The 72,089-nt window shown below is 34.4% G+C and overlaps 2 protein-coding genes across 4 annotated transcripts; one reads left to right on the forward strand and one right to left on the reverse strand.

The window, feature by feature from the left end:
• Positions 1-16,326: 16,326 nt before the first annotated feature.
• Positions 16,327-33,561, forward strand: LOC109793973 (uncharacterized). 3 transcript variants are annotated; one of them, XM_083060760.1, is made up of 6 exons: positions 16,327-16,689; positions 17,057-18,067; positions 18,383-18,430; positions 19,370-19,423; positions 31,182-31,273; positions 31,894-33,561. In XM_083060760.1, the coding sequence occupies exons 2-6, from the start codon at positions 18,037-18,039 to the stop codon at positions 32,344-32,346; spliced, it is 678 nt and encodes a 225-aa protein (XP_082916886.1). In that variant the 5' UTR covers positions 16,327-16,689; positions 17,057-18,036; the 3' UTR covers positions 32,347-33,561. The 3 variants fall into 3 exon arrangements, with proteins under 3 accessions (XP_082916886.1, XP_082916879.1, XP_082916889.1); XM_083060753.1 differs by lacking the exon at positions 16,327-16,689 and having other exon boundaries at positions 16,760-18,067; XM_083060763.1 differs by lacking the exons at positions 16,327-16,689; positions 17,057-18,067; positions 18,383-18,430; positions 19,370-19,423 and adding an exon at positions 21,856-24,342.
• A 1,440-nt stretch (positions 33,562-35,001) lies between these two features.
• LOC145954573 (putative F-box/FBD/LRR-repeat protein At1g78760) lies at positions 35,002-36,056 on the reverse strand. Its single transcript, XM_083069124.1, has 3 exons — positions 35,660-36,056; positions 35,204-35,517; positions 35,002-35,073 (listed from the first exon to the last, which is right to left on the reverse strand). Exons 1-3 carry the CDS (start codon positions 36,054-36,056, stop codon positions 35,002-35,004), a joined length of 783 nt encoding a protein of 260 aa, XP_082925250.1.
• Between the last annotated feature and the right edge of the window lie 36,033 nt (positions 36,057-72,089).

A 72,089-nucleotide genomic window follows, 5' to 3' on the forward strand; every position in this document is an offset into this window, starting at 1 on the left:
GAGTCATCTACCAAAGGAGACATTTTGGAAACTTTTTTCATCTTACAATTAATGTTTAATTCAAACTTTCACTATTTAATTAATATTATTCATACATGTTAGTAATGAGGGGTAAAGGGTGTCACAAGTAAAACATAAGAAACATGTCAAGGATGTTTCTCTATTTCTCATTTAATCTACATATGTATGTTTGATCTACATAATTTTCTATCTTTTTGCAATTCACCATCTTTTACTTTTTTCTCTAAATTAAATTTCAATAATTTATTAAGAAAGCTCATAATTGTTAAAAATAATTATACATTGCTATTAAATTCATTATAATTTAAAAATATAGTTTATATATTTAAAATTATTTACTAATTGTTAAATTTGGACTTTAAAAGAAACATTTACTTTGTATAATATGTAGGTCAAAATATTAATTATATTTTATTAACAAGACAGCTATTGTCTTTAGTACTCTAAAATTTTTGAAAAATTAGTTTCAAGACTTCCAAATGAGGATAACCCTTAATCTAATCCTAGATAAACAAAAAATAAAGTTTAATTTATCTTCCTCTATTTTCCTTTTTTAGATGCCTAGGCAGAAGAAAATAACCTTACTCTTAAAACTCTCTCCAACATGGTTTTTTCTTTTCTATTTATCTAAATTAGTGCTTCTTTTATAGTTTCTCCCATTATCACTTGTGTGAGGAATTTCAAGTTTGACCATTTCTCAAATAATTTAGAGTTTTGGTTTCATCTCTCATTTATGTATTTCCTAATCGATGGTAATGATCACTATTTTATTTCCCATGCCAATATACATCAAGCACACTTCGAATTTGTTAAACATGCTGAACAAACTAGTACTAGTGCAAAAATTGGATTTAAAATTGGAGTTTTAAGATCGGTTACAAGGTAACTGATCTTAAAAGTGACGCGGCGACAATTTTGTAAATAATATGAACACTTTTAAGATTGGTTAAAATTTAACTGATCTTAAAAGTACTTTTAAGATCGGTTATTTTATGACCGATTTTAAAAATGCTACTTTTAAAATCGATTATTTCAGAACCGATTTCGTATGTAGTATACAAAATCGATTCTTAAATAACCGATTTTAAAAGTATCATCATAAACCTTTTATATTTTCCTCCATTCTCATTCTCTTTAATCTTTCCTTCCATTCCTTTTTTTACTCTCTCACGCTCTCATTTTCTAAAGTCTCCAATAAGGTAAATTTCGTTTTCGTTTTCGTCTTCTCATGCTCTTCTTGCATCTCTTTTAGTTTTCTCATGCTCTTCTCTTGTCTCTATTTTTGTTGTAGGTTCATTTTGGGCAAATTTTGAATCTGGAACGGCCCGTTCTGCAAGGAGAACGGCCCGTTCTGCAAGGAGAACGACCCGTTCTGCAAGGAGAACGACCCGTTCTACAAGGAGAATGACCCGTTCTCCTTTCAGAGCGGCTCATTCTTCATGGAGAACGACCCATTCTTCAGGGAGAACGACCCGTACTAAAAGGAGAACGGTCCGTTCTTCAAGTAGTCTTTAACAACCTGGAACGGCCTGTTCCAGTTTAATTTTTTTTTCAAGACCAGGATTTTTAAGATCGGTTATAAAATAACCAATCTTAAAAGTCCACTTTTAAAATCAATTATTTAACCGATTTTAAAAGTATAACTTTTAAAATTGGCTCTTTTAAAATCGGTTACGGAACCGATTTTAAAAGTTGAAAATAACCAATTTTAAAAGAATTTTTTCCACTAGTGTAGAAGACATATACATGTTCAACTTCATTATTATAAGGAATTAATATGTCTGCACAACAAGTTTCTTTACCATTGTAACTTCTTCATTGACCCCTTATGTTGACTTAGGGCACCTTTGGTACCATTATCAAACAAATATATTAAAGGAAATCAAACTATTATTCTTTGAACAATATTAGACCAACTAAAAATCAATTATTACTCTTATTATCAATTTATGAGTTCATTGATGAATACAAACAAAAATACATACTTGTCACTATATATCTATATAGTTGATCAATTACAAACCATAATTCCAAATCAAATCATTTGCTATATTCATTACAAAAATTTCATAAAGCAAATACATTAATAATAGGGTACAATTATATAATCATAACAAAGTACAATGTCTAACCTTGAATAAAATTGGATGTATATAAAGATTTCTCAATTAGTGAATTAATCTCATTATTTAAGATCATATTTGAAATCACTAGCTTAATGGTTCATTCCATAATTGTAGAAAATAACAACTAATAGCACTTCCCAAAGATTTATAACCTTTTTTAATAACAAAAGAACATTTAATAAAACTGATATTATAAACATTAGGATTGAAAAAGGAAAAGATCAAATTTCTAAAGATCATAATATAAAAAAAGGACATTATATTTCATTTTTTTTATATCGATTATTAAATCAATGAAGGATCCAAGAACAAAAAATTATAATCATATATAGATGTAGAAGGATAGATTTGACACAACCAAACATTAATTTGCTTCTTCTTTATGTATAAAATCACTTTTTTTTTTCTCTCAAAATCCATTTATAAATTAAATATTGTTTTCCACAAAATCATCGACATAATATAATGCTTTTTCATATATAGAAGAGCAATATCAAACACAAGTTTTCTAATATTTGCTAGCACAAATCAAGATAAAATATATATATATATATATATATATATATATATATATATATATATATATATATATATATATATATATTGACAACTATATATATGTTATACCTGAGAAGAAATGTGTATTTATTATGATTATTTAGCTAGTGTAATAGTGAATTAAAGAAATAATCAATGTATGATAAGAAAAACCAATTAACCAAAAATAAATCAAGTTTTGATACACTAAGGTTATATATTAATCCGACTCAAACTTATAGTTAATGGGAGAGGTTAGATTGTCTAATTAAACATTTTTAGACCAAGGATGCTCAAACTTTTGCAACACTTCTACAACATTATAATTAAGTCTTTAACATCGATACACTCTTATTCTTAAATAATTTTTTCTTAAGATATAACAATGTTGATAATATTTACTAAATATTTCTCACTACATAAGCAAAAAAAAGGCATTGATCTTAATAACCTAAACCTTGTTCTCCTAAAGTGCTTATTTGTGATATTCTTCTCAAATCATCCCCGAATCACTAACAACAGGATTGGAACAGTTAAGAACACGTTCTCATTCCTTGATCTACATAGGCAGTGAGCTAGACCAAACTAAAATAATGTCCATAATTACACTAACATGTCAAACAAATGCATTATTCAATGAAAAAAGATTTTAACAATATTATAGAAGTATCCATTTCGGTGTTGCATATGTTAAAGCTTCCTAGACTTATTAAGGTATTATCGAATGACTTGAACACTAAAATACTTATACTGTACATGGAAGTTTAAGCTCAATGATGTGTCATTATTTTTCCTTATTTATTTATTTTTTTGTACTTATTTTAATTATTGATTTGGGCTTAATCGCTTATTATTGACAGTTTTACTGTTTGGGCTTCAACGGACCAGTAATTCAAATTTTAATTAATTCTAATTTACTTGGTCTAATTTTTGTTTATTAATTATTTTTAGCTTAATTATGGAGCATTTTTAGGCTTGGATATTATTTTTTGGACTTCAAGAGATAAAGTGTCACGTTAGAGCCATGTCAACACCAAGCCGTCACATCAGCTCCACATTATAATTAGCAACATGTTTACATTTTTGTTAACCTTATTTTGGTCATTTTCAGGCCAGAGACAAGGGAAGGAGACCCATTTACATTTTAGGGTTTCTTAGGGGTGCTAGGGCTGACCATGTAGCCACCCACTTTTCAGACTTGATGTGACTACGTTTATATTGAGAGTCTTCTTCTTCCCTTAGGTTTTTCACATTTTTTTGCTTCTTCTTCTTTACGTTTTTCTGTTTTTGCTTCTTCTTCCTTTTCACGTTTTCTTTTCTGCTTGTAATGGAGACTACATTTTCGTTTGAATGAATACATATTGGTAGTTTCTTTTCCTTCTCCTTCTTCTTTGCATTTTCGTTTTCATTTATGTTTTAATGGAAGGCTAAAACCCTTGGGGTTGCCTCCTTGTTGCAGATTGTAATCTCTGTTTGAGGTTGGGTTTGTATTGTGTATCTCTGTTTTGCTTGGTTCTTCTTCACTTAATCTCTGTATTAATGCCTTCATGCTTAATGGGTTGTCTTTAATGCCACATTTTGCTTAATCCTGTGGAGAGGTTCAATGTTGTATACGTTTTCTTAATTCATGTAGGCAAGTCTTGACTTAATTTTTGCTTAGTTGGTTAACTCGGATGGAACAAGGGTTATGTTGTTGACAGAGAAATCTCTTGTGAACCAAGGATAAGAGAGTTATAATCTGAACAAGGAGCCAATCTGCTTTACTTGCTGTGTTACTTTGCATTTTACTATGTGTTAAACTGCTAAATCTGAACCAACCCCCTTGTGACACCCTCTACCCCGCATACCATAACACATAAATAATAAAATTTGAATAACATAATTTTTCATTATTAAAGTACCAAATATGTTCAGATAGAAAACACCACATCCATAACTTAAACAAATAACATAATCAGCAGAAATTACAATGAAATAAGGCTAAAGTTTTCAAAATAATTTAATAGAAATAACATCCTAATCTAATCCTATCTATGCCTCGATGTCACATGTCCTATCAGAGCAAAACCCAACATAAAAGCCTAAGCTTCATCACCAACATCCTCAGCCTCATGCTGATAATCACCTGTATAACGGTTAAAGAAAAACAACAAAAAAGAAAAGAGAGTGAGAAACATCTCATTCTGGCTCACAGTGTAGGAATACACACCGGATAGCCAAACACAAACAAGACATGTATATGTACATAGAATAGATGGATTAACAACAATATCACATTCCACCCATCAAAGACATAAAAATATCAAGTTAACATATAACATTAAAATGCACATGTAATGGAAACGGACTACATATTATCATGCATGTGGTGCTAGTAACACATATCACATAGCGTATTGCCGCTAGCAATACACGAGAGTAGTCTAGGAGTACATGCCGGGTCACACACTCTACGCACTCTCACTAGAAGGACATACTACCAGGGTCGACTCATCGGTATAACTAAGTCGCGCAAGATACATCCCATGCACACAATGGGCAAGATTGAGACTTACAAACCGAGCTATCCCCAACGAATAATCCCCAAGCTTTTACACAAGGGGGCCTTCCCTGGCGATGTATTCCATATCGTACCCTTAAAAATATTTATGCAAATGATGAATGTCAATCACGACTCTATGCATTCTCATATCATATTATCATGTCTCATTTTCATATCACATCGTCATGTCTCATTGTCATATCACATCATCATGTCTCATCATCATATCACATCATCATGTAACATTATCACATATCCTCATATCTCATGTCCTATATTCACATTTCACATTATATCATATTCACATAGTCTCCACAAAGCATTTTAATTCATATCAAAACTTGTCTATTTGTGAAAGCAAACACATATTTATACATCTCATTCAACAAGGAATACACTACTAGAAAAATTAATATTTGTGACGAATTTTGTGATAGAAAAAATAGCATCGCTAATAGTGACGCATTTTGTGAGGGAATTTTAAGTTTTGTGACGGACTAGCATTTATTGAATTTTGTGACGGAATATATTTCGTCTCTAAAAATTCGTCACAAATTTCATCACTAAATAAAAAAAAATTTGTGACGGATTTTGTGACGGAAAAATTGTCGTCCGTCACAAATTTCATCACTAAATAAAAAAAAATGTTTGTGACGGAATGAACTTCGTCTCTAAAAAATCCGTCACAAATTTTGTCACTAAATAAAAAAAAATTTAGTGATGGATTGTTCCCTCTCAAAATTCCGTCACAAATAGCTTAAAATATTTTGTGAAAAAATTTGTGACGAATTGTTCCCTCTCAAAATATTAAATTTTATTTATGAAACTTTTATATTTAAGAATTATGCACAATTAAAGAAAATATGTTAAATTTGTTTTTAGTCCTTTAATTTTTAATTGAACAATTTTAGTCCCTCAAATATCATAATTGTGCAATTTGAATCTCCCCATTAAAAATTTAATAATTTTAAAATTTTAATATATATATATATATATATAATAATTTAAAATTATACAATTATTTGCTTATTTAAGTTAACTTATACTATAATTTTTATTAATGTAACAAATGATATATATTTATTATTACTAAATAATAAAATTTTTATATTATTAATAATTTAATATTGCTAATAAATTAATATCAATAATATTTTTAGTATATTTATAGATAAATTGATAATTTGATAAATATAACTTAGTATATATTAATATACTTTTACAAAAATATAAATATAGTAGATAAGATATGTATATTTATAATTAATATATTTATATTTTTGTAAAAGTATATTAATATATAATAAGTTATATTTATCAAATTATTAGTTTATCTATAAATATACTAATAATATTATTGATATTAATTTATCAATAATATTATAATAATAATAATATATATATTTTATTTATTTATTAATAATAACTATATATCATTTGTGTGACACCTACCCCACATACCGTAACACAAATAACAAAAATTGAATAACATAATTTTTTTCATAATTGAAATACCAAACATGTTTAATTCAAATCAAAACTCATCTATTTGTGGAATTAAATAGATATTCATACATCTCATGCAACAAGGAATACAACAGAACAATCAAAAAGCAAAATATAAACTTGCATAGTTTGTTTGTTTCTTTCATGGTTCTCTTAAGAACACACAGAGCATTCTAATCCATACAATAAACATCTTACTCATATAATTGTCTCTTACAATTACAAATTCATTCCCTTAGGTTTCTCATAGGAACCATAGAGATATTAAAATTATACATTTATATTTAAATATAAGAAAAATAACAAAAGAAGCATGTATATCCAGAATGGCCCGTTCTGGAATCACATTTTAAGGTACAACAGCCATGTCTGGAACGGCCCGTTCCCAAAGTGGAACAGACCGTTCTGTATTGGCGTAGTGATCATAAATTCATGTGTTAGAACGGCCCGTTCCGCTTTTGTTTTAATAGGCTATTTTAGTAGTTTAGAACGGCCCGTTCCACTATGGGAACGGGCCGTTCTATATTTGCGTATTGATCATAAATTTATGTGCTAGAACGGCCTGTTCCGCTTTAGTTTTAATAGGCCATTTTAGTAGTCTAGAACGACCCGTTCCAGTTTGAGAACGGCCCGTTCTGGGCTACTTAAAAATCAAAATATTACAAAAATTAATTTTCATAAATATTCATTATTAAAATACTAATAATTATTAAAAACCTTTAAAACATTCTATAAAACTCATTAAAATAACTATAAGAAGATAATGTCCACAAATATAAAATAAATAATAATTAACTAATTTAGTTGTTTATTGAAAAATGTCTTTCTAATTTCATAATTTTAAATTTTAAAATTTAAATTTTTAGTTAAAAATTAAAATTTTCTTATTTTTCATTAATAAAATAATATCCTTTAATTTCTTAATTTTTATGCTTAAAAGCAAACTTATAAATTAATCTAATTTAGATTTATGAAAGAAATAAGTGTAACACCCCAATTTTCAAAAAGGTTATTATTATTATTATTATTATTATTAGATGGTATTTGGTCATAATTATTTTAATAATTATAGAGAAATATTATTTTGTACGTTTTAAATAATTATTATTTTGGACAATTATTTTGTACGTATTAAATAAGTATTTTTATTAGCATTTTTAAATAAATATTTATATGTTTTAAGAGAAGGTTGATTTTATATGATATTTTGTTATTGAAATTATATTATTATATTTAGGGTCAGAAATATATTATTATTATAGAGAAAAAAATATTTTATAATATACATGTATTTATTTTATTTAATTATTTTGAGGAAAATTAGAAGTGGGTTAGAAGAGAAGAAAAATGGGTTGGGTTGACCCAGTCCAATGGATTAATTTTAAGAAAGGAGTCAGGTGGTGTTAACCCTATCTGCCTCATTTGCGTTCTGAAGGGTTAGGAAAAAAAAAAGAAACAAAGAGCTCTAAGGAAGAGTACTCAGGAACGATCTTAGATCACACCAAGACCATTCATCTTCTGCTCATCCAGGTACGGGGGAGATGGGTTTCTTCATATGTGAATATAGGGGTGTTCGGGTAGTGAGGGCAATCCCTAAGTCCCTCTAGGAACTCTATTTAAAATTCTGAACGATTATCTGTGCAATCGATGTTCTAAATTCTTAATTCATTTGGAAGAACTTATTTCTTGAATTGTCTTTGAATTCCATTGGGGCTTTCTTGTTAATTCTTTATCCTTAAATTTGATGACTTGAATTTTATGTGTTAAGAAGAGTTTAGATTTTTTTTGTAAAACCAATGGAAACCAATTTTTGAGGCTTGAGATGTATATGGATTGATTTGGAACGTATGAAGAATATAAATGGAGTTAAACTGAACCAACGGGGTGTAGAAGTAGTGAAAATTGGTAAAAACCTTGTTGAAACTCGTAAAACGCAGGTTTAATTTCACAGAGGGGAGTCTGGGCAGAGATTTGGGCGCTCAGCGCCAGTTTTGGGCGTCGGGCGTCGGGACCCCGACATACGTTTGTAATTTTGCGATATCTTTCTGTGTAGTTATCCAAATCGAGTGCCGTTTGTTTTTTTAGAAACTAGACATCTGGGGCTACCATTTAGACATACGAATCGTGTAACAATATTAATATTTGATCAAGTTATGTGAGTTGCAATTTGAGCCTTCCAATCTGTGTGCGAACCACAACATCAATTTTTGTGAGCCCTGAATGGTAACCTAAACGACTTTATTAGGATTTGTGTTCTTCATGAAAGTTGTAGATATTGATGTTAGGATTCTAATGGAGTTGGGATCACTTAGAAAGGATATGTATATCTCGAGTTATGGTTAAATTATTAACTGAATGTCATAGATATTGTGATGTGTGTGAAGAATTATGTGAAATTTGTGATCTATGATGTTGATAACTTAATGATAGGTACCTAGCATGTGAGGATGATATTGCATGGATTGTTATTGACATGTGATGATGTTATATAATGGAGATGCATTAATTATGAGTTATGTGGGATGCATGAGTTGCATGAGACTTATGAGTTGCATGTGGTGCTTGAGAAGCCAGACGTGGCTATATTGGATTGGACCCTGGGCCCAGAGAGGGGTTGAGACAGGGGGGACCATGACGGGAGGCATTAAATGCGTGGGTCGTTGGGTGTTTAATTGCGCAGCTCACTGGCCACAGAGGGTTTAACGGTGGGTGGATTGCCTTTGCACGGGCCGCTGGGTGTTTAACCGTGCAACATACCGGCCCTGGGAGGGTGTGAGAACGGTATGCCCGCATTGGCAACAACTAAGGGAATTGACGAGGTACGCCCATTGTGCGGAGTGCCAAGTTGAGACTCTTAGGAGAGGAGATGTGTATGAGCATATAGTGAGCATGTGTATGAAAGCTTGTATGATTAAAAAAAAATGATGTTTGGTAATTATATGAGATGTATTTGTTGTTTATATTTAATGATGATATTTTGGTGCACGGTGTGGGGTGGGAATTGGGTAGCTCTATGTTCATATATGATGTTATCTATCTCTCACCGTCCTGTTTTTATGTGGTTTTCTTTTAGGTGAAGATGAAGGCACTCATAGTGTTGAGTTCTAAAGGGAAAGGGTTCTGCTATGATAGGATGTGACATTGGGGCATGAATTTAGGATGCTTTAGTTATGAATTGTTATTTGTCGTTTGAGGAGACTTATTTTTAAGAGTTTTATATTCACCTTATATTTTGTAAATTCTGGATTCCTTTCATTTTCTTTAGAGACCTTGATAATTTTCTTTTAAGAGTAAAACTTTATTATTATTAGTATTATTATTTCTATTTATTTCAAGACTTGTGAACCTATGAGTTTTTATTAAAATATGTGGACCCTTCTTGATGTTATATTTATTGAATTATTCTTATTGTTGTTACTTATTTATTATGGGGTAGAAGGGTGTCACATTTAGTGGTATCAGAGCAGGTCGATCCAATCGGCCGTGAGTTATGAGTCTACTATGCTTGTTTGGTAGATGAATGATGGAATATGTTTTGCTTTATGATGAGGATAATGATGATGATGATGATGTTTCCCTTGTGTTGTTAGTGTTGTGCTTACACTTATACTGTTTTCTCAGAATTTGGCTGAAAGACATGATATAGCTTAGTTGAGGCTATTCATGATTTCTTATTTGTTTTGATACTTCTTGCTTACGTAAGAAGTAGTGGTTGAGTGGTATCGCTCGTATTGCAAGCATATGTGCCAGTAGTAGTGGACGAAGCCTTGCTAATCAACTAGAAATTATTGGGACCTTAGATTTGGGTGAGACATTGATTTGTCGAGAGTTTACGGTTAATGGAGTTTCTAGAATCTATAGTTGTAGCGATTGAATCCAAGGAAGTTGTATATGAGAATTGGAGTTTTGGTATCCTTGATGAGAGATTGAAATGTTGGTAATTCCCTTGAGTGTTGGTGTTGGCATGTTTACCGTTTATGGTTTAGGTAGCATGTGAGTTTTATTTTCTAAGTCTGTTGTGCTAAATATGTGAGTTGTTTGGTTTAGGATTGTAGTGGGAATCTTGAATATGAAGTTGAGGTGTGAGTTTGGAAGGGTTGATGTATTTTTGTGGCCTTAGATATATTGATATACTATTGCTGTTTGGTGTAGAGGATATTTTCGCTGCAGTTTTGTTGTGCCATTATGACTACCATATTGAAAGATTTAGATTTTATGATCTTCATAAAAGTTGTAGCCTTAGACGTTATCTTTCCAATGGAATTGGAATCAGGTAAAACGGAGGTCTAGAACTCCAGTTATAGCTACTTTGGTGATCAAAGGTCTAGCTGTAAGCGCCGAATATATCTGTTGTGGTTTTTTAAATTTTTAGCTAAGAAGAGGATCTTTTAGAAATTTATGTCTTCATAAGAGTTTTAACTTATTCTCTTAGCTTTCTTTTGAGATAGGTTTGAGATCATTTGGATGAGTATAACTCTCTAGGTATCATTTTCTTTGATCATTGTTGAAGGGATATGTATGGTGTCATGATATTTTTGAATCGTTAGATCCTTAATTATCTGTTGACTGAGTAGTTAATTATGTGACTAAAGAGATAGTTTAATTTCTAGAGGACTAATATTTCAAACTTAGTTGTTAATTGAGTAAAGCTATTGTGGTGACCGATGTTTTGTGTAGGAAACATTTATATTTATCTTCCCTTATGATTAGAGAGATGAATCCTTTTGGCTCAAATTAGAGATTTAAGTTTGGCTTATAAGGTTACTCTTAGTAGTGTGAGACTAAGTATGACTTGAGTAACGAATGGATTGTTGAAGGAAATTGGAGAAGCACAATTTTGGTGACAAGATATGAGGCTATAGGATAAGGTGGTGGATAAGAGTTTGACTTGGGTGTAGATGGAGTGGTGAAATTAGAGATCTGATATGTATACCTAGTGAACTTACGCTTAGGTCCTTAATCTTTAGAGATGATCATAGAAGTAAAACCAATGTTGTAGCAGATGCCTTGATTATGATAACCTCTGGTATATCGTTTATGATGATTTAAGGGTTGGATTTGATTGAAGAATTTAGAGACTTATGCTTTGTGTGTGAGATTATCCTTAGGAGCATTGAATTGATTATGTTGAAAGTGACTAGTGAATTAATGGATGAGATTAGAGAAGCCTAGGAGTTAGAGCCTTTCTTAGAGAACCAAGTGGAAAAGATTGGTAGGAGTGTAGATAATTTTTTTGAGTAGAATCGATGTTATTTTGAGGTGCAAGAACAAATTTGGGTGCTTAGTAACCTTCAATTAAGAAAGATGATTTTATAGGAAGGACATTCATTTAGGAGCTACTGAGATGTATCGGGACCTTAGGAGGATGTATCAGAGTGGTGCAGCGGAAGCATGGTGGCCTAAGGTGAAGAGAGGAGTAGAGAAATTGTATGCTCGTGTTTAGTATGCAAGAAGTCTTTTGGAATTTTGTAGCACTTAGACGTCCCATTTTGGAACTGTAATGGTGAGTGGATAGACCTTAATTGTAGGTTTGTCTGAGATACTTAAGAGATCGATTCTATTTGTGTTTTAGTGGATAGACTCGCCAAGTTTACTTGTTTTACCTTTAGATATCCTTTGGTGAAATTGATAGAGTTGTACATCAATAAGGTAGTGAGGTTGCATAAGGATTAGAAAGTAAGAAGAGAGAAGTCTACCATTACAAAAATTTCGGGGAAGAAATTTCTTAAAGGAGGGGAGTATTGTAACACCCCAATTTTCAAAAAGGTTATTATTATTATTATTATTATTATTATTAGATGGTATTTGGTCATAATTATTTTAATAATTATAGAGGAATATTATTTTGTACGTTTTAAATAATTATTATTTTGGACAATTATTTTGTACGTATTAAATAAGTATTTTTATTAGCATTTTTAAATAAATATTTATATGTTTTAAGAGAAGGTTGATTTTATGTGATATTTTGTTATTGAAATTATATTATTATATTTAGGGTCAGAAATATATTATTATTATAGAGAAAAAATATTTTATAATATACATGTATTTATTTTATTTAATTATTTTGAGGAAAATTAGAAGTGGGTTAGAAGAGAAGGAAAATGGGTTGGGTTGACCCAGTCCAATGGATTAATTTTAAGAAAGGAGTCAGGTGGTGTTAACCCTATCTGCCTCATTTGCGTTCTGAAGGGTTAGGGAAAAAAAGAGGAGAAACAAAGAGCTCTAAGGAAGAGTACTCAGGAACGATCTTAGATCACACCAAGACTATTCATCTTCTGCTCATCCAGGTACGGGGGAGATGAGTTTCTTCATATGTGAATGTAGGGGTGTTCGGGTAGTGAGGACAATCCCTAAGTCCCTCTAGGAACTCTATTTAAAATTCTGAACGATTATCTGTGCAATCGATGTTCTAAATTCTTAATTCATTTGGAAGAACTTATTTCTTGAATTGTCTTTGAATTCCATTGGGGCTTTCTTGTTAATTCTTTATCCTTAAATTTGATGACTTGAATTTTATGTGTTAAGAAGAGTTTAGATTTTTTTTTGTAAAACCAATGGAAACCAATTTTTGAGGCTTGAGATGTGTATGGATTGATTTGGAACGTATCAAGAATATAAATGGAGTTAAACTGAACCAACGGGGTGTAGAAGTAGTGAAAATTGGTAAAAACCTTGTTGAAACTCGTAAAACGCAGGTTTAATTTCACAGAGGGGAGTCTGGGCAGAGATTTGGGCGCTCAGCGCCAGTTTTGGGCGTCGGGCGTCGGAACCCCGACATACGTTTGTAATTATGCGATATCTCTCTGTGTAGTTATCCAAATCGAGTGCCGTTTGTTTTGTTAGAAACTAGACATCTGGGGCTACCATTTAGACACAAGAATCTTGTAAAAATATTAATATTTGATCAAGTTATGTGAGTTTCAATTTGAGCCTTCCAATCTGTGTGCGAACCACAACATCAATTTTTGTGAACCCTGAATGGTAACCTAAATGACTTTATTAGGATTTGTGTTCTTCATGAAAGTTGTAGATATTGATGTTAGGATTCTAATGGAGTTGGGATCACTTAGAAAGGATATGTATATCTCGAGTTATGGTTAAATTATTAACTGAATGTCATAGATATTGTGATGTGTGTGAAGAATTATGTGAAATTTGTTATCTATGATGTTGATAACTTAATGATAGGTACCTAGCATGTGAGGATGATATTGCATGGATTGTTATTGACATGTGATGATGTTATATAATGGAGATGCATTAATTATGAATTACGTGGGATGCATGAGTTGCATGAGACTTATGAGTTGCATGTGGTGCTTGAGAAGCCAGACGTGACTATATTGCATTGGACCCTGGGCCCAGAGAGGGGTTGAGACAGGGGGACCATGACGGGAGGCATTACATACGTGGGCCGTTGGGTGTTTAACTGCGCAGCTCACTGGCCACAGAGGGTTTAACGGTGGGTGGATTGCCTTTGCACGGGCCGCTGGGTGTTTAACCGTGCAACATACCGGCCCTGGGAGGGTGTGAGAACGGTATGCCCGCATTGGCAACAACTAAGGGAATTGACGAGGTACGCCCATTGTGCGCAGTGCCAAGTTGAGACTCTTAGGAGAGGAGATGTGTATGAGCATATAGTGAACATGTGTATGAAAGCTTGTATGATTAAAAAAAATGATGTTTGGTAATTATATGAGATGTATTTGTTGTTTATATTTAATGATGATATTTTGGTGCACGGTGTGGGGTGGGAATTGGGTAGCTCTATGTTCATATATGATGTTATCTATCTCTCACCGTCCTGTTTTTATGTGGTTTTCTTTTAGGTGAAGATGAAGGCACTCATAGTGTTGAGTTCTAAAGGGAAAGGGTTCTGCTATGATAGGATGTGACATTGGGGCATGAATTTAGGATGCTTTAGTTATGAATTGTTATTTGTCGTTTGAGGAGACTTATTTTTAAGAGTTTTATATTCACCTTATATTTTGTAAATTCTGGATTCCTTTCATTTTCTTTAGAGACCTTGATAATTTTCTTTTAAGAGTAAAACTTTATTATTATTATTATTATTATTTCTATTTATTTCAAGACTTGTGAACCTATGAGTTTTTATTAAAATATGTGGACCCTTCTTGATGTTATATTTATTGAATTATTCTTATTGTTGTTACTTATTTATTATGGGGTAGAAGGGTGTCACATTTAGTGGTATCAGAGCAGGTCGATCCAATCGGCCGTGAGTTATGAGTCTACTATGCTTGTTTGGTAGATGAATGATGGAATATGTTTTGCTTTATGATGAGGATAATGATGATGATGATGATGTTTCCCTTGTGTTGTTAGTGTTGTGCTTACACTTATACTGTTTTCTCAGAATTTGGCTGAAAGACATGATATAGCTTAGTTGAGGCTATTCATGATTTCTTATTTGTTTTGATACTTCTTGCTTACGTAAGAAGTAGTGGTTGAGTGGTATCGCTCGTATTGCAAGCATATGTGCCAGTAGTAGTGGACGAAGCCTTGCTAATCAACTAGAAATTATTGGGACCTTAGATTTGGGTGAGACATTGATTTGTCGAGAGTTTACGGTTAATGGAGTTTCTAGAATCTATAGTTGTAGCGATTGAATCCAAGGAGGTTGTATATGAGAATTGGAGTTTTGGTATCCTTGATGAGAGATTGAAATGTTGGTAATTCCCTTGAGTGTTGGTGTTGGCATGTTTACCGTTTATGGTTTAGGTAGCATGTGAGTTTTATTTTCTAAGTCTGTTGTGCTAAATATGTGAGTTGTTTGGTTTAGGATTGTAGTGGGAAGCTTGAATATGAAGTTGAGGTGTGAGTTTGGAAGGGTTGATGTATTTTTGTGGCCTTAGATATATTGATATACTATTGCTGTTTGAAGTTGACTCTTCCCTTGGCAGAGCAATAAACTCTGATTCTATCTTCTATTATTTAATTTCTTTGTTACTTTTTGTTTTTATTGTTACGGGGGACCTATGACATTGTGTTACTTCTGAATTAGCATAATTAACAGCTTATTGAATAAGGTCCTGTTTGGATAAGATTTTTCACAAGCACTTCTGAATTCAAAATAAGAAGTTAAAATGAATTGACTTATATACATCAGTTTTTTGAGAAGCTAGATGATAGAGCTTCTATAAAAGTTAAGTTGCATAAAAATTTGATTTTACTTATGGTAGAAGCTCAATTCATTTTTCTTTATTATTTTCTTTACATATAAGTGTTTCTAGAAAAGTTTATCCACTTAACATGAGTGTTTATAAATAAGCAGTTATGTGCTAGTTGTTTCTATGATTGAAGAGGAAAAAGAGTTAAACTGTTTGTTGTTAGCTGGTCTTGAGAAGTCATCCCGGAGAACTTGTTGAAATAAGTTGAAAAGTGGAAACAGTTTTATGAATATATCAGAAGTTATTTTCATAAATTCCTTCAAATACTTGTGTCATAACATAAACCTAAATAAGTTGTGGATAAGCTTTTTGGAACACACCCTAAAGAGTGGTTGGCAGATTGTGTCTTCTGCCCTGGAATTGTAATTTGTATATAGATTACAACCCATAAGGGACTGTAGTCAGAGGAGATGGTATGGGGGGCTTTTACATGATTTAGTATTATTTTAATGTTTTCCAGTTATGTTTATGAGGATTTGATTACAATAAATTGTAAATTGTGCAAACTGTTTAGAAAAAATATATAATGCTGCCACTTTTTGTGTTGTTTGAAACACTGCTTGTTGGTCCATTACCTTATGAAGAAATATGTAGCAAAAGAAAAAAAAAAGGGTAGAATCTTCATTGATGGCAATTTTGTTTTGTTACAGCTGAGGTTGTGGCAGGGTCAGCTGCATGGCTTGGTCGAGGTCTGTCTTGTGTCTGCATACAAAGAAGAGATAGTGATGCTTCTAACTCTTTTGATTTAACACTAGCCCAGGTATTTTTTTTGAACATCATCACTAAAGCAGCACTTTTGCAATATAAGCATTTTTCAATTTAGATTTGTATTGGATCTGTCTTATTACCAAATAACTAGCCTAGTGTTAAATTGTATTTCTGGTTATATGCTTTTTATTCTTGTTTATGATCCTATCTTGTGCATGGTTTGGGAGTGCCAGAAAATCTATTTGTAGGAGGGAATCTTGACTAGCACTGTTGTGGTTAGTGGTGCCAAGATAGTTGAGCTCCCTCTATCATATGAAATTGTGGAACACTTTCTACTTAATTTTTCCTGTTAAATATTGTTGATAATTATAGTATTAAACCACAACAAATTCCCATCGTGTTGAATTTCCAATTATTAGGAGGAATGCTTGCAGAGGATACAGAGACGTATAGATGTTCCATATGATAGTTCTATAATTGAGCACCAGGTATCTTTTTTATCGATATTCTTCAAGTCTGTGTAAGCAATGTGGCAACTGTTATGATGTACGCTTCAACCTATGTACTCATAACTTTACGTGTTGTTGCTGGCTTATTACTGTATGTGCAATCTTCAATCTCTCAAGACTGTAATTACATATTTAGGAAGCCTTGAGTTTCTAATATTGAAAGGGACTTCTGTAGATAACTAGATATAGTGTTGTTGGTGGGAATTGATTTTTGAAGAATAAGTATTTCCCATTCATAGTGATGTTTTCAGATGAAGCGTAAATCGTGGTGTAGGAAATGAAGTCTACTCAATAATTTAGCAAAATGTCCGTGTAGATCTAAAGAAAATTCTTGTGTTTGAACTTTCTCTGTGATAGAAGAATTGTGGCCATATTAGTATATTCTCTTGCTGTCTTTGATAGAAAGGGTCTAGCAATTGAGATTGCATTATCTATATACCTATTATAAAGAGGATAAGTTTTGGTAACTATCCTTTTGATTTCCATTTTTGTATTGGACACTATTACCTCTAGATTTAACAATCATCTTCTTTCAAAATTCCTTCAAAAATAAATTGTGCCTCTTTTCTTACTAGTAGACAGTAATGGTGTTTAAATTATTTGATATGTATTTTTGCCATGGCCTTTCTTTTAAATTACACCTACTTTAACAATGTCTCTAAAATATGATGTCATGCAAGTCAGTGGTAAACTTTACTCCACTATTCACCAATAATATCTGGGCCCACAGGATCAACCTTAAATCTAATCAGTTGTTTCCATTCATGTATCTTTATCAATCTTTTTTTTTATTTTGTTAGAAATCCTTCCAGGATCTTTTACGAAAGCTGGAAGGAGATCGATCAGTGTGGGAATACCCATTTGCAGTTGCTGGTGTTAACATCACATACATGCTGATACAAATGCTTGATCTTGAAGCAGGTTTGTTTTTTCTCCTGTTATAACTTCTTTGTTCTCTGTTTTTATCATGTCTCAAATGAAGATTTGGATTGCTACGTGTGTATGTGTGGCCAACTTTCTTTATGTATAATGTCATGTCAATTTCCAAGAGCACCCATGATGAATCTACATAAAATTTAAAGTGCCCTTTCAATTTTTGTACGTTGACATTTTACTTCTGCATAAATCGGTATAAGAAAAGTCACCTGCTATCACCATCTGAATCATTGATGGTGCTATACTGTGATACATTGAATCAGCAACAGTTTTCTAATAATATGCTTTTTGCCTTTACAGTCAAGCCACGAAATCTGGTTGGAGCAACATTTCTAAAATTTCTTGCAGGTAGCATGAACTCTCCCCTTTTAATCTGTTATTTTACTGTTCTTGAATTTGGAAGGGGATAAGGGAGGGTTGGAACTTAAGTCAAAACTAAAAAGGTTTATTTAAACGTTATAGCTTTAACTTGCTAGTTGCAGTCTTCATTTTATCCTAGCTCGCTGTTTTAAGTAACTAAATGCGTTCTTGTTTGTCTGACAGAAAATGAGTCAACTTTTGATCTTCTCTATTGCATAACTTTCAAGCTAATAGATCATGAATGGCTTTCCATGTAACACCCCGAATTTTTCTACTAATACAATGAATAATTATTATTTATTTTTGTATTTATGAAGATTATTTTTTTATAATTATTTTGATTAATTTAATGGGTTTGATTGGAGTTTTAAAGGTTATTAATAATAATCATTTATGAAAATTATTTTGTATAATATTATTAATTATGATATTTTGTTATAATTATTATTCGAAGAAAATCATGTTTTAAATTATTTTGATATTTTATTTTAATTATATACATGTGTTAATTAATTATTTATTAATTAACAGTTTTGGATTTTTGCAGCTCTGGAACGGGCCGTTCCACTTTGGGAACGGCCCGTTCCAAATCAAACATGCATGGGTAAAATTTTAACCCAGAATGGGCGTTCCACTTTGGGAACGGGCCGTTCTGGATGTGATTTTTAAAAGAACAAAGTTTGACTCAGAACGGGCCGTTCCACTTTGAAATGGGACGTTCCGGAAACCCCAGAACGGGCCGTTCTGGTTTTGGAACGGGCCTTTCTGGGAGAGGCTTTTGTACCTATTTCGTGTGCCCAGAACGGCCCGTTCCGGATTCGGAACGGGCCGTTCTGGCCGCGACCTGATGCCTATAAATAAAGCGTTTTGCACTCTCTAAAACTCATTTTTTCATTTTCTAATCTTCTTCCTCCTTTCTCTCTGAAGACGAAGGGGAACCTAGAGGGGGCGACCAACAAGATTCGGCTCCTGCTTATCGAGGTAAGGGGGGAGTGAGAAACCTCGCTCTGGGTGTGGGATTGTATGCTGGGTAGTGGGATTGGCCCCCAATCCTGTGTTTGTTGCATTTTTGGTATGCTTATGTATGAGGGGTTTTTCCCAATTGTATCTGTTTTGCCTATTGTTTTGTTATATGTAATTAATCGTATGAATTGAGATTTCTATGGGTTCCTATGGGAAACCCTAAGGGAATGCATTGATAATTGTAAGAGGCAAATTTTAAATGTTTTCTGTTTTACCTTCTGAGTTTTCTGTTGTGTTTCTTGATATTTGCCGAGTGTAAATATGTATATAATCTTGAAAATAAACAAGTTTTGATATGAATTAGAGTGCTCTGTGGGTTCCTGTGGAAACCCTATGAGAAAAAGGCAAAATATGAATATTTTCTGTTTTGCTTTCTGATTGTTCTGATGTATTCCTTGTTGAATGAGATGTATAAATATGTGTTTATTTTTGAAAATAGATCAGTTTTGATATGATTTTGAGTGCTCTATAGACACTATGTGAATATGATGAGATGATGTGAAAAGTGATAATGAGACATGATAATGTGATATGGGAATGAGAAATGATAATGAGATATGAGAATGCATAGAGTCTTGAATGACATCCATCATTTGCATAAGTGTTTTAAGGGTACGATATGGAATACACCGCCAGAGAAGGCCCCCTTGTGTAAAAGCTTTGGGGATTAGTCCTTGGGGATAGCTCGGTTTGGAAGTCCCAGTCTCGCCCATTGTGTGCATGGGATGTATCTTGCGCGGCTTAGCTATCCCGACGAGACTCTGGTAGTATATCCTTCTAGTGAGAGTGCGCAGAGGGTGTGACCCGGCATGTACTCCTAGACTACTCTTCGTGTATTGCTAGCGGCAATATGCCATGTGATGTTTTACTGGCGCCACATGCATGATAATATGTAGTCTGTGTCCATGCATATACATTCTTAATGTTATATGATAAAGTGATGGTTTATGTCTTGGATGAGTGTGATGTTATTATTAATTTATCTATGTTATACTTATTTTGTTTGTGTTTGGCTATTCGGCGTATATTTCTACACTGTGAGCCAGAGTGAGATGTTTCTCACTCCCTTTTCTCGTGTTGTTCTATTTTGACTGTTATACAGGTGATCATCAGCGTGAGGCTGAGGATGTTGGTGATGAAGCTTAGGCTTCTATGTTGGGTTTTGCTCTGATAGGACATGTGACATCGGGACATAGATAGGATTAGTTTAAAATGTTCTTATTAAATTATTTTGGAAAATTCAGTTTTATTTCTTTGTAATTTTACTGACATGTTATTTGGATTAAGTTTATGAATGTGAACTCTTTACCCTTACGTGGTTGGAAATTTGATTTTTATTGATGAAAATTTTTATTTGTTTATAATTATTGTATATGTATGTTGGGGTAGAGGGTGTCACATTAAGTGGTATCAGAGCAGGTCGATCCAATCGGCCGTAAGTTATGTACTTATCGTGATTCTGTTGTGTACTCTGACAGTGTTTTGTTTGTTGTATACCTTGATGATGCTTTGCTTTGATAATGATGATGATGATGTTCTCCTTGTGCTGTTATTGTAGAGTTTGATATTGTTAAGTTATTTTTAATTAGAGGAATGATAGTCATGATAGTGTTAGCTAATACCATTATGACCGCTCTTCTTCATTCTTATGATTTCTTATTTGTTTGATACTTCTTGCTTACGGAAGAAGTAGTGGTTGAGTGATATCGCTTGTGTTGCAAGCATATATGCGAGTAGTGATAGACGAGATATTGTGCTAATATTGTAGAAACTATTGAGGCCTTAGCTTTGGGTAAGACATTGATTATTTTTTTTTAGTGTATTAAGAGTTTACGATTGGTAGAATTTTTGAAAGCTATAGTTGTAGCGATTGAATCCAAGGATGATGTATGTTGAGAATTGGAGATTTGGTATTCTTAAGGAGAAATTGAAGTGTTGATGATTTCTAGAGTTTGATGGTTGCATGTTGACCTTTTATGGTTTAGGTAGCATGTGAATTTTATTTTCTAAGCCTTTTGTACTGAATATGTGAGTTGTTTGGTTTAGATTTGTAGTGGAAAGCTTGAATATGAAGTTGAGGTGTGAGTTTGGAAGGGTTGAGGTATTTTTGTGGCCTTAGATATATTGATATATTATTGCTGTTTGGTGTACAGGATATTTTCGCTGCAGTTTTTTTTGTGCCAGTATGAGTACTATATTGACAGATTTAGATTTTATAGTCTTCACAAAAGTTGTAGCCATGGACGTTATCTTTCTAATGGAACTGGAATCAGGTAAAAAGGAGGTCTAGAACTCAAGTTATAGCTACTTTGGTGATCAAAGGTCTAGTTGTAAGCACTGAATATATCTGCTGCGGTTTTTGAAATTTTTAGCTAAGATGATCTTTCTAGAATCTTATGTCTTCATAGGAGTTGTAGCTTATTCTCTTAGCTTTCTTTTGAGATAGGTTTGAGATCATTTGGATGAGTAGAACTCTCTGTGTGTTATTTTCTTTGATAGTTGTTGAAAGGAGATGTAGGCTGTAATAATGTTTTCGGGTTAGTAGGCATTGCAAGGATAAAAAAATTGATTTTGTTAAGATGTTTTGGGGTGTTTTCATGTGGATTGAGAGGTTGTTTAAGGCTGTATGATGTTATGTGTTAAAGGTTGTTCAAGTACATACTTATGGATGGTATATATGAAGGTTTAATGTAGGTATACTAATATGATTTAATATGCATGTATGTTGATATGTGGATAGATGACCTTAGGGATCAATTGGTGAATGTCATGTGGTTAGTGAGATTGATCTTAGGGTGTGATATGATCATATTGTAGTTGAGGGTGGAGATATATCCAAGACGGTTGTATGTTAAGTTATCTAAGCATTACTATTTTATTTTATTTTATCTTATTTTATTTTATTTATTGATTTATTTATTTATTTTTATTGTATGAGATAAGTTTTCTAGTTCCTGTAAATTCCAGTTGAGGTAAACATGGATCTGTCTCAGGTAGAAGTTGTGTTTAAGTGGGGAGATATCTAAGCCAGTTAGTGAGATAAGAGTTTTATGAAGTTGGCTTATTATTAGTGGAGATTTATTGAAGGAATTTCTAAGATAGCATTGCCCTTAACTACGTTCATTAGGAGAAGTATTGTCTTTATGTGGGATAGTAAGTATCAGAGTAATTCCAACTCTTAAGGCAAGATTGACTAGTGTTAATATTATTGGATTTTTGTAAGCCTTTTGTGGTATATAGTAGTACTTATAAGATGAATTTGGATGCATTGTTGATGCAAGAAGGAAAGGTAGTAGCTTGTGTTTCTAGGCAATTGAAAATTCATGAGAGAAACTACCTTATCTATGAGTTAGTGGTTATGATATATTACATTAAGATTTGGAGACACTTCCTACATGATTCTAAGCTTGAGGTATTTAGTGATTGTTAGAGTCTTAAATATCTTTTGACCAAAGGAGATAGTTGGAATTTCTTAAGGACTAGGATTTTAATCTCAATTGTTATCTAGGTAAAGGCAATGTGGTGACAGATGTCTTGAGTAGAATGATCTTTCATCTATCATTTTGATGATTTAAAGATTAAATTTGATTGAAGAGTTTAGAGATTTAAGCTTGATTTGTGAGCTTACCCTTAGAAGCATTGAATTGAGTATGTCGAAGGTGACTAGTGAATTAATGATGAGATTAGAGGACCCTAAGAGTTAGATCCTTTCTTAGTGAACCAAGTGGATAGAGGATTGGTAAGGCTATAGAGAACCCTTTTCGAGTGGAAGTTGATGGTGTTTTGTGGTTTGAGGATAGAATCTATATGCCTAATAATCCCGAATTAAGGAAGATGATCTTAGAAGAAGACAATAAGAGTACTCTTAGTATTCACTTAGGAGCTATTAAGATGGATTAAGACCTTAGGAGGATGTATGAGAGTAGCGTAGCGGAAGCGTGGTGGTCTAAGGTGAAGAGAGGAGTAGAGGAAGTTGTGGACTTGTGTGTAGTATTCCAAAAGTCTAAAGTGGAACATTAGAAAGTCTAAGGTGAAACATTATAAAGTCTAAGGCAGGAGACATATCCATTTTTATTTGCTTTAGGTAATTTCGGGGACGAAATTTTTAAAAGGAGGGGAGAATTGTAACACCCCGAATTTTTCTACTAATACAATGAATAATTATTATTTATTTTTGTATTTATGAAGATTATTTTTTTATAATTATTTTGATTAATTTAATGGGTTTGATTGAAGTTTTAAAGGTTATTAATAATAATCATTTATGAAAATTATTTTGTATAATATTATTAATTATGATATTTTGTTACAATTATTATTCGAAGAAAATCATGTTTTAAATTATTTTGATATTTTATTTTAATTATATATATATGTGTGTTAATTAATTATTTATTAATTAACAGTCCTGGATTTTTGCAGCTCTGGAATGGGCCGTTCCACTTTGGGAACGGGACGTTCCAAATCAAACATGCATGGGTAAAATTTTAACCCAGAACGGGCGTTCCACTTTGGGAACGGGCCGTTCCGGATGTGATTTTTAAAAGAACAAAGTTTGACTCAGAACGAGCCGTTCCACTTTGAAACGGGCCGTTCCGGAAACCCCAGAACGGGCCGTTCTGGTTTTGGAACGGGCCGTTCTGGTTTTGGAACGGGCCGTTCTGGGAGAGGCTTTTGTACCTATTTCGTGTGCCCAGAACGGGCCATTCCGGATTCGGAACGGGCCGTTCTGGCCTCGACCTGATGCCTATAAATAAAGCGTTTTGCACTCTCTAAAACTCATTTTTTGATTTTCTAATCTTCTTCCTCCTTTCTCTCTGAAGACGAAGGGGAACCTAAAGGGGGCGACCAACAAGATTCGGCTCCTGCTTATCGAGGTAAGGGGGGAGTGAGAAACCTCGCTCTGGGTGTGGGATTGTATGCTGGGTAGTGGGATTGGCCCCCAATCCTGTGTTTGTTGCATTTTTTGTATGCTTATGTATGAGGGGTTTTTCCCAATTGTATCTGTTTTGCCTATTGTTTTCTTATATGTAATTAATCGTATGAATTGAGATTTCTATGGGTTCCTATGGGAAACCCTAAGGGAATGCATTGATAATTGTAAGAGGCAAATTTTAAATGTTTTCTGTTTTACCTTCTGAGTTTTCTGTTGTGTTTCTTGATATTTGCCGAGTGTAAATATGTATATAATGTTGAAAATAAATAAGTTTTGATATGAATTAGAGTGCTCTGTGGGTTCCTGTGGAAACCCTATGAGAAAAAGGCAAAATATGAATATTTTCTGTTTTGCTTTCTGATTGTTCTGATGTATTCCTTGTTGAATGAGATGTATAAATATGTGTTTATTTTTGAAAATAGATCAGTTTTGATATGATTTTGAGTGCTCTGTAGACACTATGTGAATATGATGAGATGATGTGAAAAATGATGATTATGTGAATATGATGAGATGATGTGAAAAGTGATGACTATGTGAATATGATGAGATGATGTGAAAAGTGATAATGAGACATGATAATGTGATATGGGAATGAGAAATGATAATGAGATATGAGAATGCATAGAGTCTTGAATGACATGCATCATTTGCATAAGTGTTTTAAGGGTACGATATGGAATACACCGCCAGAGAAGGCCCCCTTGTGTAAAAGCTTTGGGGATTAGTCCTTGGGGATAGCTCGGTTTGGAAGTCCCAGTCTCGCCCATTGTGTGCATGGGATGTATCTTGCGCGGCTTAGCTATCCCGACGAGACTCTGGTAGTATATCCTTCTAGTGAGAGTGCGCAGAGGGTGTGACCCGGCATGTACTCCTAGACTACTCTTCGTGTATTGCTAGCGGCAATATGCCATGTGATGTTTTACTGGCGCCACATGCATGATAATATGTAGTCCGTGTCCATGCATATGCATTCTTAATGTTATATGATAAAGTGATGGTTTATGTCTTGGATGAGTGTGATGTTATTATTAATTTATCTATGTTATACTTATTTTGTTTGTGTTTGGCTATTCGGCGTATATTTCTACACTGTGAGCCAGAGTGAGATGTTTCTCACTCCCTTTTATCGTGTTGTTCTATTTTGACTGTTATACAGGTGATCATCAGCGTGAGGCTGAGGATGTTGGTGATGAAGCTTAGGCTTCTATGTTGGGTTTTGCTCTGATAGGACATGTGACATCGGGACATAGATAGGATTAGTTTAAAATGTTCTTATTAAATTATTTTGGAAAATTCAGTTTTATTTCTTTGTAATTTTACTGGCATGTTATTTGGATTAAGTTTATGAATGTGAACTCTTTACCCTTACGTGGTTGGAAATTTGATTTTTATTGATGAAAATTTTTATTTGTTTATAATTATTGTATATGTATGTTGGGGTAGAGGGTGTCACATTAAGTGATATCAGAGCAGGTCGATCCAATCGGCCGTAAGTTATGTACTTATCGTGATTCTGTTGTGTACTCTGACAGTGTTTTGTTTGTTGTATACCTTGATGATGCTTTGCTTTGATAATGATGATGATGATGTTCTCCTTGTGCTGTTATTGTAGAGTTTGATATTGTTAAGTTATTTTTAATTAGAGGAATGATAGTCATGATAGTGTTAGCTAATACCATTATGACCGCTCTTCTTCATTCTTATGATTGCTTATTTGTTTGATACTTCTTGCTTACGGAAGAAGTAGTGGTTGAGTGATATCGCTTGTGTTGCAAGCATATATGTGAGTAGTGATAAACGAGATATTGTGCTAATATTGTAGAAACTATTGAGGCCTTAGCTTTGGGTAAGACATTGATTTTTTTTTTTTAGTGTATTAAGAGTTTACGATTGGTAGAATTTTTGAAAGCTATAGTTGTAGCGATTGAATCCAAGGATGATGTATGTTGAGAATTGGAGATTTGGTATTCTTAAGGAGAGATTGAAGTGTTGATGATTTCTAGAGTTTGATGGTTGCATGTTGACCTTTTATGGTTTAGTTAGCATGTGAAATTTATTTTCTAAGCCTTTTGTACTGAATATGTGAGTTGTTTGGTTTAGATTTGTAGTGGAAAGCTTGAATATGAAGTTGAGGTGTGAGTTTGGAAGGGTTGAGGTATTTTTGTGGCCTTAGATATATTGATATATTATTGCTGTTTGGTGTACAGGATATTTTCGCTGCAGTTTTTTTTGTGCCAGTATGAGTACTATATTGACAGTTTTAGATTTTATAGTCTTCACAAAAGTTTTAGCCATGGACGTTATCTTTCTAATGGAACTGGAATCAGGTAAAACGGAGGTCTAGAACTCAAGTTATAGCTACTTTGGTGATCAAAGGTCTAGTTGTAAGCGCTGAATATATCTGCTGCGGTTTTTGAAATTTTTAGCTAAGAAGATGATCTTTCTAGAATCTTATGTCTTCATAGGAGTCGTAGCGTATTCTCTTAGCTTTCTTTTGAGATAGGTTTGAGATCATTTGGATGAGTAGAACTCTCTGTGTGTTATTTTCTTTGATAGTTGTTGAAAGGAGAAGTAGGCTGTAATAATGTTTTCGGGTTAGTAGGCAATGCAAGGATAAAAAAATTGATTTTGTTAAGATGTTTTGGGGTGTTTTCATGTGGATTGAGAGGTTGTTTAAGGCTGTATGATGCTATGTGTTAAAGGTTGTTCATGTACATACTTATGGATGGTATATATGAAGGTTTAATGTAGGTATTCTAATATGATTTAATATGCATGTATGTTGATATGTGGATAGATGACCTTAGGGATCAATTGGTGAATGTCATGTGGTTAGTGAGATTGATCTTAGGGTGTGATATGATCATATTGTAGTTGAGGGTGGAGATATATCCAAGACGGTTGTATGTTAAGTTATCTAAGCATTACTATTTTATTTTATTTTATCTTATTTTATTTTATTTATTGATTTATTTATTTACTTTTATTGTATGAGATAAGTTTTCTAGTTCCTGTAAATTCCAGTTGAGGTAAACATGGATCTGTCTCAGGTAGAAGTTGTGTTTAAGTGGGGAGATATCTAAGCCAGTTAGTGAGATAAGAGTTTTATGAAGTTGGCTTATTATTAGTGGAGATTTATTGAAGGAATTTCTAAGATAGCATTGCCCTTAACTACGTTCATTAGGAGAAGTATTGTCTTTATGTGGGATAGTAAGTATCAGAGTAATTCCAACTCTTAAGGCAAGATTGACTAGTGTTAATATTATTGGATTTTAGTAAGCCTTTTGTGGTATATAGTAGTACTTATAAGATGAATTTGGATGCATTGTTGATGTAAGAAGGAAAGGTAGTAGCTTGTGTTTCTAGGCAATTGAAAATTCATGAGAGAAACTACCTTATCTATGAGTTAGTGGTTATGATATATTACATTAAGATTTGGAGACACTTCCTACATGATTCTAAGCTTGAGGTATTTAGTGATTGTTAGAGTCTTAAATATCTTTTGACCAAAGGAGATAGTTGGAATTTCTTAAGGACTAGGATTTTAATCTCAATTGTTATCTAGGTAAAGGCAATGTGGTGACAGATGTCTTGAGTAGGATGATCTTTCATCTATCATTTTGATGATTTAAAGATTAAATTTGATTGAAGAGTTTAGAGATTTAAGCTTGATTTGTGAGCTTACCCTTAGAAGCATTGAATTGAGTATGTCGAAGGTGACTAGTGAATTAATGATGAGATTAGAGGACCCTAAGAGTTAGATCCTTTCTTAGTGAACCAAGTGGATAGAGGATTGGTAAGGCTATAGATAACCCTTTTCGAGTGGAAGTTGATGGTGTTTTGTGGTTTGAGGATAGAATCTATATGCCTAATAATCCCGAATTAAGGAAGATGATCTTAGAAGAAGACAATAAGAGTACTCTTAGTATTCACTTAGGAGCTATTAAGATGGATTAAGACCTTAGGAGGATGTATGAGAGTAGCGTAGCGGAAGCGTGGTGGTCTAAGGTGAAGAGAGGAGTAGAGGAAGTTGTGGACTTGTGTGTAGTATTCCAAAAGTCTAAAGTGGAACATTAGAAAGTCTAAGGTGGAACATTAGAAAGTCTAAGGCAGGAGACATATCCATTTTTATTTGCTTTAGGTAATTTCGGGGACGAAATTTTTAAAAGGAGGGGAGAATTGTAACACCCCGAATTTTTCTACTAATACAATGAATAATTATTATTTATTTTTGTATTTATGAAGATTATTTTTTTATAATTATTTTGATTAATTTAATGGGTTTGATTGAAGTTTTAAAGGTTATTAATAATAATCATTTATGAAAATTATTTTGTATAATATTATTAATTATGATATTTTGTTATAATTATTATTCGAAGAAAATCATGTTTTAAATTATTTTGATATTTTATTTTAATTATATATGTATGTGTGTTAATTAATTATTTATTAATTAACAATCCTGGATTTTTGCAGCTTTGGAACGGGCCGTTCCACTTTGGTAACGGGCCGTTCCAAATCAAACATGCATGGGTAAAATTTTAACCCAGAACGGGCGTTCCACTTTGGGAACGGGCCGTTCCGGATGTGATTTTTAAAAGAACAAAGTTTGACTCAGAACGAGCCGTTCCACTTTGAAACAGGCCGTTCCGGAAACCCCAGAACGGGCCGTTTTGGTTTTGGAACGGGCCGTTCTGGTTTTGGAACGGGCCGTTCTGGGAGAGGCTTTTGTACCTATTTCGTGTGCCCAGAACGGGCCATTCCGGATTCGGAACGGGCCGTTCCGGCCGCGACCTGATGCCTATAAATAAAGCGTTTTGCACTCTCTAAAACTCATTTTTTCATTTTCTAATCTTCTTCCTCCTTTCTCTCTGAAGACGAAGGGGAACCTAGAGGGGGCGACCAACAAGATTCGGCTCCTACTTATCGAGGTAAGGGGGGAGTGAGAAACCTCGCTCTGGGTGTGGGATTGTATGCTGGGTAGTGGGATTGGCCCCCAATCCTATGTTTGTTGCATTTTTTGTATGCTTATGTATGAGGGGTTTTTCCCAATTGTATCTGTTTTGCCTATTGTTTTCTTATATGTAATTAATCGTATGAATTGAGATTTCTATGGGTTCCTATGGGAAACCCTAAGGGAATGCATTGATAATTGTAAGAGGCAAATTTTAAATGTTTTCTGTTTTACCTTCTGAGTTTTCTGTTGTGTTTCTTGATATTTGCCGAGTGTAAATATGTATATAATCTTGAAAATAAACAAGTTTTGATATGAATTAGAGTGCTCTGTGGGTTCCTGTGGAAACCCTATGAGAAAAAGGCAAAATATGAATATTTTCTGTTTTGCTTTCTGATTGTTCTGATGTATTCCTTGTTGAATGAGATGTATAAATATGTGTTTATTTTTGAAAATAGATCAGTTTTGATATGATTTTGAGTGCTCTGTAGACGCTATGTGAATATGATGAGATGATGTGAAAAATGATGATTATGTGAATATGATGAGATGATGTGAAAAGTGATGACTATGTGAATATGATGAGATGATGTGAAAAGTGATAATGAGACATGATAATGTGATATGGGAATGAGAAATGATAATGAGATATGAGAATGCATAGAGTCTTGAATGACATGCATCATTTGCATAAGTGTTTTAAGGGTACGATATGGAATACACCGCCAGAGAAGGCCCCCTAGTGTAAAAGCTTTGGGGATTAGTCCTTGGGGATAGCTCGGTTTGGAAGTCCCAGTCTCGCCCATTGTGTGCATGGGATGTATCTTGCGCGGCTTAGCTATCCCGACGAGACTCTGGTAGTATATCCTTCTAGTGAGAATGCGCAGAGGGTGTGACCCGGCATGTACTCCTAGACTACTCTTCGTGTATTGCTAGCGGCAATATGCCATGTGATGTTTTACTGGCGCCACATGCATGATAGTATGTAGTCCGTGTCCATGCATATGCATTCTTAATGTTATATGATAAAGTGATGGTTTATGTCTTGGATGAGTGTGATGTTATTATTAATTTATCTATGTTATACTTATTTTGTTTGTGTTTGGCTATTCGGCGTATATTTCTACACTGTGAGCCAGAGTGAGATGTTTCTCAGTCCCTTTTCTCGTGTTGTTCTATTTTGACTGTTATACAGGTGATCATTAGCGTGAGGCTGAGGATGTTGGTGATGAAGCTTAGGCTTCTATGTTGGGTTTTTCTCTGATAGGACATGTGACATCGGGACATAGATAGGATTAGTTTAAAATGTTCTTATTAAATTATTTTGGAAAATTCAGTTTTATTTCTTTGTAATTTTACTGGCATGTTATTTGGATTAAGTTTATGAATGTGAACTCTTTACCCTTACGTGGTTGGAAATTTGATTTTTATTGATGAAAATTTTTATTTGTTTATAATTATTGTATATGTATGTTGGGGTAGAGGGTGTCACATTCCATGCATGCCTCATATATGGATTTTAATGTACGTATTCTATAACCTCAACTTGCTGTAGAAATAGAAGTTTATGGCACAAGCAAATTTAAGTTAGAAGTTTGATAAGAACGAAGGGTTAAAGAGCAAGAATAGAGAACTAGAAAAAATAATCGATTTTTCAATTAGATTGAAGATATCTCTGAATTGAGGACTAGTTTGAAAAAAATTATGCGAAGATTTACTCTGCTTGAGCACTTTATTGGGTAACTGTCATGATCCCTTTTTAACATAGAAGTTATAGGGGGATGTATTCCAATCATAATTCAGAAGTGTTACTTCTACAGATATGACTCCAACATGTTGGGACCTATTCCAAAAGACCCATAAGACAGCAAACGGGAATACATGGGTGTCTTCCAAGGCAGAAAGGATAGTGGTAAGTTATAATTTTGTATATATTGAATTATGAAGAAGTTGATTGATTCTGTTAGAGAGATAACAATGATTATGTTTGCAAGACTTGACATACAATGGTTATATTAGAGACACAACAATGGTTATGTTTCAAAAATGGTTATGGTACTGTGAAAGTTGTCATGTTCCGTCCTTCACTGTCGACTTGACATATTAAGATAGGTTACAGTTAATGGTCTCAAAATTTCAAGCCATACCATTTATAGTATGTAATTTTTTTTATATGATTTGAATTTTTTACTGAATTATGTCAACATATATAGAATCATTTCACCTTATTGGTTGTGCTCAATTTTAGTTTCATGTAATGTGAAGTGCCACCATCTCTACATCTTAGTTTACTAATTGTTAAATTCAATGAGATTCACGTGTATGTGGTGTTGCATTTAGGTTTACAAGTTACTAATTTCATTGGAATTCATACTTATCTAGTCATGTTGCTCATAAGTTACATCTTAGACTTTTTACTAAGTATTTTTGTGTGTTCTTCTTGCATTTTTTTTGCATCATTCATGACATTCATGAGATCTTCTATTGTCATTAATGTTTATATACTTTTGTTTCTTACTTTTCTTTTTATAGAATGAGTATGAAAGACGGTTATCTGAAAGACAGTCACAACAATTATCGAGACATCATGCTGCCTCTAGTGTGCAATCTGAAAATAGTATTTTCTATGATGTTGTTGGTGGTGTGAACAATAAAGGAAGAATATTTGGTTTAGGTTCAGAGGCTGGGAAGTATAAACCTTCTTCTTCTACATTCTTATATGGTTTCTCAACTCCTGAGTATGAACAAATGAAAAATCTTGTTTCAAATTTGTCTGAAGAAAACAAAACATTGAAAGAACAGTTGCAAAGCCATGCATATTTGATTCTTGCTTCACAGGAAGAGTCTTGGTTGGTTCGTGAGCAACTGAAGCAATTTATGGAGATGTTTTCTCAATCTTCTCGTCCTCCCCAACCTCCTCCTACACATGATACTGTACAATCTGATGATAATGAGTTAGATGATGATCATGATATAGATGTTTAGGGATGCATTATCTTTTACTATTATGTTTACTATGCTTTAAACTTATAATTTGTTATGTTTAAGTTTTACTATAGTACTTATCATACATTAGGGATCAGCTACAGTCATAAACTTATATTTGGTGTTATTTGTATATATGGTATGCTTGACTTTCTTATATTCGTGTTTAGTTACATGCTTTTATAGAATTGAGAAAATTTTCCTAGTTATTTATTTTGTTAATTTTTCAAACAAATAGACAATAAATTCAATTTTTTGATTAATTAATAAATTATTCGTTATATTCATAATTAAAAAATTATATCACAATTACAGGAGAAAAACATATTCTTCATGTAAAAAAAAGTTCTTTATAATAACTGACGGATTTCACTTATCATAGTAGTGTATAACAGATTTTGCAGTTTGTGAGGGATTCTAGTCTTCACAGTTTGTGACGGATTTTGTTCTTGTGACAGATCCTTCACAGTTTGTGAGGGATTCTTGTCATCACAGTTTGTGACGGATTCTAGTCATCACAGTTTGTGAGGGATTATTGTCATCACAGTTTGTGACGGATTCCAGTCATCACAGTTTGTGAGGGATTCTAGTCATCACAGTTTGTGAGAGATTCTATTCATCACAATTTGTGAGGGATTCTAGTCATCACAGTTTGTGACGGATTCTATTCATCATAATTTGTGAGGGATTCTATTCATCACAATTTGTGACGGATTTTGTCCCTCACAAATTTGTGACGGAGAAAGCCCCTCACAAATTGCGATGGACTTAATCCCTCACAAATTGCAATGGAGTTAGAGGTCGTCACAAATTGCGACGGATTTTTATTAATTTATAAACAATTATTGTTAGCAATTAGTGACGGAAAATATATTTTTTGTGACGCCTTCATTCCGTCACTAATTGTGACGGACTAAAATTTTCGTCACTAATGATTTTGTGACGCCAATTTTTGTGACAGAATCAGTTCCGTCACAAATTTCGTCACTAATTTATTTTGTGAAGGATTTTATAAAATTTAGTGACAGATTTGTTCCCTCTCTAATTTTAATTTTTCTAGTACTGATACAACAGAACAATCAAAAGGTAAAACAAAAAATATTAGAAATTTTCCTGTTTCTCATAGGGTTCCCACAAGAACTCACATACCACTTTAATTCATACAATAAACATTTAAAATAGTACAATTAACTCATACAATTACCTCTTACAATCACCAATGCATTCCCTTAGGGTTTCCCATAGGAACCCATAAAGATCTCAAATCAGACAGTTATTTACATATAATAAGAGCAAATAGAAGAAACATATATAATTGGGAAAAACTCCTCATAAATGAGCATACAACAAACATAGGATTGGGGACCAACCCACTACCCAACATACATTCCCACACCTAGAGCAAAGTTTCTCACTCCCCCCTTACCTAGATAAACAAAAGGCGAAGCTAGAGCGGAATCTGGTTGATCTCTTTCTCTTGGTTCTCCTTGGTCTCTAGAGAGTGTGTTCAAAAATAGTGCCAGAGTGCTCTATTTATAGATTTCAGGAGTGGCCAGAACGGCCCGTTTCGGATCCGGAATGACCCGTTCTAGATCCTTTCATCATGTGGAAAATTCACATCTGAAATGGTCCATTCTCAAACCAGAACGGCCCGTTCAGGAGATGAGTTTTAATTCACAACGGCTATATTTGGAACTGCCCATTTTGGGTCCAAAATTTACTCATAATAGCTAGTGTTGGAATGACCTGTTCCAATCTCGGGTTTATAGGCCATTTTAGTAGTTTGGAACGGTCTGTTCTAGGCTATTAAATCATCCTAATTTGGGCTTTGAGCCTTCATATAATCTGTGAAATCGGGGTGTTACACCCCCCACTTTGTGTTTGAACCTTTGACAGAGATAAATGGTCCTTAGGAGACGACCTAAGAAAGCTTCCTAATACTACATTTAACTATTTTTATTTGACCGAGTACGGCCTCGATCACTCGATAGTAACTTTATTGTATAAATATGTTTTTTCAATCATAACTTTGTATTATACATTATATATTTTTAAATTAAATAAGAAATATATTTTTCATTTAGACTGCATGTGATCAATATAGTCGTTCATACATTTTGTTTTTGTTAGACAATGATAGTAATATGAAATTAATATAAAATCATGTGAAAATTGCACAAAATCAATTATTTCCCTCTCATAAAAAAAAAAAAGAATAGTACAAGATAATGCATTAAAATTAAATACTATATTCATTACTTATTAACCTCTACATCCTAGAATATTTTTTTAAAAATTATTACTAAAGAAAAAACACAATTTCGGTATTTCACTTCATCATCAAATTAAAACAAATATCTATGTTCAAGCCTAAGCTACATTTACAACACATTTTCCACTGATGTTCACTTTCATTACCAATATTCCTCAATTATAAGATATTTATTTACACAAGCTAACAACTGAGAAGGAAAATAATAAATCTGTATCACATGAATTTGAATCAAAATGCACATAAGAATACCCATTAACCAAAAGGTATTTCCATGGATTATGAATTTAATTAACATTTTTAATATGCATGTTATGCTACAAATAATTACCAACATCGAAACACTTCATACCGCAAGAGTAAGATTTTATGAATCTAGAAACTCATACTTGCTTTCTCGTTAATCTCCTAGCAGTAAGCATTTTACTAGAAGTTTCTCTTGCTTCAATAGCTAACTTTATCAAAGTTCTAAAACAGTCAGGTCAATTACTAGATACCTTAAAATATTAGAACCAAAACCACTTCATTGAACAATGAAAGAAAAAATGCTTAACAAGTATATTTTATTTCATACATGTGTGTTACCTGAATAGATTTGGAAGGGTTGATTTTAGCCAATGATGAAGATTGAATCTCAATATTCACCCCTTCCTGTCCATGGAATGTTTGGAAATGAGCACCATTAAAAGTGAAAGAACCTAGATTAGGTGTGCATATCACAATTTTGTAATGAAGAGTACAGTTCATGGTCAAATTGGCAAGTGTGACATTGTCTATAATAAGGATTTCTGACCCATCTGAGACAAAAGCATTAGGATAAAGTACACTACAATTATCAATGGATAGAGTGTTTAACTTCCTACAGTTCGAGAAGGGTTTGGCTTGACCATTTTCATCTGCTGAAATTGGAACATTATCAAGATGCAAACTTAATAATTCTGGAAGTTTGAGAGTCTTGGGGATTTTTGTCCTTATAATACCGAGAAGATGAAATACTAAGATATTTTAAAGATTGACAAGAAAAAACACGTGTTGGCAAACCAACATTGAATGGGACAACGATTCTCACTTGTTGGATATTATGACACACAACATAGTTCATGAGATTTGCCATAATCTCAGATTTAAAGTAATTATAGCGATCAAATTCAAGAGTATGTAGAGAATGATTGTAATCACGGTAGAGTATGATCTTGGACACAAATTCAAAGAAAAAAAGATGCTTGTTGAAATCAATGGAATGTAACTTAAGATTAGTAAGGAATTTCCATAAATTCTTCCAGCGTTTTGACAAAAAGCATGTTCTAATAGCATCTTGTATCTTGATGAATGACATTATATGCAACAAAATGTCATTAGGCAAGTCACTAAGTCTGTCTTCCTCTCCCTGGTTGTGGCTTTTTTTCTTCATCTTCATACTCTTGCTCCTTGTCATCATTTTCACTGATTCCCTTTCTGTAAGATCAAAGCTACAAATTGAGAAAATTAAATTTATCCAATAGACTTATTAGATTCCTAATAGATATATAACTACGCATAAAAAAAAGTGTTATAGAAGGGATTGAGAAGTTTTAGAAAAGTCAAAAAAATCTTCTTTTTTCAGCATGATACCATTTCACTACCTTCTTAGAGTTTGTTGTGTGAAAACTAGTAATGCATATTAAGGTTATTTGTAAATGTTCAATTGTGCTTCATGCAAATAAAAAGATACCACTTTAACAAAACTAAAAAAATGAATTCAAAGGAAAATGGAAATTTGAAAATACCTGTGATTTGAACAAATTCACTTGCCAAAGTCCCTGCCAAGCTCTTGTGTTTAGCATATAATTGATTCCTTTAAAGAAGTAGAACGACACATTATTTTTTATTTTTTTATTGAAGAATGGAACGTTACTTGTAGCTTTGGTACATTGTCAACAAGCAAACATTGATACTTGAAATTAAGGGTGGACCTAAGTGATACACATTTTTTTTAAGGCATAATTTATTGTTTTAAAAATCGGGTCGGCTCGGCCTGTCGAATTGGTTGAATTAGGAATCAGTGATCTAGCCAGTATGAGTCTTGAGTTAGATTGGTTGTGCATTCGATCCAGTACAAATCAGAGTGAATTGGTTAATTTTCTGGTTCAACCAGTATATCGGGGGTCAAACCAGTTCAACTACAAAAATGTTTTTCATCACTTTTAAAAAGAAATTTAAAGTATTTGTTTTTAATATTTGTAACTTAAATAGCTTTTATAGAATATTAATAATTTTAATTATATATTTAATAATATAATATATAATATAGATATTACATATATATATATACATATTATTTATATTTTTAATTTATACTAATATACAGTTTAATATGCAATTTTTCATGTATTTCTTTATATAAAATAAAAATAAAAATAATTTTAAATAAGATGAAAATTAAAATTTAAGATACGATATAAATTTATTGAAATTTATGAGTATAAAATATATTTAACATGAATATATTTTTTTAAAAAAAATAATAGAAATCAGGTTATCCGGTTCTATTAGTAATTCATTGATTTAACATTTGACCCGCTGATCTAGTACACTACCTGATTTAATGACCGATCCAATTTTTAAAACTATTGTATAAACCATTGGTATCCTTCTTTAGAAATAATTTTTTTGCGTAGAGTAGGAGCACTAAATATATTTCTTATATTGTATTAATTATATTTAACATTTAGAAAATGAAGTAATTAATGATTATTTTTTTCTCATATTGCATTAATTACAATATTTTATAAATATAAATATAATTAACTATGATAATATTATTAAATACATTTTTACAAAATTTAATAAGTATTTGACTATATAATTAAACTATGATAATATCATTAACTAAGATTTTTTACAATATCATTCAATCACAAACAATTTTATAAATTAAGTGCGTTGACTAATAATCACCTAAAAATCAAATGATTGTTTTTTATGATTGATTGTGAAATCTTTTACTCCAACAATGATATTCATTAAACTCATTACTTAAATATAATATATCATCAATATTAATTATATTATCAAATATTATATTTATTAATAATATAAAGGGAATAAGTTGTGCAATTCTTCCTTAAAAAACTCTCAACTCTCTTCCTTCAAAAACTTCCTCAATTTTTTTTAAATAAATATTAATTAAAAGAATAAAATAAAATAATATAAAAACTAATCAATTTATTAAAAAATGTATAAAATCAATATTAATAACATCAAATTTATTATTAATATAAGTACCGTTTCAATGTGTCATACATATATTTCATATACAATAATGATTTAATTTATTTATTGTTACGAGATTATTATATACTAAATCAATTAAAATTATTTTAAAATCACAATTTATGAATCATTAAATTAGTCTCATTCTCATCATTTCAAATAATATATAATTTATGAAAATTATTAAAAAAATTATTTGTAGATTTAAATGAGTTTTGATATATACATCATGTAATATATTTTTTTAAAATTTGATTATTATATTTTGTAATAAATATATAATTTCTTTAAAAAAATCAACTTCAATTTGTGACGCTTTAATGATAAAATTAAAATATGATAAATTAATGATTAAATAAAAAAAATCTAATCAAAATCTAAAAATGATAAACTATGACTGATAAAATAATTATGATGATTACACTATTTTTTTATAACGTGAAATTCAATATATTTATTTTAATGAATATATTTATTATGAATTTAAACTGTAATAATGAATGTATTTTGATAACGTCTAAATAATATATCACAATAAATAAAAATAATATTTATGTAGTCACTCGTAATCATTATGTCTTTGGTTTTTATAATATCAAATTTAAAATATATTTATTTTATTGAATATATTTGAAGGAAAATATTTAAAAAATTACTAATAATAAATATTTGTTCATAATTAATGTTATTTATTACTAAATAGTAATTATTAATAAATATAAGTATTATTATTAATAATTACTAATTATTTACCATTTTAAAATTATTCTTATATATATTTAAATATCTTCTATCATAACTCATTATCAATCCAACTTCTATTGCTAAATATATTACCATTAGAGAAAATATGTTATAGAAAGAAAAGTTATATCTACTAGTCAAATTGGTATTGATGTAACTTGTACGTATATATTAGGTGATCATTAACCTCTTCAAATGCAAGAATTTCATTCGAACATGTTTTATAATGTTATTATACTTTATATCTATTATTATTGTTTATTTTTATTTATAAAGTCAATTAAATATTATTTCACTCAACTTAGTAAAATAATTAATGCATCGAATGAGTATTGATATAAGTTATTAATAAATGAAATTTATTATTACCTCTATTCTTATATAAAAAAAACAATTTTTAATTAATCAAGACCAGTAAAAGTGGTTACTTTCTTTTACACCATAAAAGTAGTTACATTAGTTAGTTTATAATTAACAATATCATAATTTGAAATTTTATTCTCAAAATACTCAAAATTAAATAGTATAGATAGTAGTTATATTTAATGAAACTACTCAAAAGTTAAGGAATGTTTTTTTTTTCAACCAATGAACATGACTTATATTGATAATTACCTAATAAATACATTCACTTTCATTGAAAATAAGTAGATTACTGATTAGTAAACTCATAATAAACTAAGAGTATAAAAATTAATTACTAATTAATAATTTATAAGTAGACTCATATTAACCTCTATATATTAAATATGACTAAATATTTTGCGATTGTGATTTTATGGATTTTTTTTTATGAGAGAAATTTAGAAAATATCTTAACTTCTTATATTTTTGTTTATAATAATCATTTATCAATTAAATTTTATCTTTTTAAAATAAGTTATCAATAAATAAAAATAATATTATGCTACAATATAAATTATTTATCATAAATATAAAATATAATTTATATATTTACAAATATCTATTTATACAAATTTTAAATATAATTTATATATTCAAGTATAATATTTATTTGTATATATAATTTATTATAAATTTTATTTATATATAATCAATTTAACATATACATTGCATACGTTAAAATATTTTTAAATATAATTTATATAATCAAGTATAATATTTATTTGTATATATAATTTATTATAAATTTTATTTATATATAATCAATTTAACATGCATATGTTAAAATATTTTTAAATATAATTTATATATTAAGTATAATATTTATTTGTACATATAATTTATTATAAATTTTATTTTTAACAAATACATTGCATATGTTAAAACATTAATTTATTATAATTAAGTCCAAAATAAGATTCTCGTTTTCTTTTTATAAATAAAAAAAGGTAGTCTTAAATACTTTTCATCACACTTAATATATGTGAAGCAAAACAGTTGTTATAAACGTATCTAAACGCATATATACACAATGACACACGTGTGTGTCTAATTTTTTTGTTTTTATATATATTTTTAGTCTCTCTAAAATATAAATACGTTGAAGTGGGTGCTCCAAGGTAACTCTATAAGAGCATCTGTAATGGAGGTTGCTTATAAGCAATCCCCTGTGTCACATCACTGCCACGTCAATTCTGACTCACTTTTTGGGTTGCTTAAATTTTAGCAAAGTTGCTTTTACCAAAGTTATTATGTGACATTGTTTTATATTTTTCAGTTTGCGATGTCATCTTTTAATTAGTTTTATTTATTAATTATTTGTAAATAATATTGTATTCATTATTTCACTTTGCCATGTCATAAGAGCCCTAAGTGAGATATCTTAATTTTTTTTTTCTTCAAAGAAAGAACAAGTTGTGTGGCTGAGGCATAAGTATGGTTCATCCTTGTTTACGAAAGAGCTATTGTGGAGCAATATGTTTATAGGTTGTTGTAGATAAACGGACGAGTCTTCATCACTGTACTGACCGTATCGCGAAGCCGAGCTCCAAGCTCGGCATCACAGTGCAAGATGATCTCGGGCACGCGTCATATGACGTCATCTCGGCATTCAGGTGAATCACAACTGATTCCCGAGAATCTCGCCCATACGAGATCCATTATCTAATCGCTGATTACCGAAGATCTCGCCCCAGACGAGATCCGCTATCATATCTTATCTCAGGCCCAGAGCCCAAGGCAACCCTAATTCGCTCCAAGGTACGTGCATTACTTATACGAGATTATTACTCATACAAACCCTAACTTTAGCATCGGAGTCTCTTTTGCAGGTACCACCCCCATCTTGGAGCATCAGCGTACCAGTGAAGGAGGCTCACCAATCTTACTTGGAAGATCGTCCCTACGACAAATTTCGGTAAGAACATTTGGCGCCCACCGTGGGGCCGATCGAGACAGCTCTTATCGGCCACCCGTATGGTATTCACCAGAAGCCACAACAGACGTGCAACAAAGGACGTTGAACACTTAGTCACCATGGACAGCGACGCTGCAACCTTGAGAAGGCTGATCGCCCAAGTCGACCAGATGCGCCAGCAGCATGACACTGACCTGCGCAACATGCATGCCAAGCACGAAGCCGACCTGGCCGCAATACGAACCACTAACAAAGAGGAATGGGATGATCTTAAAGACCTTTTTCATATATTTTGTAAATAGTCTCTTGTATAGGTTATTTTGCCTTTGTATTTGTGAGGCACTTTACTTGCTTTTTCCTAGTGTTTGTATATTGTTTTTAAGGTAGGCTACTTGGAGAGTTTAGCTCCATTTAACCTCCCTAGTTGATACATTCATTTTATATTTTTTCAGTAGGGAAAAGGGGGTGACATTTAGCAATGCTTGAGGGTGTGCTTAGAAATTGGGCCTGAGTTGGGCCTAGGCAAAATTTTGCATATTGGACTCATTTTGCTCCTAATTTTTCATAGATTTGATTTAGTTAGGTCTCATCATCATATGATGAACCTAACTAAACCAAATCAAGGATTTTCAAATTAAATCATGGAGCATTTTTGGTTCAAGGCCGCCTAGCTCTATTCTTCTCCTTTGGCCGAAATTTCTAAGTAATCCTTCTTGAGTTTTGAAGCTTGTCTTGCAAGCTTCTAAACTCAAGTAAGGTAAGCTTACCTTACCATGGTTCTTAAGTGAACCATGGTCAAGGTTAGCTTCTCCTAGAAGCTAGCTAAACCGTGGGAGTTAAGTCTACCTTACCATGGTTCCTAGTGAACCATGGTTAAGGTTAGCTTCTCCTAGAAGCTACCTTTATCCTATATATTTGATTTTCCTACACTTGTACTCACTTTTGTCAAATATGAGAAATAAAATCTGAATTTTCTCTCTCAAACAAGAGTCACCAAAACCGTGAGCACCTACACTCTAAGGTTTCTAGCAAAGTTCTTCAACTTTGCCTTGGTTCAACAATCTTCCTTCACAAGTTTTAGGAAGTGGCCGAACCTCCTCTTCAAGGCTTCTCCTCCATGGAAGCTTCTTTCATGGAGATTCAAGTTTCACCAAGGGATTAACCTCAAGAACATTCGGTCCAAGCATGGAGGAGTTGAAGTTCATCAATCTTCTTCAACTTAGCTCCATCATTTTTGGTATCAGAGCCTAGTGCTCTTGAGGTTTTTTGTTCTAACTTTTCCTACTTGAATCCATGTTGTTCCTTCCTTATTTTGTCTTGAAATTGAGTTTGCTGTATGGATCTATGTTTTCTAAAAAAATTTGATGGATCCTTATGTCACATGTGAAGTAATTGATTCATGATTTTTGCTTGTTCCTAATTCCTTGAATCAATTCGGTTTGTGCTTTAGGTTCATGTGCTTGTGCTTTTATTTTTGCTTGAGTCTCTGTATTCCTATAAGCATGAGTCCGTGATTGGACATTGACAATACTTAGTGTATGTTTTTGTTTTTGAATCATATGTTTTGTCTAGAGTCATGTGTAGTCCTTTAAATGTTAAAACTTCCTAGACTAGCTTGTTTGACCTAATTTTGTTTTGTGTCTTTGTATCCGAAATTTTTGTGTATTTTCTTATTAAATCTGAACCTTACCTATATGTGCTTTTGATTTACATATTTGAGTTCATGATTTGCTATTAGTTCTAGCAAATTTCTTAGAGTTAGGTTTCCTTTATGTCTTGTTAAAAGTTTTGTCAAAAAAATTCATAAACACTAATTCCTATTAGGTTTTCCTTGAGTTTATTGTGTGGCTGAAACTTTTAACAAATATTACTCATTCAAAACAGAGGCAAAACAGAGGTGTGAGTGTATTAAATGCATGAGAAAAACAAAGGAAAAAGTGCTTAAAAATTTGACCTAAAATACTACAAAATTGTGAAGCACTAGAAAAGAAACATGCATGTGAACACCTTTGTTTTGTGTAAAAATTTATCTGCAGTTTTTCTATATTGAAACCGAGACCTATAAGTGATAAAAATGCATTGAATCTCCTGAATATCAAAAGAAAAATAAGAGAAAAATATTTTGCAAAAGAAAAAGAAAGAAAATAGTAAAAGAAAAAGCCAAAAAGGAGTAAAAATTGGTTAAGAGTGCTCTCGGTTTTGGTATTGTTTTTGCATGTAAATCTTTGTGACCAGCCACATTTTTGAGTCTTATTTTGTTTTCTAATCTTAGCTTTTGATTTGGTAATCCATTCTAGTTCCATTCATAGGTTATTCTTGTGTGTGCTAGCTTTCCAAATTTCCTTTAATTGTTGCTTGTCATTTTTGTGGAATTCTTTCTAGTTTGTCACCTCTTCTTCTACCAATTGGTGTAGCTATTCTAAATTTTGAGTGCTTCTTGAAAGGTGTAGGAGGCCAAGGCAAAGGACATCCACTTGAAGGCTTTGGTGGTTGCTTAGGGAGTTTGTTCTCTCTTGGTGGCTAGGCTCTTGGAAACACCTAGAAGTGACTAACCTCAAGGTTACTTCTTAAAAGAGGAGTGAAACACCTTTGTGAGGCTGCAGTTGGTGGCTGAATTGGAGCAAGAAGGAGTGAAGCTAATTGTGAAAATTTTTGTGAAAATTTAGAACTAAATTTAGTGACGGAAATTTTGGTTACTAAAACTAGTTTTTCCTTACAAAAATCCGTCTCTAAATTTGTTTCTAAATTAGTGGCTATTTTGTTTTCCTTGAAATTAAGTGCAGCCACTAATTTCATTTGAAAGTGAATTTACATTTCATTTTGAGTGTAAATTTGCATTTCATTTGAAGTAAATTTGAATTTCATTTTCCTTGTAATTTTTTGTCTTCTAATTTTTTGTACAAGGTCTTTATTAAGGAGTGTCTTGGAGTGCCTTTGGTGTATCTCCATCTCTCCTTAAGAATTTTCATAGTAATTTCCGTGTAGTACTTGTGAGAGTGGTCCTTGAAGGTCTTTGGTGCCTTTCAAGCTCTCACTTAGGTTTAATTGCTTTCAACGCCTAGTTTATGTTTTCAAGTCCTTTATGTTTTAAGCAATTTATGTTTTAAGTCATTTAAGTTTTCAAGCAATTTATGTTTTCTTTCTCTTTATGATTTCAAGCATCATATAAATTGTACACATAGGCACTTGTTTGTTATTTTTCTTTAAGAAAAGATCTTTGTGAAAATTGATTTGTGCAAGAAAAAAGTACAAGGGGGTTTAGAGATTTTTACTTGAAGAGGCTTGGTTATTAAGTGGTTCTTTAGTAGCTCACCTCCCTCCAAAGTTCAATTTGTACTCTTAGACCTCCAAGTGCCAAGTCTAAAGCACTCCATAAAAATCTTATTTTCATAAAAACTATTTTTGTGTGGAAAAATCTCTTGAATTAAAATGTCTCAAAATTCCTCCAATAGTGAAAGTGATGGCTCTCCAAAAAGTCTTTCTTACATCACTAAAGAGCTTAAATCACTTAAACTATGGAAAAAGCAAGAGTCCATTCAAAGAGAGAAGGAAAGAATTGAAAAAGAAGGACAACTTGCTTATCTTGAGGAAGAATTGAGAATTTTAAGGCAAGAGGAAGAAAAATTAAAAGAAGATATGAAGAAACATAGGAAAAAGAGTAGGAGCTCACATTCCCAATACACATCCCCTAATGAAAGCATGAATCAAGGGGATCACTATCAACATACTCCTAGGAGGACCACAAAGCCTAGGGAAGTCAAAGTTGACCTCCCACAATTTAGTCTCTCAATTTACTTCTCCAATCTTCTCCTAATCTTATACATCACGTTTCCTAGGTATGAATTGTAATATCTCATTTTTCATAAAATATAATATAAGTATTTTATTAATAATTTTGGTATTTTTATTTTTTATTAATGAGAGCTGATTAATATTTATCTTTGTAAGACCCACACCTGCAAGCCCTCCTTCTCATTTTTCCATCCTTCTATTACTATTATTCTCATTCACTCTCTCGGCTAAACCATTGGTGTTAGTGTTTGATTTGGAAGGTTGAGCTGGCGAGAAGCAAGGAAATCAATAAGGCTATTGTTGGAGTCTTCCTCCCCAAAGCATTTTCATTCTCTTCTTCTTCTTCATTCCCTAGGCTCGGAGCTCAGATTTTCAATCCGATACGAGGTAAGAGAAGCTAGAATCTTGGGTTGTTGATTGAATTGAAACTTATACTTTGTTGGATTTCTAAAAATTTGAGCTTTGGGGGTAGATATGTAGTTGGTTACATGTGAAAGTTGAAACCTTGTTCTTGATGATCTCTTTGAAATCTTGATGCATGCATGTGGTATTTCTTGGGGTTTTTGGGTTGTATGAACAAAATGATTAGAGATTATGAAGATAGATCATGCTTAGGGGTAAGATTGATGGATTATAGGTGAAAAATGAAGGTGGGAAGCCATGACAGTGTATAAGCTCTACACTCAACTCTGGAGCACTGAATCAATGCTACAATTGTGGGAGAAAACAAGGTGGCCAAGATCTGGTGCTGCAGCTCTAGGTTGGGCACTGCAGCCCTAGGAGAAATTAATCTGACAAAGATCTCGTATTGTAGCTCCAAGTTGGGCGTTGTAGCTCTAGGAGAAAACAAAGTTTCTAGAAAATTAGAGCTATAGTGTTGAATTGAGCGCTATAGCGCCAAGGGTAGATGACCAAATTTGGGCTTGGGGTCTCTTCATGAAAGTTGTATCTTTGGATGTTAGATTTCCAATGGTATTGGAGTTATCGAAAAAAGAGGTTTAGAACTTCAGTTATGACCTTTTTAGTGAGCAAAGGTCAAGCTATCAGGATTTAGGCTAGTTGTTGCGGTTTTTACATTTTTTAACAAGGTAGATGATAGAATTAGGACTTGATGTCTTCATGAGAGTTGTAGGAAATCTTCTTGTCTTTCATACGAGATAAAGATGAGAATGATAGGAGTAGTATAACTTCATATATGCTATTTTATGTGAAGATTGCCATTTCACAATAAGTGATTGAGTTAAGTTGAAGGTTATTTTTGGTGCTTAGGTTGATTTATGTTGTTTATCTGTGTAAGTTGGCATGATAGATGGCTTGTAAATATGTAGTATGAATTTTATTATGTGATGAAAATGTTGTATGTTGATATAAATGATAGAATGTTGAATAATGATGATTGTTGTAGTATGATGAGAAAACATAGTTGTGAGTTAAAAGTTGCATGTTGAACCCTAGTTATGTAGATGTATAGAGATGGTATCTAAGTTGTTGAGATGACTATGATGTTTGAGTTGTGAGTTGAATGAGATGATAAGATGATAATTGTGTTGTTGTGGTAAGATGATGAGTTGTTGATCACTAAGACTAGGGGAGATGTTTTCGAAGTTGCTCATCCCATTGTGCAGATTAAGATAGTTGTGGTGCTTTGAGAGTCCAATTTGTTGAGAAAATCTGCTTGGAAAGTTATCACTTGGAGGAGATGATGTGTTATTCTCCTCTAGGACTTACTTGTGTAGACCCCTAAAATTGTCCGGGTCGGAAATAAAACTCGAAGACCCTCAAAGATCGAAGGAAAGTCAGCCAGAAGGACCCCTAGAAGACCATAGGATGGCTATCTGTAGATTTAGAGGTCTTAGAGTAGCTTAAAATAAGGAAGTGGAGGGAATGAAGCCCAATACGGCCGTACTGAACTTAATACGGCCGTATTGAAGCTTCAACACGGCCACAGTGAACTCAATACGGCGTATTGAAGTTTCTGAAACTTCAATACGGCCGTACTGAAATCAATACGGCCGTATTGAAGCTTCAATACAGCCGCAGTGAACTCAATACGGGCGCATTGACATTTCTGAATTTCAATACGGCCGTATTGAACTCAATACGACCGTATTGAAGTTCAAAAATTTCAATACGGCCGTATTGATTCTGTAGCCCGTATTGCGCCTATTCCCTATAAATATGACGTCAATTGGACGTCATTCCACACTTTTGAACATAGTTTCAACCCTCTCCTTGAGTATTCTGGGGTTTTTGAGCAGTGTTCTGCCCTAGAAATCACTCGGAGAGTTGATCCGACGAAGTTCTTGAGCCCCGAGCCATTTTGCTTGAGGATCGAACCTAGTCGAAGGGAAATCCTCCGGATTTCCGTAGTCAAAATTTTATAGGAGGGAGCGAGCGGGCTTGTAGAGCGAGGGAACGCCAAAAAGCTTCCCAGTTTTACGAAATATATAAAAGCACGCTTCAAAGGTTTCTTCTTAAATCCTTCCTTTTACTGCTTTCTGTGTGCATATTTAAACTGTCATCATGTAGATAGTTAATTTATAATTGCTTAGAATAAATAGGGGTAATTTAGTAATTTTACACTGTTATTTTAGAAATAATCTGTCATAGGGAACCCGAAAGGGGCGCTGTGGGGTGCTAACACCTTCCCCACGCGTAACCGACTCCCTTACCCAACTCTGGTTGTAATGGCCGAAGTTGATTTATAAAATCAATTGCCTTATCCCTTTTTCCAATGTTTTGAGTAAAACATTGGTGGCGACTCCACGAACCCTTTTACTATGAAAACCACTAATCCATGGAGGGTCCCGCTTGGGATTAACATGGATTGGTGAGACATTTAATAAATAAATTGGATAAGATCGGCAAGGTCTCAATTTGAGAACAAGTCGTTCTAATAATCCAATACATTTTCAAAACTAAAATAAAAGCGAGCTCGACCGTCTTTGCGACCGCCGAGGCCCGTTCGGGCCGGTGGCGACAGATGGCGACTCCACTGGGGAAGCCTCGAGAGTCAGTCCCATTTAGTGACAGATTATTTTTAACAAATAATAGTTAAAATTACTTTATTACCCCTCACTTGTATGATAACATGTTTATCTATTTGGCTTTAATAACTGTTGTATTTTTAAATTTACGCAATTGTTTGAAATAAAAACTGCACACAAACCTTTGCACACAACAGTTCCCTCTATACCCGGGGGCATGAGTGATTAACCATAGGGAGTGGATGTTAGTACGTCCGGTTGTCGAATGGGTCTATAGGTGCCCGTAGACCGTTGTCGGAAAACATCACTCAAGGTGATAACCATGAACTTGAGTCCGACGGTGCGTTGGAGCTTTCCATCGACCTACGATGAGAGGAATTGGGTCCCTATAATGGGGGCACCTTGGGGGCCTTGGACTGGTGAGAACAGTTAGAACCACCTTGAATATGCACCATTTCTGCAGGATACCCCTACCTCGTGATTCGCTCGTGACTGTTCGTGGATGAGTGAATTGTGTGTGCATTTTTTATGTGACATTGTATGAGCATATATTTGCACCTTTTAAACATACAACACTCTTGTTTACAATAAAAAATAAGAATAAATAGAAATAAAGATTTTCTAGTACATGGTGTTAACATCTGCCTCCATTGCATTCATATAGGTAGTTTCCCTTTTCACCCAAAATATACAAAAATACAAAATACTCAAAAAGAAAAAATACGTATTTATCCAAACCAAGCAATATCATGCATCATCTTAGGAATATCCCGAAAACATGATAATGCTTAGTTGAATAAACACTATGCATGCATATTCATCGCCATCATCTCATATCATGCATTGTATTGTAGATTATGGAGAGGTCTAGGGAGGTGCAAAGGCCATTAAAGAAAGTGGACTTCCTATTATACCGTGCTGAGAGGTTGGATCACCTCTGTACCTTGATGTCAAGAGAGGCTCGCGTCGAGTTTGAGAAATCTTATGGGCGAGTTCTCGATTTGATGAGGATTTGTGTGGATCCAGCTTTTCTGAGGGCATTGGTTCACTTCTAGAGTCCCGATCTGCACTGTTTTGAGTTCCCCCAGTTTGACCTGGTTCCTACTCTAGAGGAATACGAGCTCATGTTACGGTGGCCTAAATCAGCTGGGGTCTACCTTTTTCAGGGGAACCATGTGGCCGTAGAGAGAGTAGCCACTCAGGTCAAACTACCACTAGGATCAGCTGCCTTAGTAGGGAACGGCAGTATCAAGGGTTGGAAGCTTGCTATGATCGAAGACCACCTTTCTTCTTTGGCTGGTGAGGGAGATTGGTTAGCTTTCAACAAGACTCTTGCGTTAGCCGTGTTTGGAACGATCCTATTCCCCTTTCACGCTAACACAGTGGACCATGCTGCGATGGACGCTTTCTTTGCTTGGGACGTACATATGAAGAGTCCCGTGCCCGCTATTCTTGCCGACACCTTGCTATCTGTTCATCTATCTCAACAGAAGCAAGGGAAGATCATCCGATGCTGCACCTCCTTGTTATATGTGTGGGGCATCACACATTTCTACGCCTCTAGTCACATGGGGGCCTTGCCCGATCCGTTGAGAAGCTTCTCAAAGATCCCCGTCTGCCGCCGATATGCTTCCGAGTGGAAGGATGAGATGGAACAGTGGAGTATCGAGCACTTCACGTGGGTTTGCCCTTGGTTCCGTCCGAGCCATGTATTGACAAGATGCGGCAGTTATTCGAGCATACCGTTGATGGGCCTCAGAGGTTGCATAACCTACTCACCTAAATTGGTTATGAGGCAACTAATGAGGACCCAAATCATTCCTACCATAGAGGAGCTGGGAGGGTTGTGTTTCTCTTTCGATCCCGAGCATCAGAGAGATATGCACGCTGTTATAAGAGCGTGGGAGAAACCAACCTATGAGGGAGATCTCGAGCTTGAAAAGCCTCGGGTGTCCGTTTCCATTGATTACGAGAAATGGAGGAATGAGAGGGGGGTGTCACAACCATCCACCTCTTGTGCAACCACGACTACAAGGAGGGTGTTGCAAGAACAGGTCGACGCCTTGACCAAGAAACTGGAAATCATGGGAGCTCAGATGAGAGTTCTTGAAGAGAAAAACGAAGAATCCAGTTTCACCATTGATGGTCTTCAAAGGCAATGCAAGAAGAAGGACCATGAGATAGAGCGACTCAAGGATGAGTGTGCTAACCTCAACGAGGAGACTACTCGGGCATCCAAAATGCCAAAGGTTGAACCGAGTAGTCAACTCCAAGAAGTCAATGTGAAGATAGCACGCCTTGAAGCCGAGCATGCAAAGCAGGCACAGTTGATCAAGGACATGCAAGATGATTTGTTTCTGACTCGATCCGACGCACAGCAATGGCGGGAAGTCGCTCAACGACAAGCCGCAAACCTTTCCGATTTCCGCAGAAAGGAAAGGGAAGGATTGGCACAAATGGCCAAACTCCAAGAGGAGAAGGATCGAGCCGAAGACGAGCTTAATGAGCTACAGGCCATGATCAACTACTATACTCAGAAAGCGAAGGAGGCTCAGAAAATCAGTGACGATATGAGCCAAGCGGTCCATACGCAGATTGAAGCAATGGGTCGTCATGTCGAGGAAGCCGAAGATGAATGGCAAAGAAATATGAACCCGCCTGTGGGTTTTTACCGGCTTTTCTCTTATTGTAAAAAATTGCTTCAAAGCATTGTATAAAAGTTGAACACTTTCTTTAATGAATAAAATCGTATTTTTGAGATTTATTGCCTTTGCATCTCATTAGTCATTCATTTTGCATTTATCTCTCCTAGTAATTAATAATAAAGATTAATAAAAAGAAAGAATTAATCGATGCGTATGTTCAGAATGGATCGCACGCCATTTGTGATAAAATGCAAACCAACAACTGCGCAAAGCGAACACACGACGACGCCGTTGTTGGTAATCAAGACAGAAAAAGGGGAAGGTCCCACGCCGTTAAGGATTGTCGCTCCAAGACCTTTCCCTTACAAATCGAATAAGGTTGTGCCATGGATATACGACATCCATACTTCTGCCGACAGTGATATCTCCAATATCGCTGGACTTGGGGGCATGACTAGGAGTGGCAGGATCTACACTCCCGAAGATCTTCATGATAAAGCTCCCAAGAATAAAGAAAAAGGAAAGGATAAAACCGAGGAAAAAGAATCCGAGGAGGAGACTGATGAGCTGTTAAAATTCATCAGACAGAGCGAGTACTCCATTGTGGATCAACTTCACAAGACACCAGCGAAGATCACTTTGTTGTCGTTGATCCTGAGCTCTAAACCGCATCGGCAAGCTTTGTTGAAAGTCTTGAACGAGGCGTATGTATCACACACCATATCCCAAGACAAATTTGAGGGGATTGTTAGTCACATCACGGCTAATGATCACCTCACCTTCACAGATGAAGAGATCCCCACCGAGGGACCGCACCATAACAAGCCCTTGCACATCTCTGTAAAGTGCAAGGAGTATCACATCGCGAAGGTCTTGGTGGATAATGGATCTTCCTTGAACGTGATGCCAAAAAGAACGTTCGATCAGATGGCAATCAAGGGAGTCCAAATGCGCCCAAGCAACATGATCGTTCGAGCTTTCGACGGCTCTAAAAGAGAAGTGGTGGGAGAAGTCAGTCTTCCAATCCAAATCGGACCCACTATCTTTAACGTCGAATTTCAAATAATGGACATTACTCCTGCATACAGCTGTCTCCTCGGCCGACCTTGGATTCATGATGCGAAAGCTGTACCCTCTACGCTCCACCAGAAAGTCAAGTTCATCGTGGGTGACAAACTGGTGACCGTGCAAGCTGAAGATGACATACTCATCAGTAAGCCATCCAACATACCTTATGTGGATGCAGCAGAGGAAGCTTTGGAAACCGCCTTCCAAGCATTGGAAATCGCCAATGTTGAAACGTTTCCCCGAGAAATGAAGAAGGTAGCTCATATGCTCACAAAGAACGGATACTTGCCAGGACAAGGATTAGGCAAGGACTCCCAAGGAATCCCGGAGCTACCCATTATCAAGGACAATCCGGGGAAACAAGGGTTAGGATACAACCCTGTTAAAGATCAAAGAACGAAGAGGAATCAAGATCCTTCTCGACGTTCTTTAAGCCAGATCTTTAGGAAGGCTGGTTCACAAACGTCAAGGCCAGCTGTCGTCATCAAGTGTCCTTTTCCTTCTAATAGGGATGTGTAAATTCAGCGACTATTAGAGATCACTCCTCGGGGACAGCCCGACCCCCGAGCCTCGATAGGGCACATGTTTCCACTATGATTATAATAAAATCATTCTTCATTATTTCTTATTGCTTCTTTTCTTGCTTGCAATAAATCTCTAGACCACATTATTTAACCCTGTTTGAATAAACATAAGTGAGGTTAAAATCGTCTTAATAATCAATAAACCCGCATCATTTTTATGTGGAAATGTGCATGATAACTTGGAGCACCTTTTCTTGGCCTCAATAAGTGCCATCATGGATAAAGAAATCCTAAAGATAATAAGCTCGGCAGGGAACCCAAAAAGGGGACTGCGCAAAAATAAGAGCAAAAGACCCGCTAGGAATCCCACAAAAGGGTGACCTAGGCAAAAGTTAGGGTTACAAAATGAAGACAAAAACCCGCTAAGAATCCCACGAAAAGGGTGACCTAGGCAAAAGTTAGGGTTGAAAAAAAATGAACAAAGACAAAAGCCCGCTAAGACATCACAAATGGGTGTTTTGGGCGAAAGTTAGGGCCGTCAAAAAAGAAAAAACAAAATAAATCCATGATGGTACCATCAATTGAATTCAACAAGGAGCTCAAGAAAAGCTATCCAAGTTGTCAAAGCACAATCATTAATAACAAAGATGTGCTTAACTTCATAAGTGTTTAATCGAACAAGCCTAAACACTTAAGCCTACCATTGGCCCGCCATTCTTACAAGATCCATTTTTCAAAAATAAAATAATCCCCTCTAAAACACAAACTTTTGAAAATATATCCTTTCCTTCTTTTCTCTCTTGTCCCCAACGATTTTTGAATAATCTAGTGGAAACATGGAGATATAGTGGTCAATAGGAGGGTTGACACATCTTCTAAAGGAAGGGAGAATCATTTGGTTGATAACACCAAAAATCAAATACGCATCGTTCCTCGGTTACAGAAATCGGCAAAGCACAGTCTGTCTGGAGGAATGGCAAGATCCAAACAAAGAACGCATCGATTAATTCTTTTGAAAAACTGAATCAAATAGAATTAGGTGCATCTCATTTGCATACATGCATACAGATGATAGGTGTACTAGAAGATCACTTATTCTCTGTTTATATTAAAAAAAAAAAAAAAAAAAAAAATCAAAAATCAGAAAAATCCAATACGCCCGTATTGGTATTAATACGGTCGTATTGGAGTTAACGTTAAGTACAACGTTTCAACTCCAATACGGGCGTATTAAAATCCAGTACGCCCGTACTGAACCCCAATACGGTCGTATTGAATCCAATACGGTCCATATTGATTGTAAACTTTGTACATCAACGGAAAGGCCAATACGGCCGTATTGAATCCAATACGGGCCGTATTGGCGGAATTTTGCCTATAAATAAGACCTCCCCTCCCTCATTTTGCATACCTTTCTTCATTCTCCACATTCCTTGCTTGTGAGTGCATTCCTACAAAGATTATCAGAAATGGCAGAATCTTCTCGCAAAAGGCAGAGAGCCCCGGCCAGACGTGTAATGACAGATCGACACCGGGACCGGCTACAGTTTATAGAGACGTTCACCATCGAGCCGTCAAGGGTGCTCGACTTTGAGCTTCTCCGAGCAGTGGGCTTGGAGAATGATGTCAGGAGCTACTTCGACGCCATAGGATGGGGATTTCTCCTTAACCCACCATCCCAGCTATATTTGACGGCCACGAAGGAGTTCTTGGCTATAGTCGGCGTCACGGAGTCGACTAACAGCTATGGGGAGGATGTTTGCGTGGTGGATTTCTGGATGAATGAAGGATACCGCTCGCTGACGTTGGACGAGTTCAACGTCCAAGCAGGGTTTTTCAGCCGCACTGATCAGCTCGCATTCCGAGATGCCATATGCGAGTGGCCTGATCAGTGGACTCCAGTTGAGATGTGGAGTTTGCTCACTGGCCGACGGGATTATCATTCAGGGGTGAAGGGCTCCCGGCTCCCGACTGCTCTTAGGATCTGTCACAAGATCCTCACCAGTACTATTCATGGCAGGTCCAAGAGTCCGGAGTCGATTACACGGCCGGATCTGCTGGCTTTATATTGCATGGCCACCGGCCGGAAGGCCAATCCTGGATATTTCTTCCTCGAGCACGTGAAGAAGCTTGGGGTACGAGAGGGAGGAGAGTCCAGACAGGGGTACATCTTGGTTGCCCCACTCCTCTCACGGCTGGCGGAGACATGGGGATGTCCCGATGGTGCAGAGTCAGGGGCATTGGCGCCGAAGCTGATTGGTGCCTCCACCCTGATTAACATGAAGATCATCGCTAGATCGCCAGGAGGGGGGTTTGTGCGAGTAGATGGCCTCGAGACCTTCGACGACCTCCTCAACAACCTCGACTTTGAGGGAGGCGACGCCCCGCAGCCAGAGGCCAGCACATCACGGTCGGACAGGGGATACTTTAACGCCCGCTTCGACACACTACAGCAAAGCATTGACACGCGATTCGATGCTTTTCAGCAGAGCATCGACACGCGATTCGATGCTTTTCAGCATAGTGTCGGTACATGGCAGCAGAGTACCGATACTCGACTAGACAGCTTGGTGCAGGGGTTCGACAACCTCTCAGTCTGGCTCCATAGCCACTACCCCACTCCTCCTCAGGATCCGCCGGCCGATGAGTGAAGACCGGATTGCTTCCTTTAATTTTTATGTATTTAGTTTGTTTGGGCTGTGTCCCATCTTTTGATTTCTTTTGATTTCTCTCGTACAAACTTATTTTCTATTTAATGAAAATTTCCACTGTTTGATTTTAAATTCTCTAGCAATTTAAATTCTGTACAGCAAAAGCCAAAAACATAAAAAAGGCAAAATACAGAAAAAGCCAAATCAGAAGAAAAGGCAAAATACAGAAAAAGCCGAAAATGAAAAAAGGCAAGGATACAGAAAATCCAACAAACAGTTTGTACAGAATAACTGAGCCTGGAGAGGCTTACCAAAATACTCCTCATCCTCCACATCAAAGAATAATTGAGCCTGGAGAGGCTCGCAGAAATAATACTCCCCAGAGAAACCTCAACTCACGCTCTTGGACTCAAAATCCCCAGCAAGAGCTATCAAGCAAGATCGTCAAAGTCCCTAATGGAAACACGATCGCCCAAGAAGAATATCCAAGTCAAAGGACTTTAAAACTTCCTCAGTGAAAATAGCTCTTCAACTCAGGCGTTGAGTGAGGCTAAGCCTGTAGAGGCTTCCTAAATAATACTCTGGGATACAATAAGATCCCCAAATCCCCAATCGCCTACTCAAGAGGCATCCCTGCAAAAGGAGAAAAATCAAAAAATATCAATAAATATTCCCCAAGCGGAATCCGGCACTCAGCCGAACACTGAACCCCATTCCCCAGTCGCCTACATAAGAGGCACTCCTTCAAAAGGAAAAATCATAAAAAGATCAATAATCATTCCCCAAGTGGAATCTGGCTCTCAGCCAATCATTGAACATCAAGGTGATATGCCTAACAGAAGAGGCTAATCAAAATCAACGACAAAATCCCCCAGTGGATAACAGCCTACACAGAGGCAGCAAAATCAGAAAACCAAAAGAGACACCCGAACAAGGATAACCGGGATACTCCACCAACGTCGAAAGGACGTCAGCCAATCATAAGGCACCGCTCACATCAGAAAGAGCATCTTTGTGTCTACACCCCTAAGGAATCAGAAATTCCCCAGTGGGCACCAACTACGCAATGGAAAGTTGGGACACAAGAACCTATGAGTAACTGCACATCCCCTAGACGGATCCCTGCGTTATCCAGCCCTCAGTGGCACAAAAATCAAAAAATAACCGTCGAAGCAGCATCGTGGACTGTGGAGACAAAATCATTACAAATCCCTGGAAAGGAGATATTCACGCTACCCCGTCGTCACAAACACGGAGGTATGCAGCTTCCGGCTCGAGCAATGAGCGAAGCTATCTCTGGAAAGGAGGTACTCACTGCTTACCGTTGTCACAAGGGTACTTAGCTTCCGGCTCGAACAAAGAGTGAAGCTAAGCCTGGAGAGGCGGTACTCACAGCTTCCAGCTTGGGCAGCAAGCAAAGCAAAGCCTGGAGAGGCGAAACTCACACTGCTCACCGTCGTCACGAAGATGCTTAGTTTCCGGCTCGAACAAAGAGCGAGACTAAGCCTGGAGAGGCGAAACTCACACTGCTACCGTTGTCACAAGGGTACTTAGCTTCCGGCTCGAACAAAGAGTGAAGCTAAGCCTGGAGAGGCGGGTACTCACAGCTTCCAGCTTGGGCAGCAAGCAAAGCAAAACCTGGAGAGGCTACTCGACAATTTTCCACCGAAAGACGCTACAAGTCAGAAGGTCGGCGCATCACCCGGACAATTGGGTCAACTCCTTTACTTGTCAGCCGGTACACCAAAAGGCCGTCCAACTAAGTAAAGGGGGGGCAGCTGTAGACCCCTAAAATTGTCCGGGTCGGAAATAAAACTCGAAGACCCTCAAAGATCGAAGGAAAGTCAGCCAGAAGGACCCCTAGAAGACCATAGGATGGCTATCTGTAGATTTAGAGGTCTTAGAGTAGCTTAAAATAAGGAAGTGGAGGGAATGAAGCCCAATACGGCCGTACTGAACTTAATACGGCCGTATTGAAGCTTCAACACGGCCACAGTGAACTCAATACGGTGTATTGAAGTTTCTGAAACTTCAATACGGCCGTACTGAAATCAATACGGCCGTATTGAAGCTTCAATACAGCCGCAGTGAACTCAATACGGGCGCATTGACATTTCTGAATTTCAATACGGCCGTATTGAACTCAATACGACCGTATTGAAGTTCAAAAATTTCAATACGGCCGTATTGATTCTGTAGCCCGTATTGCGCCTATTCCCTATAAATATGACGTCAATTGGACGTCATTCCTCACTTTTGAACATAGTTTCAACCCTCTCCTTGAGTATTCTGGGGTTTTTGAGCAGTGTTCTGCCCTAGAAATCACTCGGAGAGTTGATCCGACGAAGTTCTTGAGCCCCGAGCCATTTTGCTTGAGGATCGAACCTAGTCGAAGGGAAATCCTCCGGATTTCCGTAGTCAAAATTTTATAGGAGGGAGCGAGCGGGCTTGTAGAGCGAGGGAACGCCAAAAAGCTTCCCAGTTTTACGAAATATATAAAAGCACGCTTCAAAGGTTTCTTCTTAAATCCTTCCTTTTACTGCTTTCTGTGTGCATATTTAAACTGTCATCATGTAGATAGTTAATTTATAATTGCTTAGAATAAATAGGGGTAATTTAGTAATTTTACACTGTTATTTTAGAAATAATCTGTCATAGGGAACCCGAAAGGGGCGCTGTGGGGTGCTAACACCTTCCCCACGCGTAACCGACTCCCTTACCCAACTCTGGTTGTAATGGCCGAAGTTGATTTATAAAATCAATTGCCTTATCCCTTTTTCCAATGTTTTGAGTAAAACATTGGTGGCGACTCCACGAACCCTTTTACTATGAAAACCACTAATCCATGGAGGGTCCCGCTTGGGATTAACATGGATTGGTGAGACATTTAATAAATAAATTGGATAAGATCGGCAAGGTCTCAGTTTGAGAACAAGTCGTTCTAATAATCCAATACATTTTCAAAACTAAAATAAAAGCGAGCTCGACCGTCTTCGCGACCGCCGAGGCCCGTTCGGGCCGGTGGCGACAACTTGGTCCCATGTGTGGGTAAGGTCGAGGCATACGTATATAAGCGACCATGGTATAGGCAAATAATTATATTATCGACAAATAATTTTTGATGGATACAAATCTTTCAGAAAATTTATATTTCTGATGGATATATCCATTGGTAATTTCTGATATATATAAATCTGTCAAAAAATTTATATTTTCGATGAAAAAAAATTCGTAGAAAAAGTTATATTACTGATGGAATATTTTCGACAAATTTACATTTGTCAACATGTAAGAATTTTTTTACAAAAATTGATAATCATATATTAAAAAAGATCAATAAAATTGTATACATATATATTAGAATATATATATATATATATATATATATATATATATATATATATATATATATATATATATATATATATATATATATATATATATATATATATATATATATATATATATATATAGAGAGAGAGAGAGAGAGAGAGAGAGAGAGAGAAAGAAAGAAAGAAAGAGAGAGAGACACACAAAGAGGAGGAGGAGGAATCAAATGACTCATAAAATAACTCTTAGTAAAGTTACTCCGCTCAATAACTCATGGTGTATGTTGAATTTTATCGATCCGATTATTAAATTAAAAGTTATTAAATGTTACTAATAATTAGTATAGAAAAAATTGATTAGCTTTGGAATAAATTATTTGCTAACAATATAGTTGAAAAATTAATTATTTTAAATTATTTAACTAAAATCTTATTGACAATTTACTATATGATCTTGATATTTTTGTATAACTAATATCTAGTTTTAAATTTGATATGAAAATATTATGATACAATTAGATAAGATTTTAAATTAATATTTTATTAATAGTTGATAATTAGAAAATAAAATAAGGATAAATATATTTTTTGAATTTTATATCTTAGATTTAAGATAAAAAAATATATTAAGTTAATTATAATAATTTATTTAAAATGTTAAAAATAAATTCATAAGTATGTAATAAATAAATATTTATAATTTTATAAATTATATTATCATTATAAATTCTAAAAATAATACTTTAAAATATATAATTATTATTTAAACTTTTAAATTTATAATAAATAATTTAAATTGTATGATAATATTAATTTTAAATAGAAATAAGTAGATTGTTAATTATAAAAGTAAGCATATATATAAATAAAGATTAATTAAATATAATATAATTATTATTATTGGTAATATAATTATTATCTGTATTATTATATGTTTATAATAGTCCGGACACACTAGAATGAGAGGGATCCAAAGATAGTACAAGTATGAGATTGTACAGTTGAGGATGAATTTAATGAATTAATTTGTACTACGTATACTAACAACATGCATCTACTTTTTCGGTAACTTATCTCATTAGAATTCTACAGTTAAGCATGTTTGACTTAGAGTAATATAGGAATGGGTGACCTTCTTGGAAGTTTCTTAGAAAGTAAGGATAAAACACGTTGAAAAGTGAAGTGTCATGAAATAGAACCCTCGAGAGGCTAAATATGAGGGGTGTTATATTAATAAATTTTCGTCGAAAATTTTTGACGGATTAAATTGTTTTCGACAGATTTTTTTTCCGACGCCCCTTTTTCTGATGGATTTGCATCTGTCGAAAATCCATCGAAAATTCTCTATTTTAGACAGATATTCCTTTTTACCGATGGATTATGTTCATCGAAAATTTGCATTTTTCTTGTAGTGAGGAGCCAAGTCGAGTTATACCGATTACAAACGGCCAATTCGAGTAAAGTACGAAGTCGGAAACTTAGTTCCTAACCGAGTATCGGAGGATTGTAGTATTTGGAGGATAGTTAGTAAGCTAATCCCATAGGTGGCTAATTAAGCTAGCTAATGTCGTGGTAGGCCTAAACCTAGCTGCCCTATCCTGACATAGTGCTATACTTCATTGTTTAAGTGGCAAAGTCTAAGAAATCGTTATCGTGTTGTGGTTTTTTATCTAAATTTGTTATTTACCTAGCTAGCCCAAAAAGGTTTTGTGTTGTCAGTTCGATAAAACCTAGCCACTTAAACTGTTCATCCTGTGTTGTAGGAGATCTTTGAGTTGAAATGCGTGACAATGTGTGACACCCTCTACCCCAACATACATATAAAGTAATTATAAAAATAAAATTCTTCATTAATAAAAACCAAATCTCCAACCACATAAGGGTAAAGAGTTCACATTCATAAACTTAATCCAAATAACATATCAGTGAAATTACAAAGAAATAAAACTGAGTTTTCAAATAGTTTAATGGAAATAGCATCCTAAACTAAGCCTAACTATGCCCCGATGTCACATATCCTATCAGAGCATGCCCAACTGAAGCCTAAGCCTCATCACCAACATCCTCGTGCTGATGATCACCTGCAACACAATTTAAACATATACAAAGAACAACAAGGGAGTGAGAAACATCTCACTCAGGTTCAGGTGCAAAAATAAAGGTTAGATAGCACACACACACAACAAACATATTTCAAGTCACAAGCACCAATCACATATAAACAACACACATACATAATTAGTATCACATGTACACTCATATATCATACAATGATGTCATGGAGTCGACTCATAAATGCATGCATGTGGCGCCATACGAAAGTTTCACATTTCTCATCACTTCATCATTTCATCACTGGTGACCCAAGGTACACCTTGTTAGCTTGTTACATCACTGGTGACCTAAGGTACACCTTGTTAGCTTGTTACATCACTAGTGACCCAAGGTACACCTTGTTAGCTTGTTACATCACTAAAGACCCAAGGTACACCTTGTTATCTTGTTAAATCACTGGTATGCAACCTATGTAGCACACCTGGAAAAGATCATATATGCACATGATGCATGTCACACATTCACTATTTCATTGACTCAACATTTCACTTGTCATAGAATTTCATGTCTTATCTCATTTCATCACGTTTCACATTCTCATAGTCATAGTGTTCATATTAGCACATTCTCATTCTCATTCACATCATAGTGACCTTTGTTGGTCCCTACGGTTAGAATCTAGAAGGGGGGGTTGAATAGATTCTATGTTAGTTTTCCTTTTCTTGTTTGCTTTCTAAATCTTTACCAAACAAATCTTGATTTAAAACAAACCTTTAAACATAAAAAGTAATTCAGAGTTATATATGCACAGCTTATCCAACAAGATTTGAATAACACAATTAATACAAGATATGTAAAGATTGAATTTATCAATTACCAAGAATCTTTAAAGTTCAGTTTCTGCAGATAATGTTTTTCTTCATACAACATTAATCAAGAAACTTATACAGAATGTAAAGAGTGTAAGAGTTAAGAAAATCATGCACCAAGATATATACTGGTTCAGCCATCCAAAGGCCTACATCCAGTTTCAGATTTAGATACACCTCTAAATCCAGTCAAATCCACTATTGATATTCTTTACATGCACCCTGCACAAGCAATATCCAATCAATGAATTTAACAAGCAAATCTTGACACCCACAAGATTAACAAACCATTTCTTGACTCCACAAGAAACATATAACCCAAGAATATTGATCCCACAATATCCTACTTGAGAAAAACCTATCTCAAGATTTCTCTTTACACAACTCTTCCAGAGATTCTCTAATCTCAAGAGTTAAAACCATTCAAACAATAACAAAAGATCAGAAACGAGTACACCTGTTCGTGTAGATATGATCTTCAACAACGTAAACCAGTTTAGAATGAATTTTCTATATGAACTTCATCTTCTTGAATTGATCTTGCACACTTCTTTTTCCAAAAGTTGATTTTCAGCAGATATGTTCTTTCTTTCTTTTTCAGAAAATCTTTTTCTCTTTTGCAGTAATGTGTATTCTAAAAAAAAGTCTCTCTTGTTCGTGTAAGTATTTCTCTTTTTTCCGTGTGTGAAAATTCTCTCTTAAAAGCTTCAGTTTTAATCTTATTTAAAGACAATTTTCATGTGCAAGGAAACAGTTATTTCAGTTATATTCATAACGGAGATAATCTATTACCTGTGATGGTAATCTATTACCACGAGTTAGAATAACTGAACTAATTATTTCAGCTCCTGTTTTAATCTATTACCTAACATGGTAACCGATTAACACGATGCCAAAATAACACAAAACTCACATTTGGAACAGAGGTAATCGATTACTTTAAAGAGATAATCGATTAACACGATCCTTTTTCCTCTTGAAATCATCAGAATCAGTTTGGTAATCTATTACCACACATGGTAATCGATTATTCCAGTATCAATCAGTTTTTCAACATGAGTCAGGTAATCTATTACCAGTTCAGGTAATCTATTCCTTAACTCAGAAAATTTCTGATGTTTTCAAGTTTTCATTTAAAGTCTCAAACACTCAGTAAATTAATACTTCATGTTCTCAACAATGAATGAAATAAGAAAAATGAGTATTATGATATTTTCACCTTCATGTTAATTACTAATTTTTAACACATAACAAACAAACACATACAAGCCTAATCTTTTAAACAATCAATACATTATCCTTTTGACATAGGCTTAAAATAAAAAGCAACATGAGCAAAACATCAAAACTAAAACTTCTAGGGAACATCTTCCAGATGTAGATTCTTCAATCTTCAACAATCTCCCCCTTTTTGGTTTTGATGAGCCAAACTCTTCATGTTGACTTTCACAATCATCATGTTGTTTTGTTTCACTTGTTTGTTTGAAATTTGAACTTGAATTTGAACCTGCATATGTCTAGAACAAAAACTTCCATACAAAGCATTATGCAATTCTATTTCCATTTCTTTCTTATACAATACATAAACAACCATATAAACATTTAATCAGTTTCTCATGAATTTCTCCCCCTGTTTGGCTTAACCAAACCAAAAAAAACAGAGTAAACAGAGAAATAACATGATACTTATGCAACAAAAACAACAAGCACTTAATAAGACTTTCATCATATAAGCATTAAAAATGTTCAGAAGCATACAAATACTACAACTATTACAAACTTTAAGTCTGAAATATAAATCAAAGTATTTATGCAGAACAAATTAAAATGCAGTGCCTAAAATGTAATGCATAACTAAATTTCTTCAGGGTAGGGTATGTTCATCGCATCCAGTCGTTCAGATATAGATTCAAGACAAGCCTTCAGCTCTTGATAATCTCTTCTCTGAGTTTCTCTGATGTCATCTAGCTTTGCCAGAACAGATAGCTCAAAAGTAGAAAGAGGCTTGGGCTCTTCAGCTCCTTCCTATTCTTCAGTTTGAACTTCAGGTTGAGACGGCTCTGTAGTCTCAGCAGTAGGAACATCTTCCTTTGCTATCCAACCAGCATCTGTTTTCACTAGCTTCATCATTTTCAGAGCTCTATCCTTGATATCATGAACATCTCTGGTGACCTCTCTTGCTTCACCAGTTAAGGGAACTTTATAGAACACCAATACCTTGCTTATGAACACAGCATATGGACACTTGCAGTCCATTAACCTCCTTGTCTTTAGCATTATGTCTTCTACCACATATACCCAATCAACTTGAATGTTGTTCTTAAAAGCTGCGAGCAGTGCCATATCTTCTTCACTGATTTGTGCGTGATTGCTCCCCCTTGCTGCCAGAATCCAAACAATTACATAATGTAGGAGTCTATCTTCCACTCGTAGACCTCCAGCATTATATGTAATTTTCCTCTTTTCTTTTCTTTTGTATTCTTTATTAGCCTCCCAGGCTGAAACATCCCTCAGCATACTCATAAAAAACGTATCTTTACCTATTGAGAAATTTTTCATCTTTAATTCATTGAAGGTAGGTTTAATACCATTTCTGGTTAATCCACCAATCTTCAAAAATACATCAGCAGATAGAGTAACTTTTATTCCTTTAACTTCTGAAACCAAAGCACCATTTTCATCTCTTCCCAAATTTGAGTAAAAGACCCTTTGGAGCCACAATGTCTTTGCAAGCAAAAGACTCATTGAAAGTTTCCTCTTGAGACTTCCTTGTGAACCACGAATGAGAATATTCTTCTTCAGGTTCTGGACGAGAGGACTCTTGTTTCTTCTTTTTAGATGTACCTTGACCTTGAGTAGTAGGACGAGGGTAATCTCTGTTGGCTTTGTGCTTTACACGCTTTCCTTTGCCAAGACTTTCCATGAATGGGGCTTAGGGTTAGGTTTTGAAAGAGATTTTGAGATAGAAAAGGGAACCAGGGGTTTCGTTCGTTTTAGTTTGAAGCAAAAATGGAGAGAGTTTTGAATTAATTTGAATTCGAAACAGATTTAAAGAGGGTTTTTGAGTACTAAAAAAAAAAACACAGGGGTTCGCGTCAGGTAATCGATTAACCCAGTTGGTAATCGATTATCTCGCAACTGAAACAGGGTAATTATGCAAGTGAGTGAGTGGTAATCGATTAACCCGCATGGTAATCGATTATCACAGTGGGTATGCATCAGAAATTGCATCAAAGTAGCAGAGGTAGTCGATTACTGAAAATTGATAATCGATTACTGCTGTTGATTTTTCAGCAATTTCTTCATTTCTTCCAATGGTAATCGATTAACCCGATAGGTAATCGATTATCACAGAGAAATGTGTGCAGATACAGGGCATACTGTGTTTTGTGTGATTTCCTATTATGAGTGCACATACATCAAGTTTAAACCTATAAGTGCTTAGCAATTTCATGCATATTCACACAATCATACTTTAATTATGAGATTTAGGATAGATTGAACTCACTAATGATACCAAGATTGGTTCTTAGCTTGAAAAATCTTTCCTTTGGTAGAGGCTTTGTAAAGATGTCAGCAAGTTGATCTTCTGACATTATGAATTTGATGTCACAGTCTCCTTTCTCTACATGATCTCTGATAAAGTGATGTCTAACTTCAATGTGCTTAGTTCTTGAGTGTAGAATAGGATTCCTTGAAATGTTAATTGCACTTGTGTTGTCACACTTCAGTGGTATGTGATCAATCTTCAATCCAAAGTCTTGAAGTTGATGTTTAAACCAAATTGACTGAGCACAGCAGCTTCCAGCAGCTATATACTCAGCTTCAGCAGTTGAGAGTGCTACACAAGCTTGTTTCTTGCTCTGCCACGATATGAGACATTCTCCAAACGTGTGGCACGTTCCACTTGTACTTTTCCTATCCAATTTACAACCAGCAAAATCGGAGTCAGAGTAACCAGTTAAAGATGGAGAAGTACCTTTAGGATACCACAATCCAACATTGATTGTGCCTTTCAAATACTTCAGTATTTTCTTTACAGCCTTCAGATGTGATTCCTTTGGTTTTGATTGGAATCTAGCACATACACATACACTGTACATGATGTCAGGTCTGCTAGCTGTTAGATACAAAAGAGATCCAATGATCCCTCTATACATTGATTCTTCAACATCTTTTCCTGCAATATCACTATCTAGATAACAATTAGTAGACATAGGAGTATTTGATATCTTACAATTCTCCATATCAAATTTCTTTAACAGTTCTTTGCTATATTTAGTTTGATGTAGAAAAATTCCATTTTCCATTTGTTTGACTTGTAGTCCTAGGAAGAAGCTTAATTCTCCCATCATAGACATATCAAACTCCTTCTGCATATTGGAAACAAATTCTCCACAAAGAGATTGGTTAGTTGATCCAAATATTATATCATCAACATAAATCTGAATCAGCAGAATATCTTTTGATTTTCTCTTTATGAAAAGAGTTTTATCAACATTACCTCTTTGAAAGTCATGAGTTAGTAGAAACTTACTCAGCCTTTCATACCATTTCCTTGGAGCTTGTTTCAGTCCATACAAAGCTTTCTTGAGCTTGTAAACATGCTTAGGTAATTTGCAGTCAACAAAACCAGGTGGTTGAGCTACATAAACTTCTTCATCAATTAAACCATTTAAAAATGCACTTTTCACATCCATTTGATATAGTTTGAAATCAAACACACAAGCAAATGCAAGTAAAAGCCTAACAGCTTCTAATCTAGCAACTGGAGCATATGTTTCACCAAGGTCTATACCTTCCTGTTGATTGTATCCTTTGGCTACTAATCTAGCTTTATTTTTAACTATAACACCTTCTTCATTTAGTTTGTTTCTGAAAACCCATTTTGTACCAATGATATTCATATTCTTATTGAAAGGAACTAAAATCCAAACATCATTTCTTTTGAATTGATTCAGTTCATCATGCATGGCCATTATCCAGAATTCATCTTTTAATGCATGTTCCACACATAATGGTTCAATTTGAGAAACAAATGCCATATCATCACTTAGAAGATTAAAAGAGTGTCTAGTAGAAACTCCCTTATTTATATCTCCAAGAATGTTATCCAGAGATAGATCTTTGGGTTTCCTCCATTCTTTGGGTAGTGATGTGTCTTCAGATGGTGTTTTCTGCTGTAGTTCCAGTTTTTCTTCTTCTTGTGTAATACTGTCACCTATCTCATCTTCATCATTAAGAGATTTTCCTTTTTCAAGGATGTTAGTTTCATCAAAAGTAACATGTATAGATTCTTCAACAGATAAGGTACTTTTGTTAAAGACTCTATATGCTTTGCTAATTGCAGAATATCCAATAAAAACTCCTTCATCAGCCTTAGCATCAAATTTTCCAAGAGTGTCTTTTCCATTATTCAGAACAAAACACTTACAGCCAAACACTTTAAAATGTGAAATGTCAGGCTTTCTTCCTTTGTAAAGCTCATATGGTGTTTTCTTTAAAATAGGTCTAATCAAGATTCTATTTAGAACATAGCATGCAGTGCTTACTGCATCAGCCCAAAAGTATTTTGGTAAACCATTTTCATTTAACATGGCTCTTGCTAGCTCTATTAGAGATCTATTTTTCCTCTCTACAACTCCATTTTGTTGAGGAGTTCTAGGGACAGAAAAATTGTGATTAATACCATTTTCTTCACAAATAGTTTGAAAAGATTCATTTTGAAATTCACCACCATGATCACTTCGCAAAGATTTAATTTTCAAGTCCTTTTCATTCTGAATTCTTTTTGAAATGATTCTAAAGGCTTTAAAAGCATTGTCTTTATGGGATATAAATGCAACCCATGTGAATCTGGAGTAGTCATCAATGAGAACTAAAGCATAAGTGTTTCCACCTAGACTTTTGGTTCTTGATGGTCCAAAGAGATCCATGTGCAAAAGTTCCAGCGGTCTAGAGGTTGACATAACTTTCTTTGATTTAAAAGAAGCTCTAGTCTGCTTTCCCTTTTGACATGCATCACAAAGTCCTTGTTTAGAGAACTTGATCTTTGGAAGACCACTAACAAGATCTTTAGATGCAAGTCTATTTAACTGATCTGCATTTATATGTGCAATGCGTCTATGCCATAACCATGTTATATTATCATGTGATGTGAGACAAGAATTGGATGATGAATGCTCTAAGTCTAAGATGTATATGTTATTGACTCTTTTTCCTATAAGCAGGACTTCATTTGATTCCTTATCACAAACCATACAGCATTGATTATTAAAAGAGATATTGTAATTTTTGTCACAAAGCTGGCTAATACTAAGCAGGTTATATTTGAGACCTTCTACATACAGGACATTTTCAATGAGAGTATTGGAATTGTTACCAACACTGCCTGAGCCTAGTATTCTGCCTTTGTTGTTATCTCCATATGTTACAGATCCTCCTTCTTTTTCTTGTAATGAGATAAATTTGCTTTTATCTCCTGTCATGTGTCTTGAGCAGCCGCTGTCTAAGTACCACATTGATTGCTTTGCTCTCAAGCACACCTGCAACACAAGTTATTCAATTTGATTTTGGTACCCAATGGATCTTGGGTCCTGGAGAATCAGTGAGTACATAATCTAATTTCTTAATCCATTTATATTTTCCACTAGGAATGCCAAATTTCCTTATCATGCATCTGTAGTAGTTATGACCAGATTTCATACAATAGTTACATGAGTGGGAATTAATGGATTTCATAACATTAACATTCTGTTTTTCTTTATCCTTTGCTTTTAATGCAGCATACAATGTTTCACAGTTCTCACATGGTGACTTTAGTTTAGAGATATCTGAAAGTAGTTTCCTGTTATCATTCTCTAAATCAGAAATTTTATCTCTCATGTGTGTCATTTTCTTTTTGTAAACATTATTTGATTTTTCTAATTTCTTTGCTTCAGCATACAGTTCAGCAAATGCATTTTGCAATTCATCATACGAGTCAATAGATGAGTTAGAATCATATACCTCATAATCTGAATTATGTTTGGTCATGAGACAGAGATTTGCTTCCTGATCCTCATCACTATCACTTGAAGTTGTTGAGGCATTCTCTTCCCATGCTATGTATGCTTTCTTTTTCTTTGATCTGAACTTTTGTTTCGTCTCCTCATTCTTTTTCAGGCTTGGACAGTCAGCTCTCATGTGTCCAGCTTTTCCACATTCAAAACATTTGAACTTTGGAGATGAGTTTTCATTCTTCTTGAAGGATTTCTTCTGACTGGAGAATCTCTTATTGTTGTTCTTCCTTCTCATGAATTTTCTGAAATTCTTCACCATTAGATTTAATTCTTCTTGTTCAGAACTTTCATTGCTGCTATCCTCTTCATCACTTGAGGATTCTTTTACCTTTAAGGCCAGACCTTTTGCCTTTTTATCTTTTTGTTCTTCATCAGCAATCCTTGACAGATCCATCTCATATTCTCTTAGCTTTCCAAATAACTCAGCACTTGTCATCTGAGCTAAGTTCTTTGACTCTGTAATTGCTGTGACAGTTGGTTGCCATCTTCTGTTTAGTGACTTCAGGATTTTGACATTTACTTCTTCTTCCACGAAGTCTTTCCCTAATCCTTTTAGGTGATTTATTATGTGAATGAACCTCTTTTGCATATCCATGACAGTTTCACCTTGATTCATTCTGAAGGTTTCATATTCCTGAATGAGTGTGTTCTTTCTAGCTCTTCTCACTTCTGGAGTTCCTTCATGTGTTACTTGGATTAAATCCCAAGCTTCCTTTGCTGTAGAACAAGCTGAAATTCTAAAAAATTCATCAGAATTTAGTGCAGAATGTATGATATTTAAAGCTTTTGCATCATTCTCTGCTCTTCTAATTTCACTTTGATCTCAGCTATCATATGGTTTCTCAATTTCTTTTCCTCCCTCTATCTTAGTGGGTATTTTGTAATCTGTGATTACAGCCTGCCAAATATTTCTATGAACAGATTCCATGAAAATTTTCATTCTAACTTTCCAAAAGGGATAGTTATCTCCACAAAACAATGGGGGTCTGTTTATAGAAGCACCTTCAGCAAACGGTAATTGATTACCAGCCATCTAACCTTTCTAAAGATCTAGTCTTGAATGTTTTACAAGATACAGCTCTGGTACCAATTGTTGGTCCCTACGGTTAGAATCTAGAAGGGGGGGTTGAATAGATTCTATGTTAGTTTTCCTTTTCTTGTTTGCTTTCTAAATCTTTACCAAACAAATCTTGATTTAAAACAAACCTTTAAACATAAAAAGTAATTCAGAGTTATATATGCACAGCTTATCCAACAAGATTTGAATAACACAATTAATACAAGATATGTAAAGATTGAATTTATCAATTACCAAGAATCTTTAAAGTTCGGTTTCTGCAGATAATGTTTTTCTTCATACAACATTAATCAAGAAACTTATACAGAATGTAAAGAGTGTAAGAGTTAAGAAAATCATGCACCAAGATATATACTGGTTCAGCCATCCAAAGGCCTACATCCAGTTTCAGATTTAGATACACCTCTAAATCCAGTCAAATCCACTATTGATATTCTTTACATGCACCCTGCACAAGCAATATCCAATCAATGAATTTAACAAGCAAATCTTGACACCCACAAGATTAACAAACCATTTCTTGACTCCACAAGAAACATATAACCCAAGAATATTGATCCCACAATATCCTACTTGAGAAAAACCTATCTCAAGATTTCTCTTTACACAACTCTTCCAGAGATTCTCTAATCTCAAGAGTTAAAACCATTCAAACAATAACAAAAGATCAGAAACGAGTACACCTGTTCGTGTAGATATGATCTTCAACAACGTAAACCAGTTTAGAATGAATTTTCTATATGAACTTCATCTTCTTGAATTGATCTTGCACACTTCTTTTTCCAAAAGTTGATTTTCAGCAGATATGTTCTTTCTTTCTTTTTCAGAAAATCTTTTTCTCTTTTGCAGTAATGTGTATTCTAAAAAAAAGTCTCTCTTGTTCGTATAAGTATTTCTCTTTTTTCCGTGTGTGAAAATTCTCTCTTAAAAGCTTCAGTTTTAATCTTATTTAAAGACAATTTTCATGTGCAAGGAAACAGTTATTTCAGTTATATTCATAACGGAGATAATCTATTACCTGTGATGGTAATCTATTACCACGAGTTAGAATAACTGAACTAATTATTTCAGCTCCTGTTTTAATCTATTACCTAACATGGTAACCGATTAACACGATGCCAAAATAACACAAAACTCACATTTGGAACAGAGGTAATCGATTACTTTAAAGAGATAATCGATTAACACGATCCTTTTTCCTCTTGAAATCATCAGAATCAGTTTGGTAATCTATTACCACACATGGTAATCGATTATTCCAGTATCAATCAGTTTTTCAACATGAGTCAGGTAATCTATTACCAGTTCAGGTAATCTATTCCTTAACTCAGAAAATTTCTGATGTTTTCAAGTTTTCATTTAAAGTCTCAAACACTCAGTAAATTAATACTTCATGTTCTCAACAATGAATGAAATAAGAAAAATGAGTATTATGATATTTTCACCTTCATGTTAATTACTAATTTTTAACACATAACAAACAAACACATACAAGCCTAATCTTTTAAACAATCAATACATTATCCTTTTGACATAGGCTTAAAATAAAAAGCAACATGAGCAAAACATCAAAACTAAAAATTCTAGGGAACATCTTCCAGATGTAGATTCTTCAATCTTCAACAACCTTTCCTTCCTTTGTCTTGGTTCTAGTATAAGATTTAGTGGCACAAGCTACATTCTTCAACTTGCTTGTACTTATATTTTTTTGAAACACTAACACACATGTTAGACATAATAATATGTATTATATTTGTCTCATTCAAAACCTTGCTGGGAATTGCTTCGTCTGACTTAACATGTTCCACTGCTTGCTCGGATACCGGGGCTTTAAAAAATCTCATATAGAGTAGGGGTGATTGGCTTTTCCTTTCCAAGCTCTATTGTTGGTTCATATCCCAAACCTCGCTGCCCTGGATTACTTATGTAGTTTGGTAATTCTTTTATCCCTTGGGCGTTCTTATGGAGCCCCTGCCCCGGTCGGTAGCCATTTTTGAACAAAATTTGTGCTGCCGGGTTCTTCTTGTTTGGGATATTTTTGATGGGGAAACAGCAACACAATAACAATACAGGGCAAAATCAAACAGTTATCACAACAAAAATAAATTCCCCAAATTTGCAAGAATCTATGAGGAGCAACAACCAATGAACAACAATAATAAATCACCAAAAATCACACACAGAGACACCAAGATTTTTAACGTGGAAAACCCCTCAAAGTAAGGGTAAAAACCATGAGTCGTCCAGACCAAAGAAATAGTTCCACTATGATCAACAAAGAGTACAAAAGAGTCTTAGTCTACTTCACAAAATAGTGCTAACACCCAGCCAAACAACAAAGCAATAAAGCTTACAAATAGAGAACAAAGAAGATGAAAAACTCCAAATACACAGCTACAGGGAAAACTTAATATCTCCCTACTCAGACCTTGTTTCAACGATCCAACCGTTAAGAATGAAGAACCGGATGTCACGAACCTTCTGTCCAATTTTCAGCCCGATCCAACGGTAAACGAATCTGAAGTACTGATTTTACTGTCGCAGCTCTGTGTAAAAACGAGAATGACTTTCTCTCTTCCTCTCTCTTAAAGTGCTGGTGCTCTTAGTGACTTCTGACTTTCCATCTTTTTCACTTGTATGCTTCAGACCCTCTCTTCACTTAATTAAGTGAGACATCAAGTGGGCTTCTTAATTTTGGGCCTTTTCTCCACATAGGAAGGGAGTCTAAAACCCAACAAATCTCCCCCTCACAACTATGTGGAGATAACCGCCAAACTAGCGATCTCACAACAAATTTCAAATTTTCCTCTTAGCAATGCTTTAGTCATCATATCAGCCCCATTATCATCAGTATGAATTTTAGCCAACTCCAACAGCTTAGCATCCAAAGCATCACGTATCCAATGATACCTTACATCAATATGTTTGGACCTAGAATGAAAAGTTGGATTCTTGCCAAGATGGATAGCACTCTGACTATCAACAAATAAAGGATATTTTTCCTGCACAAAACCAAGCTCCTACAAGAATTTCTTCAACCATAGCAACTCCTTGCATGCTTCAGTAATGGCAATGAACTCCGCCTCTGTAGTAGAC

This window comes from Cajanus cajan, chromosome 1 (genome assembly GCF_000230855.2).
Source record: "Cajanus cajan strain Asha chromosome 1, NIPB_CcT2T_4, whole genome shotgun sequence".
In the NCBI taxonomy this organism is placed as follows: Eukaryota; Viridiplantae; Streptophyta; class Magnoliopsida; order Fabales; family Fabaceae; genus Cajanus; species Cajanus cajan.

Bases quoted from the DNA above. Each gene is read 5' to 3' on its own strand.
- LOC109793973 (XM_083060760.1), top strand. From the start codon at position 18,037: ATGCTGATACAAATGCTTGATCTTGAAGCAG. The intron at 19,424-31,181 runs GTAAGGGGGGAG...TTACTTCTACAG, and splicing joins TTCGGCTCCTGCTTATCGAG to ATATGACTCCAACATGTTGG. The intron at 31,274-31,893 runs GTAAGTTATAAT...TTCTTTTTATAG, and splicing joins CCAAGGCAGAAAGGATAGTG to AATGAGTATGAAAGACGGTT.
- LOC145954573 (XM_083069124.1), bottom strand. From the start codon at position 36,056: ATGATGACAAGGAGCAAGAGTATGAAGATGAAGAAAAAAAGCCACAAC. The intron at 35,518-35,659 runs GTTTGCCAACAC...TTCCAATTTCAG, and splicing joins CGTTGTCCCATTCAATGTTG to CAGATGAAAATGGTCAAGCC. The intron at 35,074-35,203 runs GTAACACACATG...ACTTTGATAAAG, and splicing joins ACCCTTCCAAATCTATTCAG to TTAGCTATTGAAGCAAGAGA.